Source organism: Emydura macquarii, unplaced genomic scaffold (assembly GCF_026122565.2).
Source record: "Emydura macquarii macquarii isolate MOO-44397 ecotype Brisbane River unplaced genomic scaffold, CSIRO-AGI_Emac_v2 contig_2205, whole genome shotgun sequence".
NCBI classification, from domain to species: domain Eukaryota; kingdom Metazoa; phylum Chordata; order Testudines; family Chelidae; genus Emydura; species Emydura macquarii.
In genome coordinates this window covers 21,896,007-21,946,782 of record NW_027132342.1, presented here as the reverse complement: position 1 = coordinate 21,946,782, position 50,776 = coordinate 21,896,007, and the positions used below count along the sequence as shown (strand labels likewise).

Genomic DNA, 50,776 nt, shown 5'->3' with positions numbered 1-50,776 from the left:
CTCTGCTACTAGCTCTTTGCCCCAGCCCCTTCCGCACCAGGGTCAGATGAGTGGGCGCAATTGAATGGGAGGGGGCGGGGCGAAGCAGGGACAGGGGCGGGCTAAATTAAGTGGGCGTGGCTATTCTCGGCGCGTAGGGGGCGGGGCCATGTTGGAGCCCTCCGCTGGCTCCGACCCCAGCTCAGTCCAGCTGCTGCTGCTCGCTGTCGCTGCAGCCTGGGCTGGCTCTGCCCGGGGGTGACCCGGCTGCCTGGGCAGCGCGGCTGGCAGCAGCTTCCGCTCGGGATCGGGGCCGGGGCCTGATGGCGGCCGCGGCCGAGCGCACTGACGAGCTGGTGCGGGAGTATCTGCTGTTCCGCGGCTTCACCGGCGCCTTGAAGCAGCTGGATGCGGAGATCAAGGCGGACAGGGAGAAGGGCTTCCGGGTGAGGCCGTCTGGGCGGGGGCCGGGGCCGGGGCGCCTGGGGTAGCAGAGGGGCGGGAGGGAACAGGCTGGGGGCAATGAGGGGACGGGGGACGTTAGCAACCCTGTGGTCCTAGCTCGTGAATGTGGGGCACCCAGCCTCCCCTATGCCTGGCCCTCTCAGCTTGGTGTGGAGTTAGTTAGCCATAATGAGAGCGGCAGAAGGGTGCAGGGTGCAGGCGTATCAGAGGCAGCAGGGAACGATGGGTGGGTGTCCTGTGTGAGTGACCCACCGCAACCAAGGCGAGTTACAGGAGTAATGGGCAGTCCAGGGGCAGGGCAGGCCCTTGGCTATTTGGTGCTGCTGTGGGGTTGTTGCACTTGGGAAATTTAGGTCTGGGAGATCATTTATCTAGTTTAGAATTTTTAGCAGCCGTCACTGCAGTATCTGAGTACTTCCCTGAGACGCTAGAGCTGCATAATGAGATCCCTAATGGACTTTGTAGAGTCTTCTAATCTTCTTTATCCCCTGGTAGAAGAGGGAGTAACAATATCTGAGGGTGAAGAGTAAACAAGATTTTTAAGCCGTTTCAGTTGTTGTGTTTTTGTAACAAGCATAGAATCTTTTTTTGAGTGTTACGTTAGCCATCAGAAATTAGCACACTAAAATCCTGCTCCCGCATCATTGTTCCACACCGTTCAAGTGTCAGAAGCAATTTAAAAGGGACTGTTAGCATAAGATTTCTATGTTGTAAACAAACGAGATTCTAATATTACTAATATGCTAGGTGATTTAAAAGTAGGTTAAAAATACAGTTTACTTGCTACCATGCTCTGTTTACTTTGTGTTTTTCTTCTCTTGGGTAAATAAAGTTAGTTTCATTTTCATGTTTGGATTTCAAACTATAGAAGACTATTTTTGTTGAAAACATTAGCAATGACATTTTTAAAAAAGGGGAGGGTGAAGTATATTTCTGGTGGCTGTAGGTTTTATAAGGGCATGTCTTGACTCAGATTGGCAGTATCCCTTTTAACTCTTCTGCAATTGAAAGGTACTGTAGATTGGACAATGTTACTATAGAATGGAAAACATTTATCTATTTACTGGCTTAAATAGCTAATGCAAAAAATTCTTTGATTCCAACTGTACTTTTGTGTTTAAAGCCTCTAGTATTAAGCTGTGGATATTCTTGTGTAAGAGGAACTGTCACATGACTAAAACAAACAAATGGGCTTTTTTGGTTCCCCATTTCTTTTATCAGGTGGATAAAATAGTGGAACAGTTGCAGCAGTATGTTCAGAGTTATGATCTGGCTGCCCTTCGGGATTACTGGAGTTATCTTGATCGGCGCCTTTTCAGTCGTTTGGAGGATGTGTACCGGCCTACAGTGAACAAATTGAAAACCAGTTTATTTCGCTACTACCTCGTCTACACTGTTCAGGTATATGTTAGCCCATTTGTTTTTAAGGTTTTGCTTAAATGTTGTTGTTCCCATCAAATAAAAGGAGTAATTACCATATTTGGCCTAATAACCCTGAGGCCTTGGTGTTTTGGTTCTAGATCTGGAGAGGTTAAGTGAGGTTAATAATGAGACTGCAATCAGTGTGTAGAAGGGTTGGTTTTATTTTTTATAAGCATCTCTGTGGCATCCATTACTATAGTATCTGGGTGCATTTTTCAAGGTTTAAGTTACAAGTAACACTTCCCCGTGACTCTATCCTACAATACCAGAAACTATATGTCACTTGAACATGTGGAACCTTGTCAATAGGCTAAATGGATGGTGGTGGTGGTGGTGGTGGTGGTGGTTGGGGGAGATGTCAGAACCATCAGCAACTCTTTTGAAGACCTGTTCTCTCCCACTCCAATCCCCTGTTCTGGACACATGTTATGACACCATCCTTCTGGCGAAGGAGCACTGGATGGGATTCTCTTCAGATTTAATCAATTGTAGGTGTAGGTATTGAATAACTCTGGGCATGCCTTTTCTTGCCCCAGTTAAACCTTGTCTGAGCAGACAAGTTGCACTGGTTTAACTCAAATCAATTTAATTAAACTGGTGTGAACCTGATGGTAGGCAAGGCCTTAGGCCTGATCTACACTAGAGACTTTTGTTGACCAAAGTCAGCTTTTTGCGCCAAAACAGTGGTGGTTTACCCTCCAATCCACCCCTCCTCCCCCCACCAACCCAACTCTTCTGATTTTGCGACAAAATAAAACCACCTCAGTGACAGGCATAGAGCTTTTTGCGACAAATTTTTAGGAACAAAGCATCAGTGTAGACACCGTGCTTGGGTATGTCACGTTAAATGGCCTCCAGGAAATGTCCCACAATGCCCCATCCTGACTGCTCTGGCCATCATTTTGAACTCCCCTGCCCTGCAACCACCCTCCCCCTTTAAAGTCCCAGGAATTTTTGAAATTCCACTTTCTGCTTGGTCGGCATGGAGAGCTGTCATCACATCTTCTCAGCTGACCATGGTAGCTCCACGCACCGAACACTCTCCCACTTGGAACACACCGGAACTTCTGGATCTGATCGGCATTTGGGGAGAGGAGGCTATGCAGTCCCAGCTCTGCTCCAGTTGAAGGAACTTGGATGTGTATGGTCACATTTCTTGTTCAATGGTGGGGAAGGGCTATGAACAGGACAGACTGCAGTGCCGTTTGAAAATCAAAGAGCTGCAGCAGGGGTACCAAAATGCTAAGGAGTCAAACCATCACTCTGGTGCAGAGCCAAAGATCTGCCACTTTTATAAGGAGCTGGAAGCCATCTTCTGCGGCAACCCCACCTCCAGTGCCAAAAGAACTGTGGATACCTCCACGTCCCTGAAGGCAGTGGATGCCGGACTTGACCCTGACGAAGAAGTCATGGACGAGGAGGTTGAGTTGGAGGATGATGAGGAGCCGGGAACGTGTTTTCTGCTGACATGGTGAGTCAGGACCTCTTCTCGACCCTGGAGAGTTCGAGCCAGTCTCAGCCTTCTAGCTCTGGCGGGCAGGATGCAGGAGAGGAGAGTTCGGGGGATTTTTTTTTTTTTTTTTTTTTTTTTAAAGATGATGTGCTCGGTTACACGAGGTACAGCTGTCCTTTGCTTTCTTGCATTATATAGGCGGTTGAAGGCATAGAAATGCACAATAGTAGCTGTGTTTGCATTTGCTTCCCATTCCCCTGTTCAGGCAGTGTGGTGGAAAACTGTTTTAATGCACACCGAGATTTCATAGGAATCCTCCAGAGAGATCTCTAGGAAACTTTCCTGGAGGTACTCACCAATCCTCTGCCAGAGATTCCTCAGCAGAGCTGCTTTGTTTCTTCCCCTGTTTTAGGAAATGTTCCCGCACCAATAGGCGATCACTTGTGCAGGCACCAAAGCAGCGCACAGGCAAGCAACATAGGGACCTGGTTTGAAGCTGCTCGCATGGAGGAGATGCACCCTAGCATCCCTACTTACTTTCAGGAGTGAGATATCTGCCTCTGTCGCCCCACCTGTGGAAAATGGTTGCACAATTTGAAATTTTGTCCCTGTCTACCTGCATCAATGCCTTAAAAAACCACCCAGAACCTTTTCCCCAACTAGAGTGCCCCCTCACCCTGGACACAGGTCACCATGCCCTAGTTGATTGATGAGCTGTGTGCTTTGCTGGGGACAGCGAGAAAGAGCTGTATTTTACAGTAATGTATCAATGCTGTTATTGCACTCAGTCATGCTTCTGTTCATTGTTTGTTGTGCTTCCACGGATGTGCCCTTGAGGGGAGAACCCCCCATCACCTGCCGAGTCCCTGCAGCTGATAAGAAAATGATGACCACGGGGAAGCAAAGAGGAGATGGTCCAAGAACTCCTCCAGTCTTCTGAGGCAGAAAAAAGGGCATGGAGACACACTGTTTCTGAAAATTAGAAAATTGATAGGCAGGAGAGGAGGGAAAACCAGGAGCAAGTGATAGCAGGTCACGAGTGCATGATGGAAGAGCAAATGGAGTCACTAAAATCACTCATATTGCTGCAGAGTGAATTCATGCATGCTTCCTCCCCCTCCTTCCCGTTCCCCCTGTCCCCCATGCAGCCAATATAGAACTGCTTTCCATTCTCTCCCTAAACTCCACCCACACATTTCTATCAAACTCCTGGCCTGTCTCGGTACTCCGTTCACTCTACCCCTTCAGACAGCTTCCAGAACAACAGCTGGACTTACACCCAGCTGTCATAGCTCACACTACCCCTCACTGCTTTCTCACCTTTAGCCCAACTTTTCATGTGTTATTAATTGTTATTTAATAAAGACAATTTCTGTGAAGAACAGGCAATCTTTATTTGTCTCTTGCACACAGTGCAAGCACCTCACATTGATATACACATGGCACAGTGCTGTTTACAGAGACACCTTATTGGTGCTCATCGTTGAAACAGTTCTCAAGGTCTCCCTGATTTCAAATGGCCCCCCCCTTGTGCTCCTCTAGTAGCCCTGACATCGGTTTGTTTATATTCAGCCACAATGTGATCCCCCTTTTAGTTCCACCCAGGGGAAAACTTTTCACCGTTAACATCACAAATATGGAGCACACAGCAGATGGCTAAACCATGTGAATATTTTCCTCATTTGGATCTGACCTGCTATAAAGGCATCACCAGCGAATTTTTAATCTGCCAAACACACATTCAACAGTCATTCGGCACCCGCTGAACCTGTTATTGAAATGCTCCTTGCTACAATCCAGGTTGCCCATATAAGGCTTCTTGAGCCGAGGCAATAAGGGGTAGGCAGAGTCTCCCAGGACCACTATGGGCATTTCAACATCCCCCACTGGAATCTTTTGGTCTGGAAAGAAAGTCCCTGTTTGCAGCTTTCTGTACAGGCCAGTGTTCCTGAAGATGCATGTGTCATGCACCTTCTCTGACCAACCCATGTTGATGTCAGTGAAACACCTACAGTGATCCACAAGCGCCTGCAGTATCTATTTTTTAATGATGTACTCTGTCGCAAGATGGTTCGGGTCTAAAATTTGGAAATGTGTGCCATCTATCGCCCCACCACAGTTAGGGAATCTCATCACTGCGAAGCCATCCATTATTCCACACACAGTTCCAAGACTCTCAGTTCTTCAAAGCAGACTTCGATTAATGGCCCTGCACACTTGCGATAACACAGCTCCAACCGTGGACTTCCTGCACCAAACTGATTAACGACTGATTGGTAGCAGTCTGGAGTTGCCAGTTTCCACATGGCAATCGCCACATGCTTCTCCACTGAAAGGACAGCTCTCATTCATGTGTTCTTGCATCGCAGGGCTTGGGCGAACTCCGCACAGAGTTCCATGAAGTTGGCTTTGCACATTTGAAAAGTTCTGCAACCACTGCTCATCACCCCAGACCTGCATAACAGTGTTTTCCCACCACTCCGTGCTTGTTTCACACGCCCAAAAGCGGCCAGACACCATGTACAGATGCTCCGTGAATGCAAACAGTAATCCAGTGGTGTTTGTTTGCCTGGCACACATCAGGTCCGGCGCTTTGGATTACAGTTCCAATTGGGAACTCATGATATACTGTGCGACTAGCTGCAATGTGTTCAGAATACTGACAACAACAGTGGAGAGCAGTGCAGGATCCATCCTTTCCGACAGAGATGGCTCAGGAAACTGGGGCCATTGAAAAATGCTGTGAAACACTGTTGGAAATGCATGGAATGATGGGACAGAAATCACTGCATCATGGGACATTGAGCCTGCACCCATGATGCACGGTGATCCTCTTCATCTTTCCACAACTTTAGTGGCACAAGGTAGCGAGTTGCACAACTGCTCGTAGTGCACTGTCTCGCTGTCAGTGCTAGAGCACCAACTGTGAACGCACTTCAGTGACACAATGAGTGCTTTGTGGACCGGCACAAGCGCTGTAATTTGATCATTGCTGTAACTTGCGTCGACAAAACTTGCTAGTGTAGATAAGGCTTTAGTGACTGTAACAAAAGAGAACACATTCAGTGCATTATGCTGCATTTTTTAGTGTGTAGATTTGGGATTCTTTAGACATAATAGTTTCCATTTTGATTTGTGTTTGTTAACCCGAGTCACTTTTCCATTATTCTGTTTGATGGTCCAGGTGGGTGTATTGTTTTGCTCTCTTTTGAATTCAGGGTAGCTGTGTTTTGGATTTTTTGTAGTAGAGAGAGATAAAACTCAAGTCATATTCTGCTTCATATGTTTCAGACAAACCGGAACGACAAGGCACAGGAGTTCTTTCTCAAGCAGGCCTCAGAGCTCCAGAACCAAGTGGAGTGGAAGGATTGGTTTGTTCTGCCCTTCCTCCCTGGCCCAGATTCAAACCCTGCCTTTGCCACGTATTTCTCACGACAGTGGGCAGACACGTTCATTGTGTCTTTGCGCAACTTTCTTAGTGTCTTATTTCAGTGTATGCATATCCTTTTTGTTTCAGAAGAACACTTGCCATTATGTGGCTAAGTCTCAAGTACCCCCTCAGGTGGGTAAAGGTGATGTTCTACTTATTAAAGCAAAATAATCTAATGGTATAGAATACTTAAGTGCTCCGTTAAGGTGATTGCTAAGTGTGCAGGCTAAATAATAAATCCAGATTTATGGTGATCATCAATGGATGTTAAGAGGTAATTGATAGTTTATTAAACAGAATGATTTTATATTGAAGACCAGTGTTGTACTTATAGGGCCAGACTTGGCCCTTGCATAAGCAACTCCCACTGTAGTCAAGGCTGCGTTTAGCCCAGAGTTAGTAGCTGGGGTATAATGACCACAGAACTACTGTGAGATGCAGGTTTTGTTCTTGAGCCTTTCCCTCATTCTCTAGAGCAGCAGAGGCTGGCACCGCTGCAAGGTGATGCATGATTGGTTATTGGGAAGGAGTATAGCCCTCTGCTCATGTGGCTTTGGGGTTTTTTGGGAGTTTCATCCACTCCTTTTCCAGTGTGAGGGAAGACTGTGTCATGTGTCTGACTGTGTCAGGCTGAGGGCAGTTTTACACAGAAGAAAATAATGATAGTTGAGATTTTACATGCTGCTTCTTGTAAGTCACCTTCCCATTTGTATATTAACAGTGTGTCTTTTTTGCATAACAGTTCTGTGTGGGGATGGAGAAGAGGCTGCAAGACTGAGAGGTTCTATTAGAAACGACTCTGGGCCATAATTTTAAGACTATTCTAAGCAAATGTCCACATTTAAATCAAGACCATCGTTGGTTTTGGAAAACAGCTCTTTAAACTATTCCAGGAGACTGTCTCCATCTGGACATGATTTCACATAGTTGCCTGAATAGTTGGAACGATACAACTTCCTCTCTCCAGGAGCTAGGAGTTGATCGTACTTCATCTCATGGAGACCAATGAAACTCTTACATGACGTTAGGGCCTGTATGCATGGGATTAAGACCCTGAACAAATGAATAGATGTGCAAAATTGGTCTTTGCCTGTAACCAAACGAGAGGTGCCTATTAGATATTGGTCTAGGCACAACCTCACTATATTGCCTGGAAAAGCTGAGCATCATGGGGAAGAAGGTGTACACAGTTCACAAGCTACAATGTCTCAGCTCCGCTTCAGAGAGTGATGGGAATGTTTGCCTTGTGCCAGAGTCTGGCTCAGGAAGCTGGGAGAGCTGGCTTCTGTTTCTAGCTCTGCCATACACGTGTTTCAGTCAGTGAAAGTCACGTAAGCGGTGTGGCTCTAAAACCGGGAATAATACTACTACCTTGCATGGGTTTTGTGAAAATTAATTCTTTAATGTTTGTAAAAATACTTATAGATTCCCAGATGGAGGGTATTGTAGAAGTATGAAGTAGGTATAGCTGAATAGACCACAAGCCCACTAACAAGCCATGACTTTACCCATGCCCCTAGCTACCTGTGCTTGTTCCAAGGACTGGTCGGATTTCCTCTCTCTACCACTTGCCTATAATGCAAAACCCATACGAGTTCTGTGCATTAACTTCTGTGGAAATGTCTTAGCTAAACAGGATGTGCAAATACTGTTGTCTTGGGTTTCTCTTTAACATTCCTCACCTGTCCCAGTAATCTTGAACTTTGATGCCGAATGTCAGAGGAGCACTCACATACAGGAAGAAAATGAAATTTTGCGTCAAAAGGTCAGAAGGATGTGTGTGTGTGTGTGTTGTATTTAATTTAATAGGATGCTAAAATCAGAAACTTGACTGTAGTATTTTGCTCTTGTTCTATCATTGCTTCAGTTTAACCTGGCTTCTTTTTGACAAGATTCTTGCCTTCAGAAGATTTACTTAGGCTTTGTCTATTTGAGGAAGTTGCACCAGTTTAACTTGTTTAAAAATCAGTTTTGTTAAACCATTGCAAACCCTCATGTGAGTAGTTATTTTGGCTTAAGAGTGTCTTTGGGTTAGTTTAAACCTGTTCCCAGTCTATTTAAGTCAAACTGAAATAAACCTGGTTTAAACTGAAATAAGTGTCCATACAGCCTTTTGCATTGGTTTAAAATCACATCTTAAGTTGAAGTGGTGCACCTGTCTTGTATTGCGAGACTTTAATATAATTTAGTTCACCAAATGTGCTAAATAAAATTAGTTTTTAAAGGAACACTTCCTAGGAGTTTAAGCTCCAAACTTTGCCCTCTGCCTCACAAAAACGTTATGATCACATGTTCCACTCCTGATATGTCTATTCTGTTTTTCTGGAAGCTGATCTACTGTATTGTTTGCCTGTCCTAAGATTACAAAGGATGCCCAACGCCCAAGTTTTTGCTCTTGCTGTTTATCTGTTATTACTGGGGAAAGGAAGGCCTATGTCTATGCAAATACTGGGGCTGGAAACCTTTGCTGTTAGGACTCTGTGAAGATGGCTAGTGCATATAGAGAGTGATATAGAGAGTTTTTCCAAATTGATATCTCAAAATTCATACTATCTTGCACATTTTTGTCCGCCAAACTGAAGCTGTCTTTTATCCTTGCCATGTTAATTGGCTTTGTTTGTAGATTGAGCTAGTGTCAACTTTCAGATTGTACCGGGTAAAACCAGACTTTTTTTTTCCTTTCTGACTCGGAATATTAGCTCAAATTAGGAAAGGGACAGCCACCTGCAAAATGTAATTTTAAATTAATTTTTTAAGAATTAATTTGCATATTTTGAATAAATGGCAGCTTTCCTTTGAAATCTACAGGGACTAAGAATAAATCTGGATCACTCTGGTTTCATTGTGCAAGCTGAGTGAAATGCAATACGTGAACAATATGATGAGAAAACTAGACTCCTAAAATCCTTTCATTTTCAGTCACTTAGGATGTTACTAAAGAGTGAGAAATTAAACATATGATTCTTATCTATGTCCCTCTTCTACCTGAAAAACCAGAAGCCTCTTGAACTCACTCTAGCTAGTTTGCTTTAATAACTCCTGCAGGCAGAGGGGAAAGTGACACTAGAACAGCTGCTTGTGGAGAAAAGTGAGGGGTTTTAGCAGGCTGTGATACAAAACATTGGTTGTTCTCTTCCACTCTGAATCATTTAACATTGAGCCAATCAGAACAACACCACTTTTTTCCACAACCTACTAAAGTTGTTGGACTAAGAAATGGCACATAATGTTGATATTGCTTCGATGGGGAATCCAGTGAAACCTCAGCTAACTCAGTTCTGTTCCATTGTTGTAGCTCTTTGCTTTGCAGGCTGAGTCCTGCCGAATGAAGAAAGAGGAGCAGCAGCAGGAGGCGGAGTTGGAGTCAGTAGTCCACCACAAACTGCCTGCTTATGTGTCCAACATGGACCGACTGGGGGACTCTGAACTGTGAGTGTCTTGGTAGGGTCAGGCAGCTGCAGGGGATGGCAGCCCTCAATATATCAGCCCTCTTAAACTCCCGTTTGTGCTTTGATGCTGTGAGGAGCCCTTCTCCTCCTTTCCTGCACCTGGTGTGTGCAGTGAGGGGATTCCTTATAGAGACCCCCTTAGGCAGGATTTCATCTCTCAGAAATGAATTGTATGATGCAGTGGATCGTCTCTCCTGTTCTTCCCTTTTGGTGGAGGCCCATTATCCTCCTGAGGTAAACTGAATGGGGGGACACCCTTTGGCACCTGCCTATAAATGCTGTTCCTAAGTGACTTGGGTTGCTGGTGAGCAAGAAGATACTTTCCTGCTGCCAGGGCGACCTCACTGCCTCACAGTTCTCCCAGCCCCTGCTAATGTGGGCAAAAAGGGTCTCTTCTGTGCTGCAGAGTGGTGCTCGGAACCGCCCGACCAACGAGCTGGCTCCAGAAACGCTATTTTAAAATGTGTTCCTGTTGCCCGATCTGAAACCTGTAAGCCCTAATGGCGATTATGGCTACACATGTGATGATGCAAGATTGTCTAGCTGGCTGATTTGTATTGAATTTAACTCTTATTTTCCCCAAAAATCCACCTTGTGAGGCCAAGTCTTCAGACTTGAAATCAATGTGTGTGTTTACATTTTACAAGATTGTCCTAGGAACAGGAATTTGGAGCTGTTTATTAATATTGTTGGGACTTGGCCTTTCCCTGCATCTATTTTATTTGAACTGAGGCTCTGCAAAGTTCAGTGAATCCCAAATGCTGCTAGCAATGATATAAACAAAGCCTGTATATTTTTTTGAGAGTACATGCACTGAAAAGGCGCTTTCAACTGCTTAGATCTTTGTTTTAGCTTATCAAGTTAATATATTTTGAGGCCATAATACGAGACCATTATGATCATATAGTCATAACACAGGCCATAGAATTTTATCCAGGGATTGATGCATTGAGTACTTAGCAACATGGGAAGTTTTAAAGTTCAGTTGTATTTGAAGAAAAAAGGAGGGGTTAAAAAAGGAAAAATATTTTCCCAGTGTTGCTTTTGTGGATCTTTATGAGAAAAACTGACAGCATCTGTGGCTTTTCTTGTCTGCGCAACTCAAATGACTAAACTGATTTTGATCACTCTTTCCTATAGAACAAATATATAGGCTTTGGGTTGAGACCAAGCATTGATATTGCAGCCTGAAAGCTGAATGACTTGAAATGGCTGGAATGGAAGTATTATGTCATTAACTATAAACACGGCTATGGTTACAGGTTCCTGAGGTCAGACATTTGTAAATGGTACAGTAGGTAGCAGCTTGGGTTTCTTCTTTGAATGCTGTGACTCTGGGAAGGATATGCGCAGTGTGGAGTGGAGTTGCTTTGGAACACCGAGGCCTAAACTTCACTAATTTTTTTGGTTTGAGGCTTACGTTTCAGAACTGCTGAACATCAGTAATTGCTAGTGAAGTCAGTGGGAACGATGGGTAATCAATACTTCTGGGAAGGGCCCACTGCTGTCTCACGTTGGGAATCCAAGATTATTTGACACTTTTGAAAACTTGAGCCTTAGTATTTCCAAGAGTTTCTCTTAACTACATCATTGGAATCTTCTTAGAGGTTCTCCCCAGCCCTGAATCCAACTCAGTGAAAGCCTGACATGGGCCCAATACCTTGCAAGAGTCTTTGAAAGGGAGCTTTAGTTTATTGGCTTAATTATGAATGAATTCCTATGGGCTCAGAGTGTTGCATGGTGGATTTTTAAAAAAGGATGATGGTTCAGCAGGCTGGGAATGAATCTCTGTGTGTTTTGCAAACTAGAAGCAATATAGTCTCCACTCTTTGGTTATTAGACTTCTGTCTAGTTTGGTTACATCTGTTTCAGGTGTCTTTAATTTTGATTGTTTTTAAACCAGTGATATGACACGCAGTCAGAGGAGCACCGCACACTCTCTTCAATCCCGAGGGGGCTTCCTATCCACTTTGCTCTCTCAGGGCAAGAAGGGCCCTTCTAGACCAGCCCTGACAACTGGAGTCTCCCCAACACAGACTGGTGGAATATCGTTAGGGAAGAAAGAACCATCAAACCACCAGGTAATTCCCCAGTGGGTTCATTGTAAAGTGATGTTTGAGTAACCAGGGAGCTAATCTGTGCCATCTCTGCTATTTTGGCTTATCTTTGAACCTAGGAAAATCTTCCTAGTATCTACCACCTTGTTCTGATCTGGATCCCGGAACTAAATGGCACTCATTCTAGTGCTGCATTGGTCTGAGAGGAGCTTGTATTTTGCTTTCTGTTTTGCTCTTTGTTCAAAGGTCCGGCACAGGCATTAACAGGACTCAGGTTTTACAGATCTTCTCTTTGCCTTCCAGAGCTCCAAAGGGAAGGAGATGGCAACAGGCTGCAAGGATGTAAAGAGTCACTTCACTGGGTTGACAGCAAGCGAGCCTAGCTCAGTACAGCAGCGTCAGAGGCGTATGCAGGATCATGGGAAGGAAAGAAAGGAGCTTTTATCAAAAGCAACTTCCCAGGTATTTGCAGTTGTCACCAGCGGTCTTGGGATTGTGCTGTTGTAAAGTTCAGTAGACTTTAGTAAGGCAGATGCACATTTCTTGTAAAATCTCTCTATTCTAACGCTGCTCAGCTGTATGAAAGGTCAGTTATTGTAGCTAATCAATTATTCTTCACATTCTTAGAGGATTTCTGCAGATGCCTAGCCGAATAGACGTGGTTCTGGGATTTAAGCAGGAGTTAGAAGAGTTGTCACTCCTGTCTTCCTCTGTCTCCCCCATTGGGCCCCAGCCCTGCATCTTCAAATAAATGATGTTTAGTTCTAATCTCACTTCAATATCAGCAGTGACACCTAGTGACAAGACTTCAATGCAAGCTGGTGACCAGCTGCCAGCCAGAAGTAAAATCCCTGTCTTTAAAAAGTGGTGTTGTACCAGAGAAGCTGGCAGCTCTGATTCCGATGACAACTTTTTCTTCTCCATGACCCAGGCTGTTACAGTGAACAGTCTGACAGGTTTTCCTGGGAAGAAATGCAGATGCAGAGGCTTGAGGCCTCACCTGTAAGAGTTAGCAACATCCCTTGGACAGAGGGGTGGATTTGCTATGGATGAGCAGGTTGCAGAACAGGAGCCGCCCAGTGAAAAGATATGTTTGAGGGTTTAAACCTGGGCTTCAATAGTGCCCCATAAAACAGCCTTGTGTTATTGGAGCAAACACTCCTGTAAAAGGGACATGACAGCAGCTTCTTGTATTTGCTTATCTCACTGAGTCCTGTCTAACAAGAGACTTTAGCTTGAGGGCCCTTATAAAGAAGAGGTAGGGATGGCAGTGCTTATCAATCCTTCCAGGCAGCACTTCATGTGAGGTGGCACTGCCAGATCATCCTGCCCTCCTTGCAGTATTAGTTGCACCTCCCTTGGCTTTTCAACAAGTATTCTCTGGCCTTTTTCTCTCTGACTTTCCTATCTTCCCTGGCTTTGTTTAGGCTATTGCTGAGTTCTCAGGAAGCTCGTTGCTTTAGGTGTAACATGTTCTTGACATGCGTGGGCAAAGAGGAAAGGTGATGTTGTCTTTTTCACAGGTGTTTAGTGATGTTCTCTTCCAAGCTAACTAACATTAAAAAGGGTGAAGTTCTGAGTCTTCTGTTTCACAAGCTTTTTGCAACCATGTGACTGTAGAGAGGATTTGATTCTTTCTTATTGCTCAAAACGGGCCAATAGTATAAATGCAAAAAAATCCCCAGTTATGCTTTTGTAGATGTTTACATCTCCAGATAATGCTGTAACAAGGGGCTATCTCCATTTAATTTCCATGCTTCAGCGCCCTGTCTGTAAAATGGACATAATAATCTTTTTCCTACCCTCTCTTTCTTGTCAGTTTAGATTATAAATTCTTTAGCCTTAGGTGCTTGTATTGTGCCCATGTATTCCCACAGTGGGGCTGCAATCTGGATTGGAGCCTGCATAAAATAATAAATCCAAATATAACAATTATCTGGATAACTAATAAAAATTATCATGAATTTGAGCAGTGCAGAACAGGGCGTGAAGAGGAACATGAGGTGACGTATCTGCAGTGGTACTTAAAACCTTCAGGAACTTCTCTGGTTAATCTGCAACTTTGACAGGCTTTCATTAGAAAAATAGCAGCTCAGAACTATAACTTAAACCCTTTTTATAAAAGAGCTCCCTGACATGTGCCATGCGATAGGCTCTTTTCCCAAGGGCAGTTGCAGAAAGGTGCCAGTGGCACATAGTATGACTGTAATCATGCTGTTCTCTCCAAAAGAACTTTTAGTTCTTGTGAAAGGATTTTAGCCACTGACCAGCAACTCTGCCTCTAGTAGCGCACAGCTCCTTGGTTCTCTGGTTTGTCAGGATGGATGTGAGTCACTGAACTTAGTACTGCTGTCTGGCTGTACTTTATATAGGTTTTTTTTTCCTGCTTTAGGTGCAAAGCGTTGAGAAAAGGATTGAGGCTGGGGCTACTGAGGCAGACCCCTCCATCGAGCTGTTGGTTGAGCAATCGGAAACCCTCACCAAAGCTTCCGCATTCAGCACAGAGGCCGGAGGTGTCAGACAGGAGCAGCCGTTCATTGTCCTGAGCCAGGAAGAATATGGAGAGCACCACTCATCCATCATGCACTGCAGGTAGTGGGGGGTATTTTTCTTGCGGTGGAGGTGTGATAGGACCATCTTCCCCTTGGGAGGGTTATGGGAGCTACTCCAAAAGTAGCATGTCTAGGTGGCTGGTGTAGTGTCAGTACCTTTGTTACTGGGGGAATACCAGGGACACACAGAATAATGAAATCCATGGGAAAGCAGGATGGTGTTACTAAAGGGCATCATACTTCGAAATTCTGTTCAGATTCTTGTATTGCATCTGTCATTTCAGCACCTTCAGTTAAACTGGTGCATGTTGCTCTAACAAAGGAAGAGTGTTGAGCTGTGTTTAGAGGGAGGAACTCCTAACCATGAGCATAGGAAGGAGAATGCTCGTTGATGTTTTCTTCTGTGCATAGGGTGGATTGCTCTGGGCGGAGGGTGGCCAGCTTGGACGTGGACGGGGTCATCAAGGTGTGGTCTTTTAATCCCATGATGCAGACCAAAGCTTCATCCATTTCCAAATCTCCGCTGCTCTCTTTAGAATGGGCAACCAAACGGGACAGGCTGGTGAGTAGCATGTGTACTTGTGTACTACTGAGTTACTACTGCCACTTAACAAATAAGAGTTACACATCCATGGGCATGTTCTGCTATATGTTGTATGGTATCGATGCTAACTGAATTTAAAATAAATGAAATTTGACATTTAATAAATAAATAAATACATTACATGTAAATGTATACAGGTAAGAACAAAGAATGTAGGCCATGCTTCCAGGATGAGGGACTCTATCCTGGGAAGCAGTGATTCATAAAAAGATGTGGGGGCCGTGGTGGATAATCAGCTGAATGTGAGCTTCTAATGTGACACTGTGACCAAAAGAGCTAATGCGATCTGCGATGCATAAACAGGGCACTCTCGAGTAGGAGTAAAGAGGCTAATTTACCTCTGTATTTGGCACTGGTGTAACTACAGCTGGAGTATTGTGTCCAGTTCTGGTGCCCACAGTTCAAGAAGGATGTTGATAAATTGGAGAGGGTTCAGAGAAGAGCCACAGGAATGACTAGAGGATTAGAAAGCCTGCCTAATAGTGATAGACTCAAGAAGCACAATCTATTTATCTTAACAAAGAGAAGATTAAAGGGTGACCTGTAGGTGCTTAGGGACTGAAATAATGGGGAAAAATATTTAATAATGGGCTCTTCAGTCTAGCCGAGAAAGGTATAACGTGATCCAATGGCTGGAAATTGAGGCTAAACAAATTCAGACTGGAAGTATGGTATACATTTTTAATGGTGAGAGTAATTAACCAGTGGAACAATTTACCAAGGTGAATTCTCCATCAGTGATAGTTTTTAAATCGAGACTGGATATTTCCTAAAAGATCTGCTCTAGGAATTATTTTGGGGCAGTTCTCTGGCCTGAGTTTTACAGGAGGGTCAGACAAGATGATCACAATGGTCCCCTCTGGCTTTGGAATCTATGAAAATGGAAGGGAGTTGTAAATTTAGAGGATGAAGACCAGAAACCTTTAGGAGCTGAAACAGAGGGGAGAGTGGGAGTATATCCTGAACAATTGAGCAAGGAATTCAATGCTGCCTGCTTTAGTAGGTGGACCAAAGGACTGGAAGTTGGGGTGCTGGGTCCTGTTTCCTGACTTGTGTGTGGCCTTGGTCAATTCACTTAGCCACCCAACTCTGGAAAGGGGATAATAGCTTTCTCATAGGGAGGCTAAAGCTTATTTAATTTTCATTAAGTGCTTTGAGATCTTCAGAAGAAAGGCCCTGTGGAAGTGCAGAGCACTACTCCTTATCCTACTGGATAATAGGATCAGTCTTAATTTCTGAGCAGTCCATTCACCTGAGTAACTTCACTGTCTGTGATCCTATGGGGGACACAAATGGGATTTTACATCATCCAGCAGGGCAAAGAATGCAGCAGCGTGGGAGGGAAATGGTCCTGTGACAGAGAAAAGCTTGTTCATCTCGAGGAGTTGCTGATGCTTGCTGCTAGGTCTGAAATGCTGTCTAATTAAAGCTAGTTCTGCTGTTTGGGTGTTTCATTTCCCTTGTTCTTACTGAGACTTTTCATTCAAATGCAATCTTTTTCACTTAGAAGTCTCTTCTTCCTGTTGCCCAATTGCTAGTGTGGCCTGCGGATTTTTAAAAGTAATAGGTTGACATCCAGTGTGATTCAGCATCATGAGACGATGAAAGTCCAAAGCTGAATGATTGTTGTTTTTTCTTAATAAAAGCAGGGACAGATGTGTTAATATTGCTGATGTGTATATACTCGGTCCACCTAAATTGATACTTCTCCTTCCCCATAACAACAGGAGATATCCCTGTCTTCCTAGCTCTCCCCCAAGAAGGGTGAATACTCATCATGCTGGCTCCATGCCAGTTTTTCTTCTATGCCAGATCTCTCCTCTTAATCTGAGACCATTTCTTCTTTCTCCCCACATCCCATCCTGCAGTGTATATCCTGCTTCTGGAAGATGACTTGTTCCACCTCAGGGTTCTAACTTAGTTCTGTTTCCCCAGAGGTCACAACCTTACCCCTCTCATTAACACCATGCTTTTGGAGATGCCCAAGAATAGACACCCTTGGAATATAGCCAGGCCCCTTGGGACAGCCACAAGGGGAAAGGATACTTTCTGATGGATTGATATGAAGTCAGAAGTGAATATTCTAAAGAGAAGCCTTCCCATGTGGTGTGGTGATTCAGGGACAGAGCCATTGTACTCATCACCCTCAGTTCCTTACTTTCTGTTTCTCTCCCTCATGCTTGGTTTGAAGCTGTTGCTGGGCAGCGGGGTGGGGACAGTTCGTCTCTATGACACCGAAGCCAAGAAGAATCTCTGTGAAATTAACATTGATGAAGACATGCCCAGGTAATCCTGAAAAGCTCTTGCATTTCTCTGTGTGTGGAAGAGTAGATGGGTTTTCAAAGTCTCGCCTGCATTTGTATGACTCTGTTACCCAGCCCATATTTCAGTGTATGTCTGGTCCTGTGTGAAACAACTGCCTTATCTAATAGGAATTGTTGATGATGATTGATCCACTGCACATTACTTCTTGATAGCAAGCTTCTTCTAGTCCTCCGTACAGTCTTTTTCAGGATGCTTATTAAGTCTCAGAGTTATCCCATAGATATTTGCAGGGAAGGCAGACATGGCATTGAAGTGACAATTCAGCTCTGCATATGGTATAGTCTAGCAGCAGCAGATGAGCAGCACACCTGTTGCAATCTAAAGTGTATCGGTGGGCTTTCGTATCCCTAAATTGAGAAGCCAGACATCTTTTGTGCTACTTCTAATTAGTATATTATGAATTGCCTTTAACTAGCACTGACCCATGATGGCCACCCCATTCTGCCATGACTAATGCACAGCACTCTAATTTATGTTCTGTATGCACGATACCAAGTTGTGTCCCAACACAGAAATAATCCCCCTCCTCCCGTGGGTGAGCAGATGCTTCTGAAGCCATGTTAATATGTGTGTGTTCTGGCTAGCTGCCCCAAAACCCCTCTGCACAGATTGTGTTTGCTAGCAACAAGAATTGTCTTGGGTTGGGGGCGTGGTGTGGTGGCCATGTCAGGTTGCCATGAGACACGTAGCCCCTGCCCTGCCTGGGCTTCTGCTGCTCTGGAGGCCTTGCCACACTGCCTCTCTGGGGAGACTTCGACATGGGTGAGTGGGCGAGCTAGGAATGGTGCCCACTGGGTTTCGTGTCCAGAGGGACTAAGCTGACTTTGGCTGCTGTGCATTTCAGGATCCTCTCACTTGCGTGCAGCCCAAGTGGCGCCTCCTTTGTCTGTTCCGCTGCAGCTCCAAGCCTGATCACCCAGCTGGACCTCGCAGCCCCTGATACCGGCGGGAGAGGCCTGAACCAAGTTCCAGGGAAGCTGCTTCTGTGGGACACCAAAACCATGAAGCAGCAGGTATTGTCTTGTGCCTTCACTCCTTGAATCTGCTCACTAAGAACATGGAAGTGGTTTTCCTCCCCCCCATCTTGACGGAGCCCCCTCTTTAATTAATAGTTTCACTCTCCTCCATTTCCCAAGTAAAACCACAGCTGGATAACTAACCAGTCTTATTTTTGAGGGTTTCTTCAGAATACCCCTGCCCCTTATTCACTTCTCTTCCCCAGCCTCCATTGTCCCACCCTGAGGTAGATTTAGCAGAGTTGGGCTGCTCTTGCCAGACCCCGTTTCTCCAGGGCAGGGCGTGCGTGGTTCGTGTTCTCCAGTTAGCACTGAGGCAGAGGTAGCTCCGCAAACCAGTCTTGTGAACACTCAGTGCCACAGTCTTGGCCAGGTGTGTCAGTCGTCAGGCTGAACATAATCCCATGTCAAGGGATCATCATATGATGTGTTATTCCTTTTATTTCTGAAGTGCCTGTCGTTGTGACATCTGGGTGCTTTTATAGACAGATTTGTGTAAGAGAAGCCTCCCGGGAGGGGCGTAGCTCTCCTGCCTCTTCTGCTTCCTGGTTCTATTTAGAAGGGTCAGACTCAAAGGGAAGTCTTGGACCCAGTCATCCCATCCCTATGACCAGGCTGAGCAGGCTATGCCCGTGCCCAGACAGTGGCAAACTCCATCTAACAACTGGCAGAAGTTGGTTCTGCAGTCTTGGAGCCATGACCAAGAAAGCTCCGACGGTTGGCTCTGTCAGCTAAAGCGACCTAACGAAACACAGCTCCTATTGTGGGGTGCAGTCAGAGGGGGTCACGGGTGCATATGTAGGGTGAGAGTGAGGGGGTGGGATTCCAGCTTGTGAAGGGAGGGCTGTCAACCTGAAGTCTGGCTAAACAAACTTGATACCTTGGTGGTCTCTGCCATTAAAGAGCTTTGTAGGGACATAATCACAGAGTGAAATCCACTCATGGTGACTTTACCTTTTAGCTCCAGTTTTCTCTTGAACCAGAGCCCATTGCCACAAACTGCACAGCCTTTAACCACAATGGCAACCTGTTGGTCACTGGAGCAGCAGATGGAATAATTCGTCTCTTTGGTAAGCTGGGTTCTCAGATGACAATTTAGCTCTATATGGCCTTTCCTAGCTTACCTGTCCCAAAAGTGCCCCTCAGCACAATGAGGTAGACACAGTTCGTGCAGTGACTACAGGCAAAGGTGGCAGTCACTTTGCCCTGAGCAATAGCTCCCAGACAGCAAGATTTATTGGAACTGGTTTTTAATGGGGGAAGTTGGCTGCTCCTTGAAATGCCACGGGATCCATATCCTTCCCTCCTGCCCCTAAAAACAGGAGAAAGCTCAGCTTAACTTCTCATCTGGAGAGTGGCACCTCAAGCTGTACAATAACCCCTAGCACAGCGCCAAAATAACATTGGTGTGAGCCCAGGCTCTGGAGTAGGGCTTCAGTTCATGACCATCTGGCCCAGAGATGAGTAGTGCCAACTGAGCTGTTCTCTCCCCTTCTGGCTGGCTGTTTCCAGCTCATTCTATCTGTACGCTTTAGCCGGTACTTGCAAATGGAAGCCCTCCACCCTGCTCAGTGTTCTGTCCTCTGTAAGCCTTGGACTTGCCCTTGCCTCGCTAAGCCTTCAGGCTAATGTGCTGAGAGACCTTCCGTCACTTGTGCTAATCAGAAGTGGGGATCCTAGAAAGACAGAAATGACCATTTAAAAGGAGCAAGTGTCATCGTCTTCTGAATGTGCTGTACCCTCTCTGATGGCGGTCGCTTGTTCGCTGGTTCCGTGTGGCTCCACTTCAGGCAGTTGGCACACATGATCCTCCTTCCCTGTCTGAATGAGTTGGGACTTCAAAAAGGAAGGCAAAATTGTATCTGATGCTCTCAAATGTCTTTGATCTAGTAACAAACTTGTGTAGACAGCCAGGTGCGCTGTTATGGTTGTCTGCAACCTTCCCCACAGCTTTCCTCATTATGCCTCACCCCGTCACAAGAGGTAGTTCTACCTTTCTACGTGTTCCACTTCCCCTCCACCCTCCATGTTGTCTTCCAGGGTAGCACCATCCTCTAGCAGAAAGGAGGCATTTAAGAGCACTACATTCTGTGCTTGAACTTGATATCTTCCCATATAAGAAGATTGCCAGGAAAAATGCAATCTTGTTTTCCTAAATAACACTCTGTGGGGTGGACTGTCCTGGCTGTCCAATGGGTGTACAACCCTATAAAGCCAGAGGAAGTGTACATGGCCTTTGTGGGTAATAGAAGAACAATACATGTGTGGGATCCTGGGAGTGGGATGGGTGGAAGGGAAATTGGTATCGCTGGAGAATCGGGAACTGCCCTATAACTCATCTGCATGGTGGATGGAGGGAAAGCATAGACACCCTGCATTCTGTTTTAAGAGCCCCTTCTCTGTTTCCCACCTCTATGCATAGTGACTGTTCAGTGATTGCTCTCCCCTCAGATATGCAGCAGCATGAGTGTGCTATGAGCTGGAAGGCGCATGATGGGGAGGTCTACTCTGTCGAATTCAGCTATGATGAAAACACAGTTTACAGCATAGGAGAAGACGGGAAGGTAGGCTCTGCGTAACCTCACAGCAGGGAGAAGGTGGCAAGACCCCAGACTTGTGTTAGTGACATCTTCTCCCTGTGTTGAGAAGCTGCTTGTCAGCTGCGTTGTCTTTGCACTGAGCACTGTTCCTTCCTGCACAGCTAGAGTGGCTCTTTCATTGTATATTGACAATTCCATCTCTGGGGCCGTTTCTTTATGTTGGCAGAAAGGCCAGGCCACAAGGGAGAAGGGGGTTCAAGAGGGGAGCACTTAACTCTGGTGCACACCAGGAGCGGTTCCTGGTGGGTGCAAGTGGTGTGATGCAAGTATTATAATAAGGAAGGAGTGACGACTGGAGAGAAGAGCTGGGTGAAGAGTTGTTCATCCCACTGTTTATTGAATGCATGCCGTGTGCCAGGTGCTGTACAGACTCCTTGTCCCAAGGAGCTTAAAATCTGATTCCAATACCTTCCTACGCTAAACCTGACTGTCTTCCCCAGTGAGGAGAGCTCCTGTCCCCTCCCTCTTTGGAACACTCCTTTAATTGAGGTCTGGTCAATGAAGGACAAGCTCTGATGCTGGTCACTGTGCCACTAAGACAACCAACCAAACCCCAGCTTCCTTTCAGTGTATATGTTAAATAGCCAAGCAAGTCAGGTGGCTCTTGGGATTGCTAACCCAGGGGAGAAGGCAAGCGGCTTAGTCGCTGTATTTGGATTTATGACTAAATATATTGGCTGCCCAGGCCTAAGGTGCCCATCATAAACTGAATGCATCCCACAATTATTTAAAGCCACTAATAACCATAAACAGAGGCCAGCAACAGCCTAGACCATCTAACAGCAATAGCTAAAACTAAAGAAAAGAATGGACCCTGCCTCAAAATCATGCCTGAAGCAGTATTCTCCTCCCCAAGAGCCTTTGTAAAGATAAACCTTGTAACGTGCTCTGAAGGTCAATGCGTAAGGGGGGGTGGCTGACCAATGGGGAGCGAGTTCCAGAGCCAAGGGCTATCTGCAGAAAGCACCCTGCCAGCAGCTCCCTGTGTTGTATAATGGAGGGCTCCAGTTAGAGCCCCTGCATAGATCTCCATTGTGGCAGCATGTCCCAGGGAGAGAGGCAGTTTCTCAAGTATGCAGGGTCCAGTGATGGCAATTAACTATTGGAACAACTTACCTAGGGGTGGGATGGATTCTCCATCACTTGAGTGTCTTGTTTCAGCTCAGCCAACAATTAGGGACTTGATACAAGGATGACAGGGTCTGATTCTATGGCTTGTGTTATGCAGATCAGATTAGATCATAATGTTTCCTTCGGGCCTTAAACTCTCTGAATAGTGCTGACCTATATGATAACTTGAGCAGGAATCGTTTCACTGGAGACTTTTATCCCCTCTTTTGCTGTCCTAGTTTATTCAGTGGAATATTCACAAAAGTGGCTCAAAAGTGTCTGAATATGCACTTCCCACGGATGCCACAGGCCCCTTCGTGCTGTCAGGGTACAGCGGATATAAGCAAGTCCAGGTCCCGCGAGGAAGGCTTTTTGCTTTTGACTCTGAGGGAAACTACATGCTGACCTGTTCTTCAACCGGGGGCATCATCTATAAGGTAAGTGTGTGAGAAGCAATGATGGTGTTGGGACTGATGCAAACAAGAATCCTTATCCAGTGGCTGAAATTGCAGCCTTCTGCAAGAATCTGTTAGTGCTTTGAGCCAGTAAAGGGCAGCCAGCAACTTGTAGCTCAGGCTCACTCCATAGTCTGGACTCACTGGTAAGTCTGACGTTGCAGGGGCATATGTACTAACAATGGTGCACAGCAGGTAGACTATTTTTTATTACAAAAGTCCCAGCCGTTTTCCTTTCTATAAATGCCTAGGAAGAATCCAATGTATGTTGGATGGGATACAGACTTCTACAGGCTTTGGGTAGCTTAGTGCCAAACTCACAACCAAAGTTGCATTTAGCTCACTAACATTGTCCCTTTGTTCTACCTGATGTGCTCTGTACTCACTTTTCCTGGATCTAGTATGAATTTCCTTTTACTGGGTGCCTTTTTAAAGTGCAGAAAGTAGAAAAATGACCTTTTCTTCCTCCACATATCTGCTGCCCAAAGCCCAAACTTGTCCCTACCACAAATGAAGGCATGTGCCTCTTGGAGGTTTAGGTTCCCCGACTCCCATTTGAGCAAGCTGCTTCTGATACAGAAACCTGCTTTAATCAGTTCTTGTGGTCTGTCTTCCCACCCGGTTGCAGCTGAACAGCGACGAGAAGATCCTGGAGAGCTGCCTCTCCCTGGGAGGACACAGAGCCCCGGTGGTTACTGTTGACTGGTGTACAGCCATGGATTGTGGGACCTGCCTCACCGCCTCAATGGATGGGAAGATCAAACTAACCACCTTACTCGCTCAGAAACCTTAAACTGGGCAGCACTGATAGGAAAGAGGAAGATGTTATGAAATCAGTGTTAACCATATAGGAACAAATTACCTGGAAGAGAAGGCGGCAAATTACAATCACTCTTGTCTCATTTTAGCTTTTGCCTTCTGGACAGAAGCTTTTTTTACAAACAGGAAACCACTGCAGATTAGGAACCTGTTCAGTTACGGGAACAGCAACTGCACTGAGGAACTGACACTCTAAAATGACCTGTTTTGGTAGCTGCAGAGCCTTAAGTAGCATATGGTGGCTCCAGGCTGTTGGGATAGGGCTGGTGGAGGTTATATACAAATGTAAGCCGAATGCTGAATTGCATTTTAACACAATGGTTCCAGCTGAAAATGCCTGCGTGAAATTTACAGTATTCTGTATGTAATCTTGTTTTTCTTAAAAGAAACTGTTACATTGCATTTGGTGTGTGTACTTATTGCTGCAGTAGATTCATACTTTTTTTTTTAAGGCCAGAAGGGAAAATCATGATCAGTATGATTAATATAGGCCATTAAATCACTCTCTGATTCCTGCATTTAGACCAATAACTTGTGGTTGAACTAAAGCATATTTTCTAGAAAGAAACCCAGGCTTGAGTTAGATGAATTTACTATGTCCCTTGGTAATCTGTCCAATAGTTATTGACCCTCACTGTTCTAAAAGAAAAAGCACCTTGTTTCTAGTCTGAGTTTTTCTGATTTCAGCGTCCATACGTTGGAACTTATGTCTTTGTCTGCACTAGATTGGAGCCCTCTAGTATCAGATACCAAATGCCTTTTTAAAATGCTTCTTCATAAGATGGCAATCTTCTGGTTGTTGGCTGCCATATGCAGTAGCCTGATGCAGTTGAGGGAGGTGTGGGGAAAACTATTTGCACCACTGGAATTATTAACCCAGTAATCTCCATGCACAGTGGCACTGCAATAGGGCAGACTGGTATGCTGATAGACCACAAGGTGTTTAGCCCTGCTCAAAGCAAACCTCATCCAAGTAGCAGCTGGCAACACCCATATGAACTCCTTGTGCATAGGCACAAGGTATTGGACACTTTAGGTTGGGTGGGGGCAGGGGGAACAGAGTGTGTAGCACATCAAGTTTCTGCAATGCAGGCAAAGCTAATGAACCAGTGAAGTAGTATATAGAAGCCAGGTTCTCCAACTTTCACTTTGTCCCTTTTTTAATCTGCTGGCCCCTGTTGTTTCCCTTACTCAGCCATGCAGTTCTCAAGGGAACGTGATTCAGCCCTGCTTCTGGAAGTGGGGGAATAGTGCACAAGTGAAACATTGTAGAAAAAATCCACTCATCCGGTCCAGTGATCTGAAAATCATTAAATCAGATCATAGATTTTGTCAGTCACTAGAGAGATGAAGGAGAATGATCAGAGTCAAGTGCTGTGTGTTTTGGTCTCAACCTGACCTCTGATCAACATACTCCTTTAAGCGGCCATGAAGAGGAAAAGAGAATTCCAGCAAGATGAGGAGACAGAGAGAAGAAATAAGAAAGAATCAATTACTTGTTAAATTGCTCAAGATGAGGCAAAAAGAGCATTGGTCTTTTCAAATTTACCTTAACCTCTTACCCCAGAGGGAAGCAAGGCATGGGTTGCCTTTATCTGTAATGTGCAAATATTTCACACACATTAGATTATGGTGCCTAGGAGACATTTTTTCTGTGACATCAAGAACACAAACTGAAATATACAGAGTGGAAATCGTGAAGCATCCATTTTTTCCCCCTAGGATAATGACAATTTTTTAAAAATTATTAATAATGGATTAAATGGGCCCTCTCAAGGAGTCCAGTATCACAATGGGACACTTTTAAAACTGCTTCACTCTTGTCAGGAGGAAAAGTCATGCTGGCAGCTGTAGATTCTAAAATCACCACCCTGTAGTCACGAGTGTAAAGGATGACTAAGTTCATAAATTATTTAACATTAACTTGACTGCTGTGCAATCTGCCAGCAGAGGGAGCCTATACTAGCAATTCTTGGCCTGTGCTGACTTCCAAGAACCGGAAGATCCAGATCTTGCAACAGGGAGGTAAGATCCTTGGGGTGGGGGGAACCTTGCTGATTCCTAGGTGGAAAAGAGGTAGGGCTCGAAGTGTCACTTTGTTTCTTCTATCAGTGAGTTTTTCTTGATCTATACTAGAGAGTGCTGGTGTACACCCTACAGTCACCTCCCTGCCGACAAAACTGCCTTTTTTTTTGTTGACTAAATAAAGCCACCTGCACGAGAGGCGTAGGGTTCTTGTCCACAGAGCTAAGGTGACAGTGTCAGTGTAGACACTGAATCCCCTTAGAGCGGTGGAGGGGCTGTCATACTTGTCAGTCTGGCAGAGCAGTGAAATTGACAAGTACGTGCTCTGGACTGCAAGCCGGGACCAGGTAAGCCTCCCAGCTCCTGGCTGCCAGCCCCCAGGCTCTGAGCCTGAGGCACAGGGGCTCCAAGCTAGGAATGTAAAAAATAGTTTAATTAAAAATCTATTTAAATGGTCTAAAAATAGAAGGTTTGAATGGTTACCTGCTGGGGGGGGGAACCCAGCTGTGTCTCACCTCTGGCTTCCCTACCAGCAAGAGCTGCCCAGTTTAAATGGTACTCAGCTGTTTAAAATGTTCAAACAGCTGCTTAACCTTTAGCCTTTTACATCCCTTCTCAGCTCGGGGGCACTAGTGGCTGCCACCTCACCGCAAGCCCGGCAGGTGGATGGCTGTTGCCCGGCTCGGAGCTGGGGCTTGGGAGGCCGCCGGCCTACTGCCCCACTGTGAGCCTGGGCCTCGGGGATCCCGCAGGGGGCTGCCGCCCGACAAGCTGAAAGTGAGCTGCTGCAGCTTGCTTCTGGCTGTGACTAGGGAGTGGAGACGTCTCCCCGCAGTTGCCCTGGCTCCCGGCTGGGACCAGGCGTGGAAGGGGCAGCCCCCAGGGAGCCTACTGGCTCCCAGCAGGGAGCTGGGTCTCAGCTCCTCCACTGCCCCTTAGGTCGGTGGAAGTGCTCCTGGTTTGGATATCCTCCACCGACCCCAGGGGAGCCGTGTGGACATCAGCCCCAGCTAGAATGGTGGCTGAAAGTCGACATAAATATAGCCACTTATTTTTTCCCAGTGTAGACAAGGCCTTAGAAGCGTCCATAAGCAGCAACAAGTCCAGCTTAAGAAGGGATTGACAGTGGGGGGAGCGATCCCAACTGCATCGCTGTGTGTCTCCCGGGGTAGGCGCCTGATTTTGCGGCATGTACTTTAAGGCGATGGGCAACAACGCCGGCCTCTGTCCTTTTATGGAAAACTCGCCCATGCCACGTGCCCCGCCCTGCCTGAAAGGGATGCACTCCCCGCAGCCTTCTCCTGACTCCGGGCCCCGGGGCATTCACGGACGGCAATTCCCCCTGTTTAACCGGCCTCTCGAGCTCTTGGCAGAGGCGGCTGCCCCTGGGGGCCGGCCCCGCTCCAGCCTCCGAGCAGCGGTTCACCCTTCCCCAGCCCCACCGCCACGTGGGGTTTGCGGAGTTACTAAACCCGCTGACGTGGGGGGCTCTCCTGGGGGCAACAGGGGGCGGGAGACGCTTCCGAGTGGCGTCTTGGTTTTATTAGCCCAAGAAAAAGCCTGAGCCGGTCTGGTCCCGCGCTGAGCGCGAGCGTGCAACCGAGTCCCAGGAAAGCGTCTCTCCAGCAGCAGCGTGTGTGGGGGGGTGTCCTGAGCAGGCCCCGCCCGGCCTCCACCTGCAAACAGCCCCGGCCTCCTCAGTGCTGGAAAGGAGCGTGCCACGCTGCAAACAAAACGCCTGCCTGGCACTGCCTGCCTGGGGCATGTCCGCAGCGGTGCAGCCCCGCGCTACGCAGGCCCTGCGCTAGCCCCCGAGCGCGGCGGCGCGGGGCGGGGCTTGTCTGCTCCCGGCGCGCGCTCTGCTAGCGGGCGAAGTTTTGCTCCCTTCATTCTCGTACGTGCAGCAGGACGATGGCTGCCAGCTGCAGGAGTGAGCAACGAGCCGCCCTGCCTGGGAGTGACCGATTCGTCTGATGCCCTCCCCCCTTCCCGAGCGTCGTGACGCGTGAGTACAGCGCCTCGCACTGCGATACTAGCCCTCCAGCATTTCCCGGGGTGCAGCCACCACTGTCCAGCCCTCTCCGATGCGTGACTGGTTTTTAGCTGCCATCCAATGGGGAGAGGGCGAGGCGGAGCCCGGTGTCCATGTAACTCGGTCAGGTGGTTTCCAGGCCCAGGCAGCAACAGCCAGGGGCCGCGGCAGGGTGTTGTTTCTGTTTGAACAGAGCTGGTCGCCTGTAATGTTCTCTGCGTAACTGGTGTCTGTGCCCTGCCCTGCCCTGCCCTGCCCTACAGAAACTACACCGGCTGCCCCGGCAGCTGCACAGGCAAGCTCGTGGATAGTGTCTGGGCTTTCTAAGGCAGCCTCTCAGCATCGCTAGGGAGGGCATTGGAGCTGCCCCCTTCCCTCTCTCCCCGCAATGCCCAGCGCTTTTCTGGCAGCTGGTCTAAGGCACTTCCTTTGGGTAAGCAGATGGGAGGGAGCAGCCTGTCTCCCAGCACTAGATCTGTGGGGTTTGTTCCCAAAAGGGACGGGGCAGCCTTTCTGGTGATGCACATCACATTTGTCAGTTTTCACACCTCTGGGAGGGAGGCTCCCTCAGGCTGGGCTAGGCATCGCCCCCCCCCCCCCTCTCTCTCTCTCTCTCTCTCTCATACTGGTGGGTTTTGCAGTGTGTTTTCAGTAGAGAGACGTTTCTGAGCTGTCTGATCCTTGCAGCTCTTGTTCCTGGCTGAGCTATGGAAAGGTCACTCCTTACCTGGTTCCCTAAGGCTGGAGCTGATCTCAGGCTGGTCTGGGTGAGAGCAGTGGTAAAAGAAGGGGGAATGGGCATCAGTTTCCCTAGCACAGGCGAGGCTTCTAGCAAAGCTGTTACACAGATTCCAGCTTTTTATGCTCCTTTCCCTTATCCCTGCTGCTGTGTGACCGGGGCCCAGGAGGCGGCTGGGGGTGTGAAGAGATCATTGGGGGCCGTGTGGTAACACTCACTGCTGAGGTGGTAGCAGCAGAGTAAGTGACTGAGAAAGTGGAAGGAGACTACTCTGTTCCCAAGCAGAGCATTTCATTGTGCCCGCTGCTCCATTGCCCAGCATCACCAGGCCTGGTGACCACAGAAGAAGGAACCCTGCGGGCCCACTTAGAGAACCTGGGACCCAGTGAAGAGGCCGAAACAAGGCACAAAAGCAGGGAATAGGAGCCAGTTTGTGCTCTGTTTAATTCCAGACTTTTCACAACCTGCTTTGGTGAAGTTTTAGCAAAGATGGTGAGGCAGAGCATGCCACAGGAGGGTTTGTACTTGAGGTACAGGTGTGTTCAGTGTATAGGGAACACAGGGTGAATGTTGGTTCAGGTGCATCCAAACCACTGTTCCCATCAGGTTCTTAGCCTCTCCTGCATAGGCCATGTTTGGATTAGTTTATTCCCGCACATAGTAATGTGTGCACATGTAAAGCAGTCCATCTTTAAAGGCCTCCTTTGACAAGCCCTTATGTGAACAAAAATGTTTCATGAAATTATTTGTAATGAAAACAGCTGAGGGAGGGGGGAGGATTTAAATCTTCTCCCTGAAGAGTTGTGAGGCCAACCACAGCCACACTTTATTCACACCAGGGACTGGAAAACAAATCTGATGAGGGGAGGCAATGTGGTCTGAGTGCAGGAATAGCATTTTGGAGCTTCTGATCCTGATTAGGTTGGTGGTTCCGGGCTCATCACTTCTCCTGTCTGATTCAGTCACAGGCCTGAGGAGTAATTAGTTATTGTTTGTACACAGCTAAATGCTAATTCTGCTGGACAAGATGAGGGAAGTACAATAAGTAACTGGCAATAACTAAACAAAAACCAGATCTTCTAAACATGCTTTCAGATGTAGCCAGTCCTAGGTGGGAAGAGAACTCAAGTTTGTTTGAAACGTATTTATTTAGGATATTAACAGGGACCCATTGCACATTTCTTGATGTATTGGCCAGGGATTAATGAATGCTTCTGTTTGGGGGAGGGGATTGTATATAGGACAACACCAGGCAATCAGGCACAATGTTGAGTCCTGATCTGTGTAAGTGGCTGGGTCTTGACTGTGTGCCATTTCCTTTTTAAAATGAAAAGAGCTGGAAATGGCTGCCTCGGAGGCAAAGAAGAGGATCCTTCCGCCCTGGATGGCAGCGAGGGTGGTAGAGCCTAGAAAGACTATGTCAGCAGTGAGACCCAAGAGGAGGAAGAAGACACCTGTGGCAAGGTAAGTGCTTTGTGAAGCCATGCTACCTGGGGCTGCAATCGCATTGGCTCCCATGTGCAAAGCACTGTTGGGGCCTGGTCAACGCTTGGCTAGGAAACCTCCAATGAGAAGCGAGGGTATCACGCGAAGTGGGGATGGAGGCTCCCTCTGGTGTTGTTCCCTGTGTCAGAGCAGCAGGGAGCGCTGTTCTGGAAGAGCCGCTGTCTCCCAGGAGAGATGGAAAACGAAGAGCTGTTTGCTTAGATCTCTCAAAAGCTGGAGCCATGGCTGAATCCCATTTTGGGTATTTACATTCTCTACGAGCTATGTTATTCTTCACTTCCCTCCCTACGCTCCCTCTTGTGCAGTGTTCCCGGTGCTGGATCACTGCGGCTGCATTTGTACCTGAGGCCTGGTCACCCGGCCTCTAAAGTGCTTTGCGATCCTGCAGGGATAACTGTGGTGTGTAAGGGATTGATGATGATGGAAATATATGGAAAGGGATGTTCCAGAAGGGACGTGATTTCTGCTCTGAGCTGAGGTAAATCAGGAATAACTCCATTCAAATCATCAGAGTCACACTGGTGTAAAAGGGGTGGGAGAGCAAAATCGGGCTCCAGCTTTTGATTTCCTGTCATTGAAAAACAGGAACTCGCGGAAACAAAGGCAAACATTACAGTGACCCTTGTGCAGACATTCCTCTGCTGATCGTGTTTCTATGGGGACAGCATTCACATTTCTGTCCATAGCAGCTTCAGTGTTCTCCATCTGACCCCTGCTTTTTTGTTTTCTCCTCTTGACCTTCCCAGGACCGTGACTGTCTATTGTATGAACGAAGCGGAGCTGGTGGACGTGGCACTGGGGGTCCTGGCTGAGGTGAGCCGTGAGGCCTGCTGGTCTATCTCTCTGCCAACGCAGTGGTTTCCTAACATGTCCCTGTCCTGGTGCTTTTGCCCAGTCTAGTTTCAAATGTCTGGCTTCCACCACTTCCACCACTAAATGGAAGCGTTCTCCTTTGTAACCAGCCGCCTCCATTTCAGTGATGCCATGGTCCAGTGTGCGTAAGATCGTACCACGCGCCCATGGAAGCGTTGGGATGTAAGCAACAACAGCGAGTGGGTCAGGCAGGAGGAAGGAATGGGTGACCTGGGCGCTAAAGCATGGGCTTGGGTGGTCTGCATGCTATTTCGTGCTCTCTGACAGACAGGGACCCCACATGGGGGGGGGGGGGGAAGGGTACACTTTACTGGGGCCCCGAGGCTCTAGGGCCCCTGGCCGAGGCTGCAACCCCCATGGGTATGTGTGTGGGAAGGAGCCCATGTTACAAGTTAGTACTGGGCCTGAAAAAATTATGCTTGGGCCCTGCTGACAGATCTCCTGCATGACCTTGGGCAAGCCACTTAATCTCTCTGTGCCTTAGTTTACCCCTCAGTAAGTGGGGTCAATGGTATGCCCCCACCTTGCAGAGCATTGTGAGTTTACTATTTGAGATGCTCAGACTGTGGTGATGAGGGCCACAGGATTGCCTGTGAATAAATGTGTGGAGAGAGGTCCCCTTTGCACACACATGCCCTTGTATCAGCAGGTGCAGAAACAGGATACCTGGTTAACCAGGTTTAGTAGCATGATTTCCAATTTTTTTTTTGGGGGGGGGAGAGGGGAGGGAAGGTTTCTCTGGAATACTGCAATTCCTCGTCCCCCAAGTGTGTCTGCCTGTCCCCCTCCCACACCTGCATCACAGTGATGAACCTTCCTCTGGTGGAGGGAGCCTCCAGCCAGTCAGCCCTACTTCCTATGCCAGAGAGTGAGGGGGGTCTGGAGAGTAAAGGGCTCCGCTTTCCTTCCCGGCCCTGTGAAGGAGACGCTGCCTAGGAGATGCAGGAGCTTGTCAGACACTCACTTGGGTGAGTAAATGCGGCAGTGCTGATTTCATACACCTTGCAGGAGATGGTGTTCATGGCGCCTCACCAACTTTTTCTCTCGTTAGGTCGGCAGCTCCCCTGGGCTCTTTGCCTGGAGTCTCTTGCTTCCTATGGCCCTGATCCTGCAATTAGATCCCTGCAGGCAGATCCTGGCTTGTGCATTGACTTCAGTGGGACTCCCCGTGGGTGTGTGGGTCTGCCCACATGGCTCTGATTGCAGGACTGAGACCCTTAGTTGTTCCTGATTGTTAAAGCTCTCCTGCTCACTCCTGAAGAGTCCTTTATTCCTCAGGAGAGAGAAAACAAATTCCCCTTTCCCCTGTGAGCAGTACAGAGCCTGTGACACTCTTTGAAGGTGTTACCCAAGCTACAGTGTTACCCAAGCTACAGTTTGGTGAGAACACTGCAGTTATCTCTGTTCTGCCTGTCTGAAATTCTCCTGCAGCTTCAGTGGCCACAAGCGGTGTTCTTCACTGCCTGACCTAAGCTTGTGGGTTGTGTTGCTGTGTGCTGTTAAATGGAGTGGGATGCAGTGGCTATTGATCCGCCTTCTGTTGCATTGTAAGAGCTTGGGGACCTGATCCCGGTGGGGATGGGTGTTCTTCCCTCTTGTGTTTGTGACACGCTTTGGGACGAAATGCTTTATGGATATGTACGGTTCTTTTATGTGCCAGGATTGTAAATACAAAGAAACAGAGGAGAATGTTCCATCTGAAAACGAAGAGGAGCAGGAATGCCAGCAAAGGCGGCCGGAGCCTCCATGGAGTCCAGCCAGCGGTGATGGGGCCAGCACCCCTGGGCCAGGCCCCGTGCCCCGCGCTGAGCCAGATGCGCTGGGCTCTGCTGACAGGACAGACTCGGAGGATGAGGATGATGCTTTGAAGTATGTCAGGGAGATCTTTTTTAGCTAAAATCTTGCAGGGTTTTTTTTAAGCAGAGCAAAAATAATGCTGAGTGAGCCATATCAGGGGGTGGGGGGGAGAGACCCTCAGCAGGAGGGGGAAGTGGGGGTGGGGAGAAGACCCAGGCCATAGCTGCAGTGTGCAGGGATGCAGCAGTGTGGCTGTACGCATGCCTCCAATGCTTCCACATTCAAAGTGAGCCCAGAGCAGTGGTGTGGAAAGGGCCCCAGGAGAAGGGAGCAAGAGAGAATGTGTGAGAGGAACTCGCCCTGTCCTGCCTTGCCTTGCCCTGTGAAGAGATGAGCTGCATGGCCAGTGTCTGGTTCAAATATAGCACTTGCCCAGCATGTCTGAGCCTTGGGAACAGCCTGTCACCCACTCCTAACACTCCCTTTCCGCCTTCACAACCCTGTTCCTTGTGGGACAAGTGTCCCCTCCTCCCCATGCCACCTCTCCAGCTGATGCTAAGTGGCCTCCTGGTTGCCAGTGTCTGCGGAGAGGTCATGGAGGCTGAACTCTCCTCCCAGCTCTAGGGTTGGGCTCTCCAGATCAGGGCAGGCACGTTGGGTGGGGGGAAGATTTTGCTGTGCAGCTGCCCTTGATCTACAAATAAACAGTGTGTTCTGCGGGACTGTCAGTGGGGCACCTTTTATCAGTATTATGTTAACTTTTAAAGGTTATTAAAATATTTAATGTCTCTTTTAAAAAAGAAGCATCCATGTGCTCTGCCTGTGCCATGTGACACACCATGCCGTCTACTCCCCCACTTGTTGGTATGATGGCTTTGTTTACCTGATATGTAAATGGACTTGCATCGTCTCTGCTTGATGACCAGGCTGGTCAGAGAAGCAAACGGGTTCCATTTGTCTAGGGCAGACATGTACACAAGCTCCCCCTGCCATGCCTGGTTTAAATGTACTTTAATCATAATTTCTGCTCATATTCCTAACTCTTAATACACAACGTGTACCTCCATCATGCAAGAATATTAGTGAGAGTTATTAGTTTTCAAATGATACCTACAAGGTATATTTTGTAGAAAGATGACACTAGTTGTGTAGAGTGTGAACCCAGATATGTTTAAGGTCACACTGATGCAAGGAGAGTCAGAGCAGGCTGGATGGAAAAGACATGCAAGGGGGGGCACACACTGTCACATTATAGAGGGCAATTCAGAGCATTGAGAGGCTGTGTCACTGCCTGGAACATACACCCAGCCAACATGCTCTGTGTGTTCTGTCTGGTGAACAGCTCTGATTCACTCACTTTGAATCTAACAGCCTTCCAGCAGTTATCACAGACACACTTTTGTCTTTACCAGACTTGGTGAATGTTAGCAGGTGCTCCCAACACCCCACCAAACCCATGTGCCCTGATGTGTCCAGCCCTCTCCTGCGACATCCAGAGGAATAAGAAGATCCATTTTCTCCTTTAAGGAGACAAAACCCACCAACTTGCCATATTAACCACAGTTGACATTCACTTTAGTACAGACACAGCACTGTTGGTTTAGATTAATAGTGAAAAGTTTATTAACAGAAGATGAGCTCAAATATAAGAGAGAGTTAGAAATGGTTACAAGCTCATAAAGGTGAAAAGATTAATCTAAAAGTCTAAAACTTAAGCAAACAAGATTTGGTTCTAGGCTTTGTTCAAAATGGCTTTTCTCACCTCCTGTCTTCCAGCAACAGGGTAGCTGACCCCTTCCACAGGCAGGATCTTTTTCCAAAGCCGCTGGTTCCTTTGTCTTCTTGAGTGAAAGAGAGACTTTGGATACTCTGCCCCTTTCTTGTATAGTCCTGTGAACTTCTGAAATGGATTCTTCTGAAGGTTATATACCTTCCCCCCCCGCCCCCATGTAAAGTTTTTTCAAGCAGTGAAGAATGTGACATGGCATCTGGTGGTGAAGGAGGCACCATGCTTTTTTCTTTTTCCTTCCGCTTGTGTTTACGGTTTCTCACAAACTCCTCTCCCTGCTGTCTTGATGGTTAGGTTTATGACTTGTATGTAAATTGAGGTGAACACATAGGCCTTTGTTTAGCATAGATCTCTTTAACAATTTTTGGTTAGGCAGGGCTGTCTGGTATTGAACAAGTAACATCAAGGAGGGGGAATTCATAACTTTACAGATAATTAATTTCACCATGATGACCTTGACCAATGAGTTACTAGTTTTCAAATGATAGCTCACAAGACACATTGTGTACAAAGATTATTACAATGGTGCATAGGGTGTGAATACAGCAGAGCTCTTCAGTGTGTGTGTGTGTGTGGGGGGGGCCTGGAGGAACATTGGAGGGGTGCGGCAGGGCCCCAGCCCAAAACTCTGCTCCAGCTCCACCCCCCAACCATGGTTCTGGCCTCAGCTCCATCCCCCAGTATTGGCTACCAGCCGTGGTTCCCCGGTTTGGCTCCCGCCCCCACTCCCTGCCTCGGCTGCTGTGGCCCCCGGCTCCTGGTGCTGTTCCCAACTCAGCCTCTGGCCACTGTGGCCCTGCTCCCAGCCGCAGCCCCCGGCTCTGACCGTGGCCCTGCTCCCATCCCTAGCTGCGGGGGATGTGGGTGTAGACAGGGGTGGGGGGAGCGTGACCTAAAAAGTTTGGGGACCACTGGAATACAGGGTGCTTTGAGTCTCACACACTGTTCAACCAGAGAGCAGGTATGGCACCAGCCGAACATGTTTTCCTACAACATTCCACCACCGTGTTCCAATTCTACTCTGTTCCAACCTTGGCCTGAGCCTACCAGACAGTGGGAAGAGGCCCAATGGTGGTTTCTGCCCTGTGGACAACTGTGACCTACAACCTGTCTGGTGATGCCACTATCTCATTTACCAGGAACAGTTAGCTGCGGGGTGACACTTAGTTCCATTCCCTGCTTGTAGAGACTAAATCTGTGCCACCAGGAGGGTTCAGCACCTGTATCCCAACCTGCTGAGCTGCATTTCCTGCCATGTTAACATTTGTGCTTATAAAATATGAGCAACTCATTTGAAATACTTTGAAGGCTTGATTGCAAACTGCTGTGCTGGAGAAGGTTTGAGACCTTCATGGGTTTGGCCTCCTCTTTTTCAGTCTCCTGTCTAAGATCGAACATAGTAACACATTTTTTACATCCTTTAGTGGGGACCAGATTATCCATGCAGCAGATGCAATTACCTAATAGACAGAGCTAGAAAAGACCTATGACCCTTTCCTGATCTCCCTTTGTTCCAGGTACTGCTGATGTAAATGGCATGCTCATGTCTAAACCTCCTTGGTTTTATAGCACATAGGCATCAGACATGCCAACACCCACAAGCTCTCCTGCAGGATGCGGTAACCCTTCTTCTCTGTTTGATTGGCTCTGGGGGCTAATCCTGGTTTGTCTTACAGCTTTTGTCTAGTACTTAGTAAAGGCAAGTTGCAGAGAATTCTGTACTATGACTAGCCATCACCCCTGCTATATTTGCCTTATTCAGTTCCCTTAAGGGTACTGCCCAGGCCAGAAGAGTCATTTCTCCATCCACCAACCTCACTTTAAAGCATTAACTCACTTTATCCTGTTGCATTTGGTGTCACCAGTTGTGCATTACATAAGCTGACTGTAGTAGAGCTGAAGGTCTCCTAGATTAACTGCCTGACAAACTAAGTAATATAATTTGTTTCGGACCAATGCTAGAGATCAGTAAACAAGAGCAAGCTATAGGCTGACTCTCAGATGATTATAAAAACTTGTGTAAGTTCCTACAGGCACTTAAATTCATTGCCACCCGCTAGCACTGCATCTTCCTCCCTTTCTGCCTTCACACCTTCAAGGGTGGGAGCTGCTTCTCAGGGGGAGGGCTGCCCTTTGAAGGACCAGGCTTGAACCACTTAAGGTACGCAGCTGCAGCAAAAAGCTGGAGCAGCAGCAGGGCCTGAGCCCCAACCAGTGCCAGGAAACCCCAGCTGAGTTCAGAGCATTGAATCCAAACCCTGGTCTGGAACAGAAACAAGCTGAGACCACCAGACAGAAGCACAACTGAGATGCCCTGCACCACAAGGTTCACTTCCCATGCCTCTCTGGTGTTCACACATTTGGCCTGCATGATAAAAAAGGGGGAGAAGAGACAGAGGACTTGGACAAAGTAAACAGAGACCCTTGTCAGCACCATCCCAACCTGGCCAATACCCATCTCTATCAGGTCCTTGAATTCTAGGCACTGCAACTCTCCAGTTGTCTGGTTCCAAAGGCAGAAGTTATAGAAGCCGATTCTTTTGTTGGGAAGGTTGACGATGTTCCCTGCTTCCCAAATCAGGGCATACAGCATCAGTATAATGGCCCCTGCAGCCAGGAGGCACATGATCCAATAAAGTAGGCGAGCCCCAATTTTCTGCTGCAACAGACCCATTCTGGTTTCCGTACTAGCTCCGTAAGACCAGAGGAGTACCCTCCTTGAAGACTCCTGCTGTGAAATATGAATGGGAGAGCTCTTAATTTCAGTGTTCATGCCACCGATCCCACAGGCCCAGGCAGCAAACTAACAGAGGGAATGGTGCAACACTTTCTCATGGCTGGCCCACTAGAGGATAACCACTTACTGTTGCTAAAGGAGGCAGTTTGTTAGCTGAAGGGATAGGGGTCTGTAGTGTGGGGGCTGAAGGGCGCAGGTTTAAAGGTTGCTGAAAGCCTATATGAGGGGCTGTTACACACACTGTTAGTTACCTTCCTCTGGGAACAAGCAAGGGACGAAATGAACAAATTCTGTGAACTAACAAGGGGACCGTTTAAACATTAAACTAGACGCAAACAAGATTTCCTGGACTGTGGGGCAGGGGCCTGGGTCCAAAGGTTAGAATTCCAACTGCCTGTGAAGTGGGGGGTCTAGTTCAAAATGTGACTAGAAATACCCTCCTGGGACTCTGTTCTCTCAGCAATCCCACAGCCAGTTTGCTCCAGTGACAAGCCAAGAGACTAGGCCAGCCCTGCGCATGCCCCCTGGGATCTACTGCTCAGTCTGTGCTCTCCCTTCCTTTCATGTCAGTAGCAGTAATGAAGGTTGGCTGACGATGCATGAGACAGACCACAGGCTCTGTCCCCCTTCCATAGCTATGCTGGCTGGGCAGTGCACATTGGAGTACAAACAGGGCTATAGCACTCGTGTCAGCAGCAGGAGGGACTGACACACAGTTTTGTGAAGTGAGGACAGGTCACTTGGCCTCAGTTCCTTGTCTGACTCTAACCCTGCTGGAGGGTTGGCGTCCTAGAGGAAGCAACACATTTAAGCTGCTTTAGGAAGTTGGTGATTTTTCCAGTGACCTCCCCCACAGCGACGCTGACAAGTTCTGGAAGGAGTCACATCCATTTAGCCTCAGCTGACGGCACCGTGCTATGGGACCTTATGGAGATGGGGGAGAGCATGGGGGCTCCCAGAGCACAGCTCCACAACCACTTCATTGTTCCAAGTCTCCTCCTGCAGTATTGGGGGGGGGCAACAGTGCTGGCGCACACAGGCAGCAGGAAACCAGCAGAAACACCCAGCTTGGAAACCCCGTTGTCAGCAGGGGCACTCTAGAGATAAGGAACAAGCTTCCTCCAGCTGCTTCTGAGAAGTAAAGGCAAATGGGCCAGATGCTGACTTTTGTGCATATGTACACACACCCCAACCCCCATTGACTTCCACAGGGGATGGTCAGCCAGCTGAGAAGGCAGAATTGGGCTCCAGAGCCATATATATGGATGGAAGAAAGAGCATGGATGGTCTATAACTGTTCCATTCATGCTTTACTGGACGTGTACCCAGTTTCGCCCAGAGGGAAAGTGAAAGTGCCTCACTGAACAAACATGCTAGCATGGCTCCACCTGATACGGTATCAACAGCTGTAAAAAACAATGCACTATTATGCCCTGCCTCTGAAAACAAACACTCAGCAAAGCAACTCCTAGGCAAAATGGCCACTGGGCACTGGTTGGGAGATGGGGAAGGGCTGAGCAGTGCCAGGTTGTTTACTGCCAGTTCCACAGTCCATTAGCCAGCTGTGTGTCTCTCTTCACCCTAAGGACCACAGGCATTCTATATGCAGTTACACCAGGGGGCTCCTCAAGGGGGGACCGTCCAGATACAAACTTTTAGACTTCTCTGCTGGACTGGGTGGTGGGTCAGTTTTTATTGGTTGCCAAGCTTGATAGCCTGGGAGCCTTGGTGCCATTTACTGTAAATGCCTAGTTAAGTCGCATTATCACCTGTTACCCAAAAAGACTTTTGCTTTCAGTTCTGTTAAAAGGAAGCACTAATCATAGAAAACAAACACAAGGGGGGGAGGGATTCCTAATGTTGGATGTAGGTATGGCAATTAGCTGCGTCCCTCCCTCTTGTGAGTCTCAGCTGAGTTAACTAAGCAATCTGACTTTGGCCTCTAGGAGACAGGTGTTGTGGGAACAAACCTGTAGTGGCCCTTCCTCTCTCCCGCTCCTTCAGCCTGACTTCTTGGCAGACTTCACTCGCCACTTCTCTCTGAGCTCCTTGACTTCTTTTCAGTTGGTTTTTTTTTTTTTTTTTTTTGGTGGAGGGCTTTTTGGTTGGTGCTGAAAAACAAAACCAAAGGTAAAAAGAGCGTCCTCAGGGAAAGGGATCGGCAAGAACAGCTACCTCAGCCTCTCAGGGATGACTTGCTGTTTGGGTTTGCATGTCGATCTCAATAAGGGACTGGGTGTGAGCGTGGGTCCATCTACTCCATGCTTGGCTTTAAACCCTTCGCAGAGAGAGAGAATTTGCCTCCTCAAGCATAGTCCCTTAAATTGATTCCCTTTGGCAGGGCCTCCTCCCCTATGTATCCTGCCTGCCCTCCCTCAATTTAACAGATCCTCTCTCAGACGTTTGCTTCCAAGTCACCATCTTTCTGCTAGTGAGGACTCAGCTGAGCTTCCTTTGGATCCTGCCGTCAGCACTGTCATTGAGCGACCCGAGACACAAGCTCTCTGGCTTCTCCCATGGCCGGCTGACTCTCACATGGGGAGGAGATGCAGTTAAAACCTCTCTCATCTATGAGCTCAAGCCATGTTTTCAGTGCATCACTGTGGGCCAACTGCACTGTGCTCAGGACCCCGGGCGTGGCTGCAACATAGGTGGTTCCTGAAACTCCTCAGTACTTCCAGCCCCTGCACTGAGAACCCAGGACAGGGATCTGAACCCACGTAGCCCATACATCATTAATAGCCAGGAAGCAGGTCTCTGCACTAAGCAACAGACCGCTAGCCTTCTTTCTGCTATTTGACAAAGATTTAGCACTTACAGTGTAGGTGCTGTGTCCCCCCGCACCCAGCTCACACACAATTGGGAGGTGAGGGGGCCTGAGTCGCTAAGCATTCCTTTACGCCATCAATACCTCACTTCAATTGGCGAGAGTGTCCCTTAGGGCTTGCCTGGAGATGCCGGAATGTGCGCCTGTGCTTGCCAGCGGGGTCCAGAGCTCTGAAACAAATATAACCACACAAACAGCTCAGAAGTGTGTGAGAGCCAGAGCCAGAGCACTCTGCAGGGAGGGGACTACAGGGCGGGTGCCTAGTTGACTAGATGAATAGTTTCTCATTGATTTCCACTTAGGACCCTCTGCCACCCTCCCCAAAAGACCCTGGTTTCTTGCTGCAGCCTACCTCATCCAAAGAATGGTGAGACTGGGGTGGGTCACAGCAACAAAAAAACTCCAAACTACTTGGCTGACTTGGGCTTCTTGGGGATCATGGGGCGGGTAAGGAGCTGGGTGTGGGAGCAGGTGCCGGGCAGGCAGCCCAGGGGGAGTTGGGCACCAGAGTGGGTGCTGGGCACAGGGGAGGGTTGGGTGTGGGTGCTGGGCAGGCAGTCTGGGGAGGCCTGGGTATAGGAGTGGGTGTCTGGTCATGGGGCGGGAGAGGAGCTGCACATGGGAGTGGGTGCTGGGTAGGCAGCCAGGGGAGGGCTGGGTGTGGGAACAGACGCTGGGCAGGTAGCCTGGGTATGGCAGTGGGTGCCTGATCCTGGAGTGGGAGAGGAGCTGGGTGTGGGAGCGGGTGCGAGGCAGGCAGCCTGGGAGGGGGAGGCTGGGTGTGGGAGTGGGTGCTGGGCAGGCAGCGGCGCTGGATGAGCCAGTGTTTAGTTATGAGTCAGTAACTGGACTTGGCAGGATTGGATAGATGTCGGTAACGTTGATTTCAGCTGACACAGGGAAATCAATGCATGAAATGGGATGGGTAACAGCTGGTGGGAGTGCCGACTCCCCCACTTGTGCCTGCAGAGAGCGGGTGGCACTGGCCCTGCAGTAGCACAGGCAGCCCTCTGCAGCTCTGCTGTCACAGCCCCCATCCCTCCCTCCTGAGGCAGGGGCGGAATTCAGGGGTCCTGATTCACCCCAGCTGGTGCTGACGCAGGGCCCGGCTCAGGGATTGAGGGGCGGGAGGCATCTTGCACATTGTGTATTCTGGGGCTGTTGGGAGCCAGTTTGGCCCTGACACTGTTCAGGGCAGCCCTGAGGGCTGCTCTCTGTGTGTGCCCCAGTTGCTATGGCATAGCCAGGGTGAAGGAATGCCCCAGCCACCCCTCCTGCCTCCAGCTACTCATGGATAGGTATGTGCAGAGCCAGTTCAGTGCCTGGTGGGGGCCCCCTGAACTGGGGTATTCTGTGGGACAGGCCTTACAGCTGCTTTGAAATCCCTTTGTGACAGCAAAGATGAACCAAAGGCGGGGAATCTCTCATGGGCAGATGAATGGCTGAGCTGACCCCACTAGGATTTAAACCTGCATGTTATTGGTGCCATTATCTGCCACCCAAAGAGCGCACATATTCTTCCAAGACCAGGGAGTTTCAGCTTAGAGCAAGGGGAAGAACAAAGACAGGAAAGAACTGTGTGTGTGTGTGTGCATGCGTATGTGCGTGCATGCCTGCTCGTCCATCCATCCCCAGCGTCTTCAGTGACTGCCGCTCAAAACGGCTGCCTCTCCCTGCTGGCAGTACAGTTCTTTAGATATTTAAAAGGTGCAGGAAACAGAAAACAAAGACATCAGTTACATAGTTCAATACACACCCCCCAGCAACCATTTTAGGTGGGCACCACTGGGGCCTGTCATCAGGGATGAAATCTTCCTCTCCTGCTCCCATGTGGTAATTCATCAAAAGGCTCTGTCCCTGGTGAAATAGCATTCCTTGCTAAATATCACCAAGGACAGGGCCCTACCTGCACCAGTATTGGGAGGGTCTGATGGTCTTGTCATTTTCTACTACATCTGCTTGTTCCTTCACTCCCCTGGGTTGCATGGACTCGGGTGCCCCATAACAGAGGTTAGGATCTGCGTAAATTAGGCAGCTCTCCGAAACAAGATCAGTTGCCCAACCCTTTCTTACTCTGAAACTATGCTCTGGTTCTGCTTGGACAAGGACAGCCAGAGAGAGAGTGGGAAACAGAGGAAGGAGAGAAAAATCAGAGCAGAGGAGACACCAGAGAAGAGGAAAAAATTTGACAAGGGAAAAACCTGCAGAAGATCCATGCCACCAGAAACAGCAGCCTGCCAGCCACAGGTGTGAGAGCCTGCTCTGAGCTTTAGGATTTGGCAGAAGTAACAGAGAGTGGCTAAGTCACCTGACCCAAAGTAAGCACTCTGAAGAGCTAAACCACAATGAAAATAAACAAGGAAAGGGGGAGAAGGGGAAAAGTATCCTTTCCTGTTTCCTCTGCATTCCAGATTAATCTCCACTCTCCTGAACATCTCTTGCGCCTGCTTACAATGCTTCCAGATTGCATCTATTTTTCATTCTGGAGAACATGAATCAGAGCAGCTGTCACCCTTGCCCACTATTTGAAATTGAAAACAATCAGCAGCTCATACGTGGTCCCTTGACATCTGTTTTGCTCTCTGGGCCCTGCCCTATGTCATTTTGAAGCAGCTGTAGTGCTGTTCCCTACGTATTGATCTCTGCCAGATCTTAGCCAAATCATTCTGGAGCCACCAAAGCTAGTCAATGCAAGATGCCAATGAGAGGAGTGTGTGCTAAGAACCCCTACTGTCTTGGAGATAGGTACCTAAATCCAGGCTGCAAGGAGGTGCTGCTAGCAATCCATGACTAGGAACCCGCTGCCTGGAATCAGGCAGCTTAGACATCTAAACTGCATCTTGAGGGAAGGAGTTAAGCGCCTGCCTCACTCCACACAAAACAGCAACACCAGGGAGAGGATGTTGGCTGAGGAGGTGCTCTGTGACTGTGGGGCCTTTTTCTGTTCCGCTGCCCGATCACACATCTGGGCAGCATTCCTCTGGACCGCGTCCGCTGGCTCCTTGGACACCTTTGAGGAGCAGTGGGTGCTGTCTGGGGTTCTCTGCTCCATGTCCCCTTCAGATTCCCTCTGTTTCACCTTTTGACCGTCACGCTCGTTCCTGTTTTCTCATTTGTTGTCCCCCCGCATTCAGTTGAGTCCTGGGCTTAGTAGCACCTCCCCTTAGGCTGGGAGAGGGGCTTTCATGGGCATCCCCACGCCCAAATCGTTCACACAAAACAGTCAGAGGAATTGCCTGGGAGGGGAGACCCCTGTTTAAAGCCTCTTTCCCCCTCTGGTAGAAAGGGGAATACTGATCCCAGGCCTCCCATGTCCCATGCAAGTGCTCTAATCTCTGGGCTAAAAGTTAGAAGGTGGGCACTTTCTCCCCCGAATTTTGAATAGGACCCAATCCAATAGGTGGTCTCTGAGCATGCCTACAGGATCAGGCCCACATGTAAGTTAGACTGCTCAGCGCCTAAATGCTGGTCTTCCTCCCTGGTGTGGGACTTGCTCTGGGGCTTAGGTGTCTGGACACCTAGAAGGAGGCAGCAGCACGTGCATTCAGAGGCAGAACCATAGGGGAGAGGGAACTTTTGCTCTGAAAATGTAGGTGCTGCGTGAGATTAGGATTCAGTGGGGGCTTTCTGGGTCATAATGGAGGCAACACTGGGACTTAGGTGCCTAAACCCCAGACTTAAACATCTTTGTGGATCTGGGCCCTAGTGACCACTTGTAACATGAAAAGTAAAAACAACAGGGGCTGATTCTGCTCTCAATGATTCTGTTTTTTCATGGTTATATTACTCCTTTGAAATCAATGGTGTTGCTCACGAGTTGCCCGAGTGTGAAAATCAAGCCCAGGAGATGTAAACAACAGTGTTAGGGACATTTGACTGTGTCAAATGCATGGAAGTTAGGTAGATAGGATACAGAAATGCTAATCATAGAATCATAGAATATTAGAGTTGGAAGGGACCTCAGGAGGTCATCTAGTCCAACCTCCTGCTCAAAGCAGGACTAACCTCAGCTATATCATCCCAGCCAGGGCTTTGTCAAGCCTCAGCTTAAAAACCTCTAAAGATGGAGATTCCACCACCTCTCTAGATAACACATTCCAGTGCTTCACCACCCTCCTAGTGAAAAACTTTTTCCTAATGTCCAACCTAGACCTCCCCAACTGCAACTTGAGACCGTTGCTCCTTGTTCTGTCATCTGCCACCACCGAGAACAGCCTAGCCCCATCCTCCCTGGAACCCCCTTTCAGGTAGTTAAAGGCCACTATCCCCCTCATTCTTCTCTTTTGCAGACTAAACAAGCCCAGTTCCCTCAGCCTCTCCTCATAAGTCCTGTGCTCCAGCCCCCTAATCATTTTTGTTGCCCTCCGCTGGACTCTCTCCAACTTGTCCACATCCTTTTTGTAGTGGGGGGCCCAAAACTGGACACAATATTCTAAATGTGGCCTCACCAATGCCAAATAGAGGGGAATAATCACTTCTCGTGACCTGCTGGCAATGCCCCTCCTAATGCAGCCCAATATGCTATTAGCCTTCTTGACAACCAGGGCACACTGCTGACTCATATCCAGCTTTTTATCCACTGTTACCCCCAGGTCCTTTTCTGCAGAGCTGCTGCCTAGCTCGTCGGTCCCCAGTCTATAGCTGTGCATGGGATTCTTCCTTCCCAAGTGGAGGACTCTGCACTTTTCTTTGTTGAACCTCATTAGATTTCTTTTGGCCCAATCCTCCAGTTTGTTTAGGTCCTTCTGTATCCTATCCCTACCTTCCAGGGTATCTACCACTCCCCCCAGATCTTTACTTTTTCAATCAATTCAACTAACATTCACAAGTAGAAATATAATTCACAATGGAAAAAAAAAAAAAAAAAAAAAAGAGTGGAAAGTAGTTTCAGGTGCTTAACCTAGTCTTGAGCCTAACTGCCTATTTCTGTGATTCTTTTCAGTCCCCTTTTTCCCTTTAAAATTTTTGCTTTTACTTCCCTCTTGCTGTGCAAAAATCCCATGCAAACAAGGGAAGCTAACTATACAGAAAACAGGGTCAAATTCACAGCATAAACAACAGGGGAAACTGACTCTGATGAAACTAACTATACCCATAGTGCTGTCAAATACACAAAGTAATCAAACTGGAAAAATAAATATTTTTCCCTGATCTCTTTCAATTAGACTGATCTTAGGCGTTACATGTAACAGCAGTAGGTAAACAGTTCAAACAGAAGTAGGATTTTTAAATTGATAGTGTCCCTTTAAAAGATTCAGGAGGGAATGAAGTACTGTTTTTTTGCATGCACAGTATAATCTCAAAGAAAAAGACATTGCTCATAGCCCCCAGGGAAGTTACTTACGTGAGGGGCACCATGGTGCTGTCTGCTGAATCCAAAAAGAAACAACAAGAGGCAGCACGTAAAGTCCCGTTCAACTGATCCTCTTTACTATAGTTCTAGAGTCCTGTCTTTTTGGTGGATGGAGAAGCTCTCTCACCAAGTGTAAGGCGAAACTGAGTTCTCAGTGTTCTGATCACGTGAGGTTATTTACTTATGCTGATGATCTTTTGCACTTGCACAACACTCACTCAGCAGATTTCACTTTCATTTTGACTCTTTGGGAGTTCCCACACAATAAGAGTTTAATAACATGTTCTGTGTCACATGAATGGATTAGATTACTGTTGCCATGTCCTATTGTTACACGATTTACAAAACAAATGTAGCATGGTAGCTGGAGTTTTCAGGCAGATTTGCATTTATTTATTTCTTCTATTGCTCCTAAAAAGGGGTTACTTACTAAGAGTAAAACCAGGTTTCACTAGAAACTTGGCAGTATAGCAAATGTCAGTTATGGGTGTGATTATTTTTTACAACTTTTCTATTCCAGCAAAAGCCCTAATCTAGATAGTTACATGGACCTAAAAGTTGGCTTTTGCTGGGGTAGCTTATTTTGCTTGGGGAATAGATATAAGCTACACTGCAAAAGCAGTTTTTTGCAGGTATATGCAGTATTGACAGTAGGAGGGTTTGGACATACAACTATACCATACTAGCTTTTCTAGTGTACACTCTGGCCTAACTTCTGTCTTCTGAGTCACATTGACCCTCCTTTCTTCCCTGTACTTTGTTTCCCAACTTTCAGTATGGCTTCTGGTGATAGAGAGGATCTGACTGTACACTGACCTTCTCACACAAACACACAGCCCATTGTCTATGAAATTCTAGGTCTCTAAGGAACTGTGCACAGTGGCTATCTGCCAACTACTTCTTAGGCCTGATCTACACTACAGATTTTGTCGAACAAAGTCGGCTTTTTGCACCAAAATAGTGGTGGTGTACACACTGCATCCCCCGCCCCCTCTGCCGACCCAACTCCCGATTTTGAGACAAAATAAAACCACCTCAACGAGAGGCATGGTGGTTTTTGCACCAAGCTTTTAGTGACAGTGTCAGTGAAGACACCGCACTTGATTATATTGCGGTAAATGGCCTCCAGGAAATGTCCCACAATGCCCATCCTGACCGTGTTGGCCATCAGTATGAACTCCGCTGCCCTGCAGCCATCTGCCCTTCCCCCTTTAAAGTCCCAGGAATTTTTGAAATTCCACTTCCTACTTGGTCAGCAGGGAGAGCTCACACCACATCTTCCCAGCTGACCATGGTGGCTCCACACACCAAACACTCTCCCGCTTGGAGCACACCGGAGCTTCTGGATCTGATTGGATTGGGGAGAGGAGGCTGTGCAGTCCCAGATCCACTGCAGCTGAAGGAACTTCAATATGTATGGTCAAATTTCTTGTTTAATGACAGAGAAGGGCTATGACCGGGACACGCTGCAGTGCCATGTGAAAATCAAGGAGCTGTGGCAAGGGTACCAAAAGGCTAGGGAGTCAAACAATCGCCCTGGTTCAGAGCCAAAGACCTGCCACTTCTATAAGGAGCTGGAAGCCATCCTCAGCGGTGACCACCTCCCCGAGACCCGTGGGTAGTGGTCACCTGACTCAACCTTGATGAAGTTGCGGACAAGGAGGTTGAGTTGGAGGACAATGCAGAGCAGGGGACTTGGTCATTTGGTGACATGAGGGCTGAGGACCTCTTCTTGACCTCGGAGGGTTTGAGCCAGTCCCAGTCCTCCAGCTCTGGCAGGCAGGATGCAGGAGAGGGAAACTTAGGTTGATTTTTTTGAGCTGATGCTGCTCGGTTACTTCAGGTACACAGTCCTTTGCTTGGTTGTATTATACAGCTGGTTGAAGGGATAGAAATGCACAAGAGTAGCTGTGTTTGCATGTGCTGCCCGTCCCCCTGTTCAGCTAGGCAGTGTGGTGGAAGTGTGTTAATGCACACTGAGATTTCGTGGGAATCCTCCAGAGAGATCTCTAGGAAACTCTCCTGAAGGTACTCTCCAATCCTCTCCCAGAGATTCCTCGGCAGAGCTGCTTTGTTTCTTCCCCCGTTGTAGGAAACTTTCCTGCACCAATCACAATCACTAGTGCAGTGACCAAAGCGGCACACAGGTGAGCAGCATAGGGACCTAGTTTGAAACTGCTCACCTGGAGAAGATGCACCCTAGCATCCCTGTTTATTCTCAGGAGTGACATATCGGCTTCTATGGCCCCTGCCTGTGGAAAATGGTGGCACAATTTGAAATTTTGTCACTGTCTACCTGCATCAATACCCCAAACAATCACCAAAAACCTTTTCCCCAGCTTGAGTACCCCCTCCCCCCAGGCACAACTCACCATGCCTTGGTTGATCATTGAGCTGTGCGCTTGCCAGGGAACAGTGAGAAAGAGCTGTATTCTACAGCAATGCATCAATGCTGTTATTGAACTCACAATCATACTTCTGTTCATTGTTTATTGTGCTTCTATAGATATGCCTTTGAGGGGAAACTGCTCCGCATCTGCTGAGTGCCTGTGTCTGATAAGAAAACAACCACAGAGAAGCAAAGAGATTTTCCAAGAACTCCTCCAGTCCTCTAAGGCAGGGAAAAAAAGAAAAAAGTGTATGGAGACATACTGTGTCCGAAAATCAGAAAATTGATAGGCGGGAGAGGAGGGAAAACCAGGAGCGAGTGATAGCAGGTCATGAGTGCATGATAAAAGCCACAGAGGAGCAAACGGAGCTGCTAATGTCACTCATAACACTGCACACTGAATTATTGCATGCTCGTCCCCCCTTGCAGCTAATACAGAATTGCTTTCCATGGCCTCCCCAAACTCCATCCACACGTTTCTATCAAACTCCCAATCCATCTCGGACTCTGTTCACTTCACCCCTTCAGACGGCTTCCAGAACCATACCTGGACTTACACCCAGCTGTCATAGCTCTCACTGCATCTCCCTATTTTCTCCCCTCCAGCCCAGCTTTTCGTGTGTATTGTGAATAATTGTTATTTAATAAAGACAATTTCTGTGAATAAGCAATCTTTATTTGTCTCTTGCACATGGTGGTTGCATCTCATATTGATGCACAGTGCAAACTGGATGGCAGTCATAGCATGGGACTGTGCTATTTACAGAGACACCTTATTGATGCTCATTATCAAAACAGTTCCTCAAGGCCTCCCTGATTTCAAATTTCCCCCTTCCCTCTTTGTGCCCCTCTAATACCCCTGACATCTTGTTGTTCATATTCAGCCGGAAGGTGATCTGCCTCTGCCTCTGCGCTCCACCAGGGGGAAACATTTCACCCTTAGCGCCACAAATATTATGGAGCACGCAGCAGATGGCTATAACCATGGGAATATTTTCCTCATTTAGGTTTAAACTGGCACCTGCTTAACTTGTTATTGAAATGGTCCTTGCTTCTATCCAGGTTGCCAATATAAGGCTTCATGAGCTGTGGCGATAAGGGGTAGGCTGGGTCCCCCAGGATCACTATGGGCATTTCAACATCCTCCATTGGAATCTTTTGGCCTAGAAAGAAAGTCCCTGTTTGCAGCTTTCTGTACTGGCCAGTATTCCTGAAGATGCATGTGTCATGCACCTTCCTTGACCAACCCACGCTGATGTCAGTGAAACGCCTACAGTGATCCACAAGTGCCTGCAGTACCATAGAGAAGTATCCCTTTATTGATGTACTTCATTGCAAGATGGTGCGGGGTCAAAATTGGGATATTCATGCCATCTATTGCCCCACCACAGATAGGGAATCTCATCATTGTGAAGCCTTCCACTAGTTCATCACATTTCCAAGACTTACAGTCCTTCAAAGCAGAATGCGATTAATGACCCTGCACACTTGCGATAACACAGCTCCAATGGTGGACTTCTCAACTCCAAACTGATTAGTGACTAACCAGTAGCAGTCATGAGTTGCCAGCTTCCACATGGCAATCACCATGTGTTTCTCCACTGAGAAGACAGCTCTGATTCTGGTGTCCTTGTGCCGTAAGGCAGGGGTAAGTTCCAGGTAGTTGGCTTGGCGCATCTGAAAGTTCTGCAGCCTCTGCTTTTCATCTCAAACCTGCATAACAATGTGATCCCACCACTCAGTGCTTGCTTCATGTGCCCAAAAGTGGCGTTGCGCCATGTGCAGATGCTCTGCGAATGCAAACAGTATTCTGGTGTTGTTTGTTTGCATGGCACACAGCAGGTCAGGCGCCTTGTATTCCAGTTCTGATTGGGAGCTCATGATATACTGCATGACCAGCTGTGAAGTGTTCAGAACGTTGACAACAACAGTGGAGAGCAGTGCAGGATCCATCCTTTCAGATTATGATGGCGGGTGCTCAGGTAACTGGGGCCGTTGAAAAATGCTGTGAAACGCAGTTGGAAACCCATGGAATGATGGGACAGAAATCACTGCATAATGGGACGTTGAGCCCACACCCACTGCGATCCTCTTCGCTTTCCCACAACTCCAAGTGGCACAAGGTAGTGAGTTGCACAGTGGGTAGCTGCCCACAGAGCACTGTCTCAATGTCAGTGCTAAAACTCCAACTGTGGACACACTTTGTCGACATGTGTGCTGTGTGGACAGGCACAAGCATTGTAACTACAGCGCTTTTTGATCATCACTGTAGCTTGCCTCGACAAAGCTTTCTAATGTAGACAAGGCCTTAGAAAAGTTCAACGTATAGCCATGTGGCTAGGTAGGCAACTCTTACTGTAGTGCTATATGGAGGCAATGACATGAAGGAGAACAATACCTACCTCAAAGAACTGTGGTGAGGATTGGTTACATGATCTCTTTAAAGTGCTTTGAATATGTAAATAAATGCTACATATTAATTTTACCTTGAACAGATTCAGTCAGGAGACTAGATCAGAATTGTAGATCAGAGCCCCAGAAAAAAAATCAGCATTACATCAGCTTTTTGAACTCTGATACTTCCAGTCTTCAGTGAGTCATCCAAAACTTTGCAAAATCAGAGAGCGGTAAAAGAGGTTTTTTTTAGCTTTGGGATCTTGGAATCATTAGTCACAGAAAAGAGCATATTCAGAATTGATTCACTTCTATTGACACAGTGTAGAATAAACATGGACTATTAAATGGAATGTTAACCTGTTCCCCATTCACACTACCAAATCATTTACACAAACAAGTGGAAGAATTAAGTGCCTTGAAGCAAAAATATTCACTTTTACTCAAATTTTAATTTGCTGAAGAAAGCACCCTGAACTCGCCATGTCCAAAATTCATACAGCCCAGACTGGGCGCTGTGTAACAGTGACTTAAAAAAGAAGATTAAAGAAAAAGACCAGTAACTAGAGAATGTAAAAG

At 47.6% G+C, this 50,776-nt stretch overlaps 3 protein-coding genes across 9 annotated transcripts; 2 read left to right on the top strand and 1 right to left on the bottom strand.

Annotated features, from left to right (window-relative positions):
• The first annotated feature begins 228 nt into the window (after window positions 1–228).
• WDR91 (WD repeat domain 91) lies at window positions 229–24,138 on the top strand. Its single transcript, XM_067559704.1, has 15 exons — window positions 229–425; window positions 1,666–1,845; window positions 6,611–6,818; window positions 8,432–8,514; window positions 10,045–10,178; window positions 12,102–12,279; window positions 12,559–12,717; window positions 14,648–14,847; window positions 15,219–15,369; window positions 17,603–17,697; window positions 18,581–18,749; window positions 19,714–19,822; window positions 21,204–21,316; window positions 22,702–22,899; window positions 23,546–24,138. The coding sequence occupies exons 1-15, from the start codon at window positions 303–305 to the stop codon at window positions 23,708–23,710; spliced, it is 2,265 nt and encodes a 754-aa protein (XP_067415805.1). The 5' UTR covers window positions 229–302; the 3' UTR covers window positions 23,711–24,138.
• A 1,604-nt stretch (window positions 24,139–25,742) lies between these two features.
• On the top strand, window positions 25,743–48,429 carry CYREN (cell cycle regulator of NHEJ). Of its 5 annotated transcripts, XM_067559699.1 has the most exons (6): window positions 25,743–25,761; window positions 27,666–27,766; window positions 29,867–29,996; window positions 30,785–30,851; window positions 32,572–32,780; window positions 47,921–48,429. In XM_067559699.1, the coding sequence occupies exons 3-6, from the start codon at window positions 29,875–29,877 to the stop codon at window positions 47,955–47,957; spliced, it is 435 nt and encodes a 144-aa protein (XP_067415800.1). In that variant the 5' UTR covers window positions 25,743–25,761; window positions 27,666–27,766; window positions 29,867–29,874; the 3' UTR covers window positions 47,958–48,429. The 5 variants fall into 5 exon arrangements, with proteins under 5 accessions (XP_067415800.1, XP_067415799.1, XP_067415804.1 ...); XM_067559698.1 differs by lacking the exon at window positions 25,743–25,761 and having other exon boundaries at window positions 27,270–27,766; XM_067559701.1 differs by lacking the exons at window positions 25,743–25,761; window positions 27,666–27,766 and adding an exon at window positions 27,944–28,088.
• TMEM140 (transmembrane protein 140) lies at window positions 36,535–45,545 on the bottom strand. Of its 3 annotated transcripts, none has more exons than XM_067559697.1 (4): window positions 45,406–45,545; window positions 40,053–40,231; window positions 39,205–39,345; window positions 36,535–37,228 (listed from the first exon to the last, which is right to left on the bottom strand). In XM_067559697.1, exon 4 carries the CDS (start codon window positions 37,169–37,171, stop codon window positions 36,584–36,586), a length of 588 nt encoding a protein of 195 aa, XP_067415798.1. In that variant the 5' UTR covers window positions 37,172–37,228; window positions 39,205–39,345; window positions 40,053–40,231; window positions 45,406–45,545; the 3' UTR covers window positions 36,535–36,583. The 3 variants fall into 3 exon arrangements, with proteins under 3 accessions (XP_067415798.1, XP_067415796.1, XP_067415797.1); XM_067559695.1 differs by having other exon boundaries at window positions 40,146–40,231; XM_067559696.1 differs by having other exon boundaries at window positions 36,535–37,225; window positions 40,146–40,231.
• Window positions 48,430–50,776: the final 2,347 nt, after the last annotated feature.

What these genes read in the sequence shown, in the direction of transcription:
- WDR91 (XM_067559704.1), top strand. Translation starts at nt 303, where the DNA reads ATGGCGGCCGCGGCCGAGCGCACTGACGAGCTGGTGCGGGAGTATCTG. An exon ending in TGTCTTATTTCAGTGTATGC is followed by an intron (nt 6,819 to 8,431) that starts ATATCCTTTTTG and finishes AACATTCCTCAC; the next exon opens with CTGTCCCAGTAATCTTGAAC. An exon ending in TATCAAAAGCAACTTCCCAG is followed by an intron (nt 12,718 to 14,647) that starts GTATTTGCAGTT and finishes TTCCTGCTTTAG; the next exon opens with GTGCAAAGCGTTGAGAAAAG.
- CYREN (XM_067559699.1), top strand. Translation starts at nt 29,875, where the DNA reads ATGGCTGCCTCGGAGGCAAAGAAGAGGATCCTTCCGCCCTGGATGGCA. An exon ending in AAGAAGACACCTGTGGCAAG is followed by an intron (nt 29,997 to 30,784) that starts GTAAGTGCTTTG and finishes TGACCTTCCCAG; the next exon opens with GACCGTGACTGTCTATTGTA. An exon ending in CACTGGGGGTCCTGGCTGAG is followed by an intron (nt 30,852 to 32,571) that starts GTGAGCCGTGAG and finishes TTTATGTGCCAG; the next exon opens with GATTGTAAATACAAAGAAAC.
- TMEM140 (XM_067559697.1), bottom strand. Translation starts at nt 37,171, where the DNA reads ATGGGTCTGTTGCAGCAGAAAATTGGGGCTCGCCTACTTTATTGGATC.